At 45.9% G+C, this 66680-nt stretch overlaps 3 protein-coding genes across 5 annotated transcripts; all 3 read left to right on the forward strand.

Moving 5' to 3' along the window:
* Positions 1-1228: 1228 nt before the first annotated feature.
* On the forward strand, positions 1229-7987 carry LOC122111152 (HLA class II histocompatibility antigen, DO beta chain-like). Of its 3 annotated transcripts, none has more exons than XM_042683888.1 (7): positions 1229-1245; positions 1697-1788; positions 4286-4555; positions 5822-6103; positions 6953-7063; positions 7315-7343; positions 7513-7987. In XM_042683888.1, exons 2-7 carry the CDS (start codon positions 1698-1700, stop codon positions 7546-7548), a joined length of 819 nt encoding a protein of 272 aa, XP_042539822.1. In that variant the 5' UTR covers positions 1229-1245; position 1697; the 3' UTR covers positions 7549-7987. The 3 variants fall into 3 exon arrangements, with proteins under 3 accessions (XP_042539822.1, XP_042539821.1, XP_042539820.1); XM_042683887.1 differs by lacking the exon at positions 1229-1245 and adding an exon at positions 1392-1559; XM_042683886.1 differs by lacking the exon at positions 1229-1245 and having other exon boundaries at positions 1392-1788.
* An 8961-nt stretch (positions 7988-16948) lies between these two features.
* On the forward strand, positions 16949-37407 carry LOC122111153 (HLA class II histocompatibility antigen, DR beta 4 chain-like). Its single transcript, XM_042683890.1, has 6 exons — positions 16949-17112; positions 29469-29738; positions 33276-33557; positions 34521-34631; positions 35949-35972; positions 36614-37407. Exons 1-6 carry the CDS (start codon positions 17013-17015, stop codon positions 36625-36627), a joined length of 801 nt encoding a protein of 266 aa, XP_042539824.1. The 5' UTR covers positions 16949-17012; the 3' UTR covers positions 36628-37407.
* A 9117-nt stretch (positions 37408-46524) lies between these two features.
* On the forward strand, positions 46525-63831 carry LOC122111154 (H-2 class II histocompatibility antigen, E-S beta chain-like). The gene is made up of 6 exons (XM_042683891.1): positions 46525-46657; positions 56592-56861; positions 60400-60681; positions 61658-61768; positions 62932-62955; positions 63562-63831. Exons 1-6 carry the CDS (start codon positions 46558-46560, stop codon positions 63573-63575), a joined length of 801 nt encoding a protein of 266 aa, XP_042539825.1. The 5' UTR covers positions 46525-46557; the 3' UTR covers positions 63576-63831.
* The last annotated feature ends 2849 nt before the right edge of the window (positions 63832-66680 follow it).

The raw sequence follows: 66680 nt of genomic DNA on the forward strand, positions 1-66680 counted from the left end.
CTTGATGACCTTGCTCTGTGGGATGGCCACCAGGAGGCTTCATGGTGCCCTGATGAGGAAATGTGGAATAGTCAGGGTTTGAAAAGGACTGGAGACTAAACAAAAACAGAAGATTGCCTTTGACAGGCAAGGGTGGCTGACGCCTATAATCCTAGCTATTCAGGAGGCTGAGATCTGAGGATTATGCTTCATAGCCAGCCTGGGCAAGAAAGTCTGTGAGTCTTTTATCTCCAGTTAATCACCAGAAAACTGGAAGTGGTGCTGTGGTTCAAAGTGGTAGAATGCTATCCTTGAGCCCAAAACCTCAAATTCAAATTCAAGTTCAAGCCCTGAGTAACAAAAAATAAACTGGGCATTGGTGGCTTATGCCTGTAATCCTAGCTACTCAGAAGGAGGCTGAGATCTGAGAATCAGGGTTCTAAGCCAGCCCAGGCACGAAAATCCATGAGACTCTTACCTCCAATAAACCACTAGAAAATTGGAAGTGGTGTTGTGGCTCAAGCGGTAGAGCACTTGCCTTGAGCTGAAGAGCGCAGGGACAGTGCCCAGGCCCAGAGTTCAAACCCCAAGACTGACAAAAAACAAACAAACAAACAACAAAAAAAACTGAAAATGAATAAATACAAATGTCCTTGTTTGGGTATGTTCTGGTGCCATCTAGTGGTCATAAGAAATGTCAGGTTTTTGTTTTTTGTTTTTGAAACCAGAGTGTTATGACTTATAATTCTCATAATAATTATTCACTGGGTGTTTACTGTGCTAGTGCCTGACATTTATCTTCATACATGCCAGCCATTTCTAGCTCAATTCTAATGGACCACTGAAGTAGGAAAGTGGATTTTGCTAAATTTTGCAACAAAACTCCCCAGATAGTCATTAAGTCTCACAAACTTTCCTGCCTGGGCTGGCTTCAAACCATGATCCTCAGACCTCAGCCTTCTGAGTAGCTGGGATTACAGGTGTGAGCCACTGGTGCCTGGCTCTCTTCTTCTCTGATAATCCCACTATTAATGTTTCAGAATGCTTTCTACTTCCTTCCTTATTTACATGTCTTTGCTGTTAACAGCAATCATGCTATATGAAGGAAGACCTACTGTTCAGAACAGGCTGGAGCTGATGCTGAGTTTGGATAGCAGGATGCATCTCAAGCAATCTGCCTAGCTCTTCCAGGACTCCATGCTGTGTAAAATTTATTTTTCTTATCTCATTTTCCATACACCTAAACTACTGCCAATGCTCTTGAAGGTAATTAATTCTTGAGTAGTGTCATACAACTTTGTGAACGTATTCCGCCTAGCAACTAATAATGCAAAGATCTTCTATTTTGATTGGTTATCATTCAGAGCAAATTTACCAATCCCAGAGAGGCCAGAAATTTACCTATATTTTTGGTTGGGTTGTGTGGAGGCAAGAGGTCCACTGTGAACAAGCTGGTTTTTTTGTTTGTTTTGTTTATTTTTGTGCCAGTACTGGGTCTGGAACTCAGTGGCCTGGGTGCTATTTGCCCAATGGTAGCCCTCTATCACTTCAGCTGCAGCTCTACTTCCAGCTTGTTGGTGGTTAGTTCAAGATAAGAGATAGACTTTCCTGCTCAGGCTGGCTTTGAACTGGAATCCTTAGATCTCAGCTTCCTGAGTAGCTCCGATTACAGGCCTGAGCCACCACCCAGCTTACTGTTTAATTTTTTTCTTCCCAGAATGGATTCTAGGTGGGTCTGCTGCAGGCTGGCTCTGCTAGTGAATCTGATCTGGATGGGGTCCTCCATGATGGAAAGCAGAGAGACTCCAGGTAAGAACAGAACTCCCCCCCCCCCCCGCCCCCCTCCCCCGGCCCTGCTTGTTCAAGATAGTGTTAGCTGGGTGCGGGGAGTGGGGGCGATACTTTTTCTGTTGGGCCCAGGCTTCTGGCTTTGAAGAACTGTGTTTTCCCCATTGGTAGAAAATTTGTCTTCTCTCTTCACTGCACACGATGGACTCTCTGGAAAAAGGACATGCTGGACTACAGACCAGACACAGGCTCAGGAACTAGGGAGGAATGATGAGGAATTTTTATCTTGTTAGATTCTTTATTGTATCAATATCAGTCAGGAGAACAGTAAAAGCTGGAGGCAATGTGAGAGTAATTGATTTTCTTCTTCCTTTCTTCCCGTTCTTCCTTCCTTCCTTCCTCTCTTTCTTCCTCTCTCTCTCTCTTTCTCTTTCTCTCTCTCTCTCTTTCTCTTTCTCTCTCTCTTTCTTTCTTCCTTTCTTTCTCTATTCCTTTCTATTTTTTTTTTTTTGGTGCCAGTCTTGGCTTGAACTCAGAGCCTTTGTGCTGTCCCTGAGCTTTTTTGTTCAAGGCTAGCACTCTACCACTTGAGCCACATGTCCACTTCTGACCTTTTTTGGTGGCTAATTGGAAATAAGAGTCTTACAGACTTTCTTGCCTGGGGTGGTTTGAATTGTGACCCTCAGATCTGAGCCTCCTGAGTAGCTAGGATTACAGGCAAGAACCACTGGCACCTGGTATTAATTGCTATTCTTAAGCCAAGATGGTCGTAACTGTGTCTTCTGTTGGGGGTCTGTGTGGACAAAGGAAATTGGAAGCAATTTCTGCTGTCATCTGAATATGCCAATGCATATTCAGAATTGCAGTAAGTGATTTTGAGAAGTTGAATGCATAATTGTCTGTGGGATGCTGGGTACAAGTTGTCCCTGTCATTTTCCTAGCTGAGAAAACAAGATACACAAACATGAAGCATTTAACCATGAAAGCACGTTTGGATGAGCAGAAAACAGGATGTAATGTACTCAGAATAGAATCCCCTTTAAAAGTCAGTTTCATTACATACAAAAGAGGAACAGACCTGGAGGGAGATTATCATTGTTTTTAGAGAATAGAAACTACTCTGAATTTAAGTCCATTAGGCAACAAAAATGAGGACAAAATCAGAATAGGTTTTTATTTTTATTGTTTTGCCAGTCCTGGGGCTTGAACTCAGGGGCTGGGTTCTACCTCTGAGCTTCTTTTATTCAAGGCTAGACTTGAATCTCAGCTCCATGTCCAGCTCTTTTGGTACTTTATTGGAGAGAAGAGTCTTACATAGACTTTCTTGCCTGGGTCTGCAATCCTCAGATCTTAGCCTCCTGAGTAGCTAAGATCACAGGTATGAGCCACCAGAACCTGGAAAGAATAGATTTTTAGTGAGGATGAACAAGTAAGAATTGTTTTTTTTTTTTATTTAGACTATAAAGGAAATAAAGAATGACATAAATGCCAACTAATTAGAGGTTGAAATTTCACCTGCAATCAGTGACAGACCAAGATGAACCTAGTAGGCCCAGCAAAGCCTGGAGGAGGCTCTGAACTTAGAAATGAAGGCAGAGCCTGGCTCTGGTGGCTCAGACCTGTAATTCTAGCTACTCAGACGGTTGAGTCCATGAGATTCTTATCTCCAGTTAACTGCCAAAAAATAAAAATAAAAAGACAGAAGTGGAGCTGTGGCTCCAGTGGTAGAGGGCTAGCTTTGACCCCAGACCCTGAGTTCAAGACCCAAGACTGGAAGGAAGGAAGGAAGGAAGAAAAAGAAAGAAAAGAAATGAAAGCAGCGTCACAGATCAATAACAATTATCCTGCAAGTCTCAAACACCATATTTTTTAATGCTGGTATTGTGGTTTGAACTCAGGGCCTGGGGACTATCCCTTACCTTTTTTCCCCTCAAGGCTAGCTCCCTACCACATGAGCCACATCTCTACTTGTGGCTTTTTGCTGGTTGAGATACCAAGAGTCTCATAAACTTTTCTGTCTGGGCTAGTTTTGAACCTCAGTCCTCAGATCTCAGCCTCTTGAGATTATGAGTCTCATTTGAATTTCCTTCTGTGTTACTATTCTCTTTTTGCCAGTCCTGGGGCCTGAGCTGTGGGTGCTGTCCCTGAGCTTTTGTGCTCAAGGCAAGCACTCTACCACTTGAGCCACAGCTCTAATTCTGACTCTTTGCTGGTTATTTGGAGGTAAGAGCCTCACAGCCTTTCCTGCCCAGGCTGGCTTCAGATTGCAATCTTTGGATCTCAATCTAGCATGTAGCTACAATTACAGTTGTGAGCCACTGGCCTTTTATGTTACTGTTCTCAAGTGCATAGAATTAAGAAATCATAGACATTGTGCTTCCATTCACAATCAATGAAGTGGGGTATAACATATATACTTGTGCATTGAATCATATTCTCACTTAACATTGCTTTTGAGCCCCCTCTGATATCCACAAAATGTAACCTAATGGAGCTGGTGTGTGTGTGTGTTTTCCAGAAGATTTTGTGATTCAGGCAAAGGCCGACTGCTACTTCACCAACGGCACAGAAAAGGTGCAGTTCGTGGTCAGATTTATCTTCAACTTGGAGGAGTTTGTCCACTTTGACAGCGATGTGGGGATGTTCGTGGCCCTGACAGAACTGGGGGAGCCCGATGCTGAGCAGTGGAACAACCGGCCTGACATCCTGGCGCAGAGCCGAGCCTCTGTGGACCTAGTGTGCAGACAGAACTACAGGCTGGGGGCCCCCTTCACTGTGGGGCGGAAAGGTGAGGAGGAAGGCAGGGGTGGTCTAGATAATCTAATTATGAAGGAGTCATTTGGAAACTTTTTATAGGATCCCTAGAAGTGATTTTTTTGTTGTTGTTGTTGGTCATGGGGCTTGAACTCTGGGCCTGGGCACTGTCCCTCAGCTCTTCAGCTCAAGGCTAGCGCTCTACCACTTGAGCCACAGCACCACTTCTGGTTTTTTGGTAGTTAATTGGAAATAAGTCCCATAGATTTTCCTGTCCAGGCTGGTTTTGAACTGCAATCTTCAGATCTCAGCCTCCTGAGTAGCTAGGATTACAGGTGTGAGCCACCAGCACCCAGCTATCAACAATTTCATTATTTACTTATGTATTTGTATATTTATTTTGTCTATCATGGGACTTGAACTCAAAGGCATTGTCCCTGAGCTCTTTCCCTCAAGGCTAGCAATCTACCACTTTGAGCCACAGTGCCACTTTTGGTTTTCTGGTGATTAATTGGAGATAAGAGTCTCATGGACTTCCTGCCTGGGAACCACAGTCCTCTGATCTCAGCATTCTGAGTGGGTAGGATTACAAGCATGAGCCATCAGAACCTGGCCATTTTATTTTTCTTAATGTTCAGAAAGTTTACCAGGCTCTAGCTGGGCTTTGCTTGTTTGGAATGAACTTCTGTAGATAGGTTCTTGTTCTGTCTGCTTCAGGACTAATGCGTTATAAGTAGGAGAAGCTATGTGTATATTTTGTCCCCAACTGTGACTAACTTGAGATCCACAAAGGTCAGGACCCTAGTCTTGGTCCTAGACCACATCAAGGGTCTCATGGCCTTTGAGAATGAGAGCATTGTCAACTAGAATGGGTGATTATGGGAAGGGCTGATAAAATCTGAATCCTCCAGCTGGGCGTCAGTGGCTCACGCCTATAATCCTAGCTATTCAGGAGGCTGAGATCTGAAGATTGTGATTCAAAGCCAGCCCAGGCAGGTAAGTCTGTGAGACTCTTATCTCCAATAAACCACCAGAAAATCAGAAGTGGGAGCACTAGCCTTGAGCTTAAGAGCCCAGGGACAGCCCCCAGGACCAGAGTTCAAGCCTCATGACAAAAAAAAAAAGTCAGAATCCTGCTTGGAGACATTGATACAACCTCAATTCTTGGTCTTGGGGCTGGAATTTCCCTACACTTCCTACTTCCACTTGGGTGATCTGGGGATCACCCCTAGCGAAACTCCCACCCTGCCCTGGCTTGGTGGGTTTCCCACACAACATCTCCTTTCCTCTCTCTCCCTAGTGCCACCAGAGGTGACAGTGTACCCAGAGAGAACCCCACTCCTGCAGCAGCCCAATCTGCTGCTCTGCTTGGTGACAGGCTTCTACCCAGGGGACATTAAGATCAGGTGGTTCCGGAATGGACAGGAGGAGAGAGCTGGGGTTGTGTCCAGTGGCCTCACCAGGAATGGAGACTGGACCTTTCAGGCCCTGGAGATGCTGGAGATGACTCCTAACCTTGGGGATGTCTACTGCTGCCGTGTGGAGCATCCCAGCCTGCGGAGCCCCATTTCTGTGGAGTGGAGTGAGCATCTGTTTCTTGTGTTCTCACAGCCTGATTCACGATCACACCAGCTGATTGCTCTATTATGAAGTTTGTGTTGCCTGTGTGCTCATCTTGGTCACAACTCAAATTCTTTCCCTGGACCTGAGAAAATGAGAGTCTTTGGGCTAGGTGGGAGAAGATGGGGCAGATATGTATCTATCTTCACATTTCCCAAGAGACAAGGAAGGGTGGCCACCTCATTACTTGCTTTAAAAACAAATTAAGGCCGGGCACTGGTGGCTCACACCTGTAACCCTAGCTACTCAGGAAGCTGAGATTTGAGGATCATGGTTCAAAGCCAGCCCAGGTACGAAAGTCCATGAGACTATCTCCAATAAGCCACTCAGAAAACTGGAAGTGGCGCTGTGGCTCAAGTGGTAGAGCACTAGCCTTGAGCTGAAGAGCTGAGGGACAGTGCTCAGGCCCAGAGTTCAAGCCCCACAATTGACAAAAACAAACAAAAACAAATTAAGTAATTGTACCAAGGGTTTCACTTCAACAAGTCAAATAATGAGTACAATGTATCTTGATCAATGTCACCCCTTTCCATTGTTTTCTCCCATCCTTACTTGCTTGCAATTTTGGGAACTAGTGTTCTTTCATATTTGGTTCTTAGGATTTGAGGGGGAGGGGGACCAATATGAAACATGAAAATCAGCGACAAATGGGAGGCAACTCCATGGGTGTAAACACTGGTCTCAGAGATGCATTTCTAAATGCCGTTCTTCCTAAATAGCATTTGATTTGGCATCCGGCACAGGCTTTGAGATGTTATATGTGTCAAATATTTGGAGCTTTGTAATTACCTTTAAGACCTGTCTTTCATAGGAGTTCAGATCGAATATTGCTGGAGAAAGATGCTTGGTGGGATTGTGGCCTTTGTGCTTGGTGTAATCTTCTTCCTGGCTGGACTCCTCATCCACCTCAGGGCTTGGAAAGGTAAGGAGCCCCCAGGAGACCCTGGCCACTTGCCCCCAGTCTTCCTCCACTTCCAGTTTCCCTTCTCCAGGGGGCGCCAGGAGAATCTTTCCTGAAGCTCAACAGAGATGGAGTTCTGCCATTGCAGGCCATCCTCCATCCCTCAGGAACATGACAACACCCTAACTGGGCCATTCCGTTCACAACACCCTAACTGGGCCATTCTGTTCACAACAACATCCTAACTGGGCCATTCCATTCTCTGTTCCTAGGATCTGCAGAGGCTCAGGCTGGCCATGAGGTAATGTCTCCTATACTTTGTCTTTGGCTGCTAGATTCTTTCCCAGCCCTTTGGTGAGAAGGAGTAAAGCAGGCAGAAGGTGCTGCTGGCTGGGTGGTGCTGTCTCTTGAGACTCTGCACCGGGCTGGGGGTGTGGCCTGGTGAGACTCCTCATCATTTGTCTCTGCAGGTCTCAAGAGCTCTTCTCCCATCACAGCCCTACTGAGGCCCTAATGGAAGCTTTGTCCCCGGAGCCTGACAGAGTGCCCACAGGCCAGAGCCCCAGGTTAGGAAAGGATATTGAAGAAGTCACTGTTCTGGAGAAGGCTCTTCCTTAGTCCTTGGAGTTGTGAACTGATCTAGGGTTGTGTGTCCCAAGAGCATGCAGCCCCCACCCTCCTACCTGTGAACTTTCTAAGACCCCATTTCAAGATCCTGGCTGGAAATTTCCCTGAGACCTAACTCCTCCCAGCCCCCCTCGCTCTACCGCAAGGTCTCCAAAACCCCGCTTGCAGCTTCCAGACTTCAGAAGACAAATGATGAAGCAGAGACTACTTCATGTTTTTGGTCTTTTTCATAAAGTAAATCAATAAACCCTTTTATTGTGAAATAAAATGGCTATTTATAGCCACTAAACAATAGAATAAAAGAACTCGTTTCTGTTATCTAATCGTTCTCAGTGACAGCATTACCCCATTCTCCCCCTCCCCGTTCTTCTTATTAACCTCTAGGAACCACAATTTGGTTCCCAAACTACGAACTGTGAGCTTTTGGCCTTTCCTTCCCCGCCCCCCTGTTTTTTGGTACGTGTGTATGGTATGGGGTTTGAATTCAGGGCCTTATGCTTATTAGGCAAGCACTCTACCACTTGGACCATAACCAAAGCCCTTTTGGCTTTAGTTTATTTTCCAGTATTGTGCTTTTTGGACCATGATCTTCCTACCTCTGCCTCCCATTGAGCTGGGTGACTAACTAGCACGCACTACTATACTGAGAGATTATCTACTTATTCACAAGTCATTTGGTAATTTATTTTTTGTTGGTCATGGGGCTTGAACTCTGAGCCTGGGTGCTGTCCCTCAGCTCTGCAGCTCAAGGCTAGCACTCTACCACTTGAGCCACAGCACCACTTCCAGCTTTTTCTGCTTATGTGGTGCTGAGGAATCGAATCCAGGGTCTCATGCATGCAAGGCAAGCCCTCTACCACTGAGCCACCTTCCCAGACCCTCATTTGGTAATTTTTTTTTTTTCTTTTTGTTTATGTGGTGCTGAGGAATTGAACCCAGGGCCTCATGCATGCAAGGCAAGCGCTCTACCACTGAGCCACCTTCCCAGCCCCTCATTTGGTAATTTTTATAGACTCTCTGGAAGCTATTTTTTGTTGTTGTCATCTTTCAATGTTAAGAAAGTTTACCAGAATGTATTTTGGCTTTGGTTGTTTAGTTTTGAACTTTTCTACTTCTCTAGGAAGCCGTATTCTTTTTCAATATATAGTGCAAATCATTTTTTTTTTAATTTCAGGAATGTTTATGGTCCCACCCTGACTCTCATTTCCGGTACTAGGGTTTGATATCAGGGCCTCATGTTTGCTAGGCAGCCTTGAGCCATATCCCCATTCCTTTTGCTTTCTACGTTTTTCAGATAGGTTCTCCTGCTAATTGCTCAGCTGACCTCAAACTGTGATCCTCCTACTTCTGCCTCTCAACTAGCTAGGAGTCATGAGGCATGGTTCATCACCATGCCCAGCTGAGATTTATTTTCATCTTTGCTTTGGTTTTCCCTTTCCAGGGATTCTAGTCATTCCCACTTTACTTTTGTGTGTCTTTAATGTTTACTATTTTCTCGTGAATTTTGTATTTTTCCATTTATTTAAAAAATATTAGCATTTATTAGTTACTCAAGGGGGTCTCGTTGTGATTTTTCTTTTTCTTTTCTTTTCTTTTTTTGGGGGGGGGGGTCCAGTCATGGGGCCTGAACTCTGGGCCTGGGCGCTGTCCCTCAGCTCTTCAGCTCAAGGCTAGCGCTCTACCACTTGAGCCACAGCGCCACTTCCGGCTTTTTTCTTTTTGCTTATGTGGTGCTGAGGAATCAAACCCAGGACCTCATGCATGCAAGGCAAGCGCTCTACCACTGAGCCACCTTCCCAGCCCATCGTTGTGATTTTTCTACACATGCATACAATATATTCTGATCCAGTTCATCTGTTTTATCAATCCCATTTCACTCTTTTTAAAGCAGTTCAGGCTTCATTGTTCTAATTACATACGTGTATAATCAGTACCCTCTTTCGCACTTTACCTCCTGTCATTCTTTTTTAGGGGTGTGTGTGTGTGTGTGTGTGTGTGTGTGTGTGTGTGTATTAATTGTATAAAAAATGTAAAGGAGTTTCAAGAGCTATTTCACATATCCATATATTTTCCCTTTTTTTTTTGACAGTCCTGGGGCTTGAACTCAGGGCCTGGACACTGTCCCTGAGCTTCTTTTGCTCAAGGCTAGACCTCTTAGCACTCGAGCCCAATGCTACTTCTGGCCTTTTCTGTTTATGTGGTACTGAGGAATTGAACCCAGTGCTCCATGCATGCTAGGCAAGCACTCTAGCACTAAGCCACATTCCCAGCTGTCTTTTCCATTTTAAAACGTGATTACTTTTTCACATTCTCTCTTTGGGTTGAAGTCTTTCCATCAGCCATCTTGCTTCATCAGAGGGTTCTTTAGTTTCATGGCTGTCCCAGGAAGGGTGGTAACCTCGTTAGGTTTCTGTCCCAGATTGTGTTGGGGAAGAGGGAGGTACATGGTAGAGAGTGGGTGGCAGGTCTTCTGTGGGTGGAGTTTTGTTCACAAAGATCTCATAACATTTGGTTTTCATTTTTAGATGATGCTGATGATGCTGATGCTGATGATAATTATTTTGGTGCCAGTCCGGGGCTTGAATTCAGGGTCTGGGTGCTGTCCCTGAGCTTTTTGGCTCAAGACTTGCTCTCTACTGTTTGAGCCAGAGCTCCACTTCCAACTTTTGGAGATGAGAGTCTCATGAGTTTTCCTGCCTTGGGCTGATTTTTTTTAATTTAATTTTATTTTATTTGAGAACATACTGTACAGAGGGGTTACAATTACATGGGCAGGATAATGCGTACATTTCTTACCAAGCATTGCTTGGGCTGATTTTGAACAGCCATCCTCAGATCTCAGCCTCTCGAGTAGCTAGGCTTAAAGCTCCCCCTCCTCCCAGCCCTTTTGCCATTGGCCCCTGACAACCTTCTTAATAAACTAGAGATGAGCTGGAAGAAGCCTAGCTGTTTACACAATGGTGAGGAATCATCATAACTATGGGATAAAATTCCTGTTAGAAAAAGTTTGGAAACCCAAACTGTCCGTGTACCTTAGGAGTGGCGTGTTTACCTGATATGCACAAGGCTTTGGGTTCCATCACCAGCGTGGGAGGAAAATAAAATCCCAAACAAGACACAAACAAAAAGTGAAATAAAACCAACATTAACAACCAGACAAGAAGACACAAGGAAAAGTTCAGAAACTTGAACCTTTCCAGCTGTGCCACCACCAGATGGCGAGAGAGACTAAATGAATGCTGGTGTCCCTCGTAGCTGAAGAGGAACCTTCCCCAGGCCTCCTGATTCCTCCCTTTCTCTCATCACCCCAACCTATGAGACAGAGAGGGGCAGTGGAGGTCGATATGAGGGATTGTGTAGCTCTCCACATCAGCCAGGAAGTCCTTCTTCGTCCTGTGGAGGAAGTGCTGGAAGTTATCTAGATCAACCCTGCACATTTCGTAGATTATCTGTGGGCCGAGAGCCTCACAAGGGCTTATATACCTTATACAGATGGCCTCATATCAAAATAAATTCTGCACAGGTTTTATTCTGTGTTAGAGATTTAAGCAGAGGCTCCTGCATATTAAACATGTTCCACATCTCTTCTCTCATGTACTGTATTTATTTATTAATTGAGTGCTGGTATTGGGGCTTGAACTCAGGGCTTCATACCTTCCCTTAGGTTTTTCCCCCAAGGTTGGTGCTAGTCTACCCCTTGAGTCACAGCTCCACTATTCCACATCTACCTATCACCTGGATGAACTATTATTTTTAATTCCTGGACTTGGGACTTATGTAGCAAGGGTTTGAATCCTAAAGATGGTTGCTTTGGAGCTCTGAAATTTATTACATCTTAGTATAATACTCAACGAGTTTACTAAACACTTATTGAGGATGAAGACCCATCATAGGTACCAAAGACCCAGCAGTTGAAAAAAAACACCAAACATTGATTTTTATGATCCTTAATTGAGATAGTGTACTTGGAGTGCTACTGTGCTAGGAAAAAAGGTTTGGTGTGTAGTAACGTGACCTTTCCTCCACTTGTCCTGTGACAATCAGCAGGTGTGATTGTGGGCTTTTCCATTTTCATCTCCACCACCACTCATACTAATGCAAAACTATCAGGAACAGTCTAGATCATTTCCTTCTCTAAAAACTGACCAGGGACTTCCCACAGATGCACGAAAGGATTAGGTACCCTCCCCTCCCCTAGCCAAATACTTGGGTCCTTACTCTGCACTCTGCTGCTTTGCAATGGTGAAACATGTTTTCTTGGCTTTCTGCGGGACCTATCTTATTTCTTTCCATAAAACTAGGTTGTCTGCCATTCCACTCACTGATGATCAGACTTCCCACTGGCTAAACGGTTTCTCCTCAAAGACCTGGGCTCAGACCGGACCGTCTTAGCAGTTGTTTCTGCTAGAGACAAGTGATGCTGCTCTGTTCTCTATTCCTATTGGTTGAAATGTTGAAAAAAATGTTGGGGATTTCCAACAATGTTTTTCTGTCTTAAAATGCGTCAGTGCAAAAAAGTTGGAATATCTTTGTAAGCAGGAATTAGGATGAACTGAGATTGATGAGGCAGATTCTGTGTTTTCAGGATGAGTCTAGGGGCCCCGCCTCTGGCAAAAGGAAAGAAGTGTTTCTTCTAAAAGGATTCATTCATCTTTCCCTTTTCCTCAAATGAGATTTTATAGTACAAATATGAGAATATTAGTGCTGAGTAAATCCAAGCTCTCCTTTCTTTCTTTTTCTTTTAATAATTTTTTTTTTATTGAGAGTAAGTGGTTAGATAAGTTCACAAACCACAGAATTGTGGGATGGTGATACTTAGATAAAGTCACAAACACATTTTAACCTTCATGAGGCACCTTCATTGTCATGATCATGGTCTATAAAGCTTATGGACTCCACAAACAGTGGCACTACAGTTATTTCTTGGTTAATATGTATATTTCTTTCCTTTTACTCAGTATAAACTATTCCCGCTATCCCTCTCATTCCCTCCCTCCCCTCGCTGCCCTTGAGTTGCTCAGTTCATCAGTGTAGCTGATGGGCCCCTCTGTGTATTTTCCCCTGTTTTTCTCTGATTCTGTGCCTTCCTCCTAGCTTCCCTCAGATGTGCACGTGTAAATGCCATATTTGAGATCAAGAACATGGAGTCATCTAGGAATGATATGACAAATTTAGAGTTCCTTTGCTGGTTGAATCCTTTTTATTTTGTCATATCTCCTTGCATTTTGAATTTAACATCCACATATCAGGGAGACCATGTGCCATTTGTCTCTCTGAGCTTGACTTACCTCACTCAACATGTTCTAGTTCCATCCATTTCCCTGAGAATGCCATTATTTTGTCCTTTCTAATGGCTGAATAATCTTCCATTGTATATAGGTACCACAATTTTTTGGATCCATTCATCTGTAGTGGGGCATCTGGGTTGTTTCCATATCTTGGCTATTGTGAACACTCCCTCCCCGCCTTTTTGTGTGCTAGTTCTGGGGCTTGAACCCAAGACTTGGGTGCTGTCCTTTAGCTTTTTTCCACTCAAGACTGGCACACAATCCCTTGACACAGCTACACTTTCAGCTTCTTGGTGGTTAATTGGAGAGAAGAGTGTCATAGACTTTCCTGCTCTGGCTGGCTTTGACCAATTATTCTCAAATCTTAGCTTCCTGAGTAGCTAGGATTACAGGCATGAGCCACCAACACCCAGCTTAATAGACATTTTCTAACTTTGTAACTACCTAGGATTGCCAACTCGACCTTGGCTGATTTTTTTCTCTCCTCTCTGAAATTCATTTGCATACTCTGTATTTGCCCTTCTGTTCTTCAAAGAAGACAGGACTCCTCTCACTCTGTATCTTTCATCCATGTTACCTCTGTAATATAATTGCATCTCTCTTTTTTGTCCCTTCTGTTCCCTTAAGTGAGTTGAAGCACAACTCTTTCCTTTTTTATTTCTTCTCTGTTTTTTGTTTGTTTGTTTTGTTTTGGTGGTAGTAAAGCTTAAATTCAGAGCTCTTTAGCTCAAGGTTAATACTCCACCACTTCAAGTCACTGCTCCATTTCCAGTTTTTAGGTAATTAATTGGAGATAAAGAGTCTCAGGGACTTTCCTTTCCAGGCTGATGTTGGACTACGACCCTCAGATCTCAGCCTCCTGAGTAGTTAGGCTTACAGGTGTGAGCTATCAGAGAGAGCCGGCTCTTTCCTTCTTTCAATGAGGGTTACTATCTCCCTTGCACAGAGCATTCCACTAAAAAATTTTAATGTAAGTTTGTAAAACATTGAAACAATTTTGCCAACTTTATATATCTGAAACACTAATACCTTTTAAGATAAATTTCTATTCCTCCAATTTGGCATCAGTATATATTCCTTTTACTCCTTCCAAAAATGGTACAAAATGTTATTTGCGGAGATGTTATAAAGATTACATGAGGGGCTGGGAAGGTGGCTCAGTGGTAGAGTGCTTGCCTTGCATGCATGAGGCCCTGAGTTCAATTTCTCAGCACCATATAAGCAGAAAACAGCTGGAAGTGGCGCTGTGGCTCAAGTGGTAGAGCGCTAGCCTTGAGCTGAAGAGCTGAGGGACAGTGCCCAGGCCCAGCGTTCAGGCCCCGTGACTGACAACCAACAACAAAAAGATTACATGAGGTGATTAAAAAATGGCTTTATAAGGATGTGCAGCTATTGATTTCATTTTCTAATATTGATCCAGTATTTTCTTCCCATAGCCAGCAGGTGGGGAGATGACTCTCAACAAACTTCTCTTTTCTCCTCAGTCTTCTGCTCACCACAGAATTTAACTTTTCTATCCATAGTGAGATATTAGCCTCCAAACAATGTCCTTTTGATTTAATCCTGGATAGGGATTTTCCAACTATGCTTGACTGGAAAGGATCAAGCATCCAAAGCAAGTGAGAAAGGTGGGTCCCTGACAGCTCATGGAGCCATATCCTGTTTCTTTCCCCAAACTGCAAGTATTCTTCTCACCCCATGCTTCTAACCCAGCCCACTCGACATTCTCACAGGGTGTGGGGAACCAGATCTATGCTACGATTATTACAATGATATTATTACTTGTTAGAATCAACTAAGTTACTTTATCCATTGCTTGCATAGGAAATTAATTGACACATAATAGATTTTCATAAAGTATCATTGCTCAGAAAAATGATCACTTCATCCTGAAGCACAGAGTTTAGGATCCAGGAAAGAGAAGCAACCAGAGGTTTAAGGACTGAGTCTAAAACATTCCTTGTTTCAGAGTGACTCTGCACAAATTTGCAACGATACCTGGTCTTGATGCTCAAAGCTGGTGCTCTACCATTTGAGCCACAGAGCCACTTCCAGCTTTATACCGGTTAATTGGAGAAAAGAGTGACTCATGAACTTTCCTACCTAGGCTGGCTTTGAGCTGTGATTCTCTGAGTAGCTAGGACACTGATATATTGGTTCCAGGCCCATCACAGCTTTATATTTATGCATTTCCTATTTGCTAGAACTTCCCATATAAGCATAAGAATCCAGGCATGACTATTACCCTAAATTCTTAGTTCCTGCAATCCTCACCCACATTTTGTTTTATTCTGCAAATATTCTTTCCTTACAAACCACCTGCAATGCCCCAATTCTTCTCCTAAATTTTCACTTTTTTTTTTACATCAACATGTAACTTAGTCATTGAAAAGACCTTCTGGTCAAGTGTGTCTGCTAGAGATAAGTGATGCTTACTAACTCTCTCCCCATTGGTTATAGGAAATAAAAAAGAGAAAGGATGGGGATTCCCCATAAATGCCTCCTACACTCCTGTGTCTCCTCCAGAAAGACAGAATCAATACCCAGATGGATAGGATTGATTCATTGATCTCTTTGCTTTAAAAAGAAAAGAGAAACATTTTTGTTAGCATATACTGTTTGTTCAAATGAGTGGCATTGAGACATTTCCATACATGCATACAAACACTTCCTACATGTCTTTCTCCCATATCCCTTCTTCCATTGTTGAAACAATTTCCAACAGATTTTCTTGTTCGGTTTTCATACATATATACCAAATATTACAATTATATTCACTCACCTTTACTCTCTCTTCTTTCCCCTCCCCTCCCACGAGCATCTACCCCCTAACAGGACTTGTTCTACATTTCTGCCATTTTTGAGTGTGTAATAATTGTTCACTGTGGTGTTAACCATATGTGTGTGTGTGTGTGCGCGCGCGCGCACATGCACACACACATAGTAACTTTAACCAGATGAACTCTCTATATTGCCATCTCTTTCCCCATTCCTCGGACCCTCAACTGCTCAGCAGATTCTAAAACCTAGCTAGGTTGAATAAAAAATGGCATTAATACATCAAGGAATCCTTGATTACAAGTGAAAAACTCAAAAGAATTAATAGATTCCCAAAGATATACACCAATTCAAAGAACGAGGGTTTATATTCAGACTCCATTCTGGTGACCTTATTCTACACTCCACAGATTTCTGGACAAGTGATTTTCTGACTGGAGCTTGCCAGGACCTTGCATCTCTCCTGCTGCCCTGCGATCCTTAGTCTGTCCTCTGTGTGACTGCTTGCAACTTTGGATAACCACAAAGACCCTTGTCTATGCATTTTCTGAGGTGACACTAAAACCAGCAAGACTTTCAGTTTCATTAGCTTATCAGAGATATCCCTAGCGGAAGCATAGATTGTGCTCTCCAATCAACAGCTGCCATTCTGTTGTGTCATCTGTTAACGGCAGAGATGGCTCCTTGATGTGGACACAATTTTCCAAGTACTGTCTTACAGAAAAGATCTCAGAATCTTTATTTCACATTGGAGGGGTTATATAATTTATCCAAATCGACAGCACTAAGTTATTGTACAGTAAGTACCAGACTGCAGTCCTTCTAATCTGCCATTGTCTGCCTTTTACCACTTTCACTCCTAAACAAAAACATACAGGCAGTAGTTGTCCAAATAGCTATCTTTCATAAGTAACTGAGTGTGTTCCCTACAAGGCTCAACCTTCTGACTACATCACTGACTAGCACCCGACTGGCTCAGGATAATGACCCTAATGAAATAATTTAGATGCATATGGGTTAAATAGTTAAAATATTAAGTAAAAACCATTCTTATGAAGAAAGAAATGGTTACATTTCAGAAGAGCACATTGATATTAGATCTCTACCTAGCAACAAGTGATGTTTTCCATCTCTACTGCTGATTGGCTTGTCCACATTAAGCTTGGCCAATCCAGCATCAAAGCAATGAATATCTTGGTTATTATTTGGAGTATCAGTAGAGAAGGGTACATAGTTCTCACTGCTCTCTTCTAACTAGTTTTCTCCTGATCTCCAGCATGCTGTGCCTGTGGCTCCCTGGAGGCTTCCACATGGCAGTTCTGATGGTGCTGCTGATGGTGCTGAGCCCTCCTGTGGCTTTGACCAGGGACCTTCAACGTAAGTGCATTATCTTGGGTGCTGAGCTACTATGGGTGGGGGAAGGGAGGCGGTAGCTCCCTCATTTTGTCTAGGACAAATCCCATAGTAGTTGAGATTTCTTCAATAACTTCTGACCTAACTTGTATGAAATCCAAACTATTTCCACAAACAGTAATTGAATGCATGTCTTCTTTATGAGATCTGTGTAAGGCGCATATATGTATAAATCATTTCTTTCTAGATCTTCTCCAATAAAAAATGCCTCACTTTTGATTATATTCCATCCAGGCTGTAGTCTATTTTATATGTTTAATTCTGTTCTATTTTAGTCCATTTTGTGTGTACAGTTCTGTTCTATTTTAAGTGTATAATTCTGCTCTTTTTTATTGTTCTAATTTTAAAAAAGTTAAGCATTGAACTAGCGAGGTTTCTCTGAAAAATGTCAGAAGGCCAGTGAGAGTTTGCGCCAAGAGTTGCACTTCATATTTTCTCTCTTTGCCCTTGAGCTCTAGTGTTCTTAAAACCTGTGTCCTTGTGCTGGGGATGCCTTGAAGAATGCTGGGGTTAGTGATCTCTCTCTCTCTCTCTCTCTTTCTGTTAGTTGGAGGGCTTGAACTTAGGGCCTGGGTGCTATCACTGAGCTCTTTTCCTCTAGGCTAGCAATCTACCACTTTGAGCCGCAGATCCACTTCTGCTTTTTGAGTGGTTAATTGGACTTAAGAGTCTCATGGGGACTTTTCTGCCTGGGCTGGCTTTGAACCTTGATCCTCCTATCTCAGTCTCTGGAGAATCTAGGATTACAGGCGTGAGCCACCGGTAGCCAGCCAGCTAGTGATCTTTTTATTCTTGTGGTCAGCAGCTTGTAGCTGAAGCAGAGTTCCTGTGTGCTTGATACAGTGTTACGGACAATGAACAGCTGTAATTGTTCCCTAGTGACTTAAAGTACTTAAGGCACCTTTCCAAAAAATTTGGTACAGGTTAGGGTTTACTTTATGAATTTGTTCTTACCTTATGTGTTACCAGTTTCTCCTACATTCTCTGGATTGAGACCACAAGCTAGGATTGAACTACCTTGAATAAAATATATGAAAATCTAATTTTTAAGAAGTCAAAATAGTGAAATATCAGCAATTATTTCTGGAAACACGTGAGATTGACCTCAGGACCTGATTGAACTGCGGCTTGCAATGCAAGGATTTTACCACTTGAACTATGCCCCAGTCCCAAATATCAGCAATGGAATATGCTTTAAACAGCACAGAGCAGCATGGGATACAAAGAAAACCTGAAGGCTGCTTTCAACTCATCAGGCTAGACACCAATAGGCAAGGAAGGGAAACTTGTGGTCTTAAATATCAAAGGTCTGTTTTCCTTTAAGTAGCCATGTCTAGTTAGTTACCTCTGTCTTCCCTTCTTCCCTTCTCCTCCTCCTCCTCCTCCTCCTCCTCCTCCTCCTCCTCCTCCTCCTCCTCCTCTTCTTCTTCTTCTTCTTCTTCCTCCTCCTCCTCCTCTTCCTCTCTTCCTCCTGCTCTTCCTCTCTTTTTTCCTCCTCCTCCCCTCCTCCTGCTTCCTCCCCCTCCTTCCTGCTTCTTCCCCCTCTTCCTCCTCGTCCTCATCTTCCTCGTCCTCCTCGTCCTCCTCGTCTTCCTCCTCGTCTTCCCCCTCGTCTTCCCCCTCCTCTTCCTCCTCTTCCTCCTCCTCCTCTTCTTCTTCTTCCTCCTCCTCTTCTTCCTCTTCCTCTTCCTCTTCCTCTTCCTCTTCCTCTTCCTCTTCCTCTTCTTCTTCTTCTTCTTCTTCTTCTTCTTCTTCTTCTTCTTCTTCTTCTTCTTCTTCTTCCACTGCTACTACCAAAAATCCATGAGCTTTGCACAGGTCCTTAAAAGATCCCTCAGAGATCATGCAGTTCATTTCTTTGATTATTTTGCTTTTTTCCTTAACTGTGGACACTTAGAAGGAAGAGAAAGAGAAAATTTGTCTAAATTTCTCTGGAAGTAGAAGACAGAGTATCTCATCAAAATAAAAGAGCTTGAAATACTTTTTGCTTTCCAGGCCAGCCACTGTGGTCCATTTCCAGAACCTTGGTGGTTTCATTTAGATGACAGGCTCTTGAGTAAGTTATATACTGTCCTCTGACTCAACGCAACCTTCTCTGATGACAGGAGAGTAAGATAGTAAGCTTCTAACAAAAAAAGAAAGTTGAAGAGAGTAAAAAGTATTTGGGGGGAAATGGCATCAGGATTGAGGAAGAAAAACAATTAGATTTAGGCAACTATAGTTCTCAGGGAACTCTCTCTGAGAAAGTGGCATTTAGCTGAAAGAAGAAAGAGAAAAAGAAGGCAAGTGTCTTCATTTAGGGTAGGATGGCAGAAGGTGAGGTGGTATGGAGATAAGTCAGGAGCCCAATCATACTAGGCCCTGAGAAACTGGAAGTGGATTTGTGGTTAAATTAGTAAAGCAACAGCATTGAGTGAAAAACTAAGGGGCAGTACCCAGACCATGAATTCAAGCCCTAGGATCAGCACAAAGGAAACCTAAATTTTATTTAAGCTCCTTTGAGGTATTTTAATTCACATTGAATTAAAAATAATTTTAGCTGATATACAAGATTGGATTATTGTGGTTCGGAAGTAGATAGACCATTTAGGATAATAGCAGAAATCTCCAGGAAAGGCAAGCCTGTGGCTTGTCATCATGAAGACAATGACAAATATCTGATGGGGGGCTGGAAAGGTAGCTCAGCGGTAGAGTGCATGCCTTGCAAGCATGAGGTCCTGGGTTCGATTCCTCAGCACCACATAAACAGAAAAAGCCGGAAGTGGCGCTGTGGCTCCAGTGGTAGAGCACTAGCCTTGAGCTGAAGAGCTGAGGGACAGCGCCCAGGCCCAGAGTTCAGGCCCCATGACCGGCAAAAAAAAAAAAAAAAAAAATCTGATGGACTTGAGGGACAGGGCTTTGCATGAACTATGCATTAACCATAGGGGGTGGAGAAAGGATTAAGTTTATTCCTGAGCATCTTGGCTTCATAGTCAGGAGGATGGTGAAACTTTCTGCAGAGACAGGCAAGACAGCAACAGGACATGGTTTCAAGTGGACAATTACAAGCTAAAAGTTTTGTTCAAGGCCAAGTATGAGATGATTTTGAAATGTCTGTGTGGAGCTGTTAAGGGTCAGGTGAACATAAGAGAGCTGAGTTCAGGGTGAGGCTAAGGTGGGAGGAATTATGTTGAATCACTGACACAAGTACTGGGCTAGATTTCAAGAAGTCAAATGCATTACTTAGGGAGAGATCGTATGTAAGAACCAAGAAGGGTGGGGCAGCAAAGGGACTGAGAAGAGCACCAGAGTAGCAGAGATCCTGGCAGAAGAGCAAGGGGAAGTGACCCATGGGAATTGAAGGCAACTGGAGGAGGAGAAGGAGGGGGGCAGGAATGGCCAGTGGTGGTGAGGGAAAGTGGGACAGGGAAGTGAATCCTGGATCCTCTGTACTTGACCTTGGCTGTAGGAAGAGTGTTGCGGAAGAAACTGGGTTGCAGGGATTGAAGAAAGAACTGAGGAAGTGAGGGTTGGAGAAGAGATGGCTAAGTAGTTTGCCTGTGAAAAAAGGCTGTGCTGTGGGACAAGAGTCCTTAGAAAATCTGAGAGAAGGGGCTGGGAAGGTGGCTCAGTGGTAGAGCGCTTGCCTTGCATGCCTGTGGCCCTGGGTTCGATTCCTCAGCACCACATAAGCAAAAAGAAAAAAGCCGGAAGTGGCGCTGTGGCTCAAGTGGTAGAGCGCTAGCCTTGAGCTGAAGAGCTGAGGGACAGCGCCCAGGCCCAGAGTTCAGGCCCCACGACCGGACCCCCCCCCCCCCCAAAAAAAAAAGAAAAAGAAAATCTGAGAGAATATGAGAGCAGAAATTAGTCTAGATGATACAGAAGCACTGGGCAACACTTACCTGTCTGCTCTGGAAAAAAAAGATCCTTTTCCCCACAGCTATTATTTATGAGTGACTTAGAATATGTTTACCATATTTTAAAGAATAGAGTGATAAACAGATCTGCTGTTTTGGCATGGAGCATTGAAACATTTTTGCAGGCCTATCTATTTCAGCTTGTCAGTTAGCAAGTAGCAATTGTCATGCCTGAGGCATTTATACACCTATGTATCAATGCAAACTAAAACTTAAAGGGTTTAAGTAACTCACCCACAATCACACAATTGGGGCTTGACCCAGATTACAGGCCCATCAGAGTAGAGGGGAGACCCCTCCCTTCTGTACTGGATACTTAGGGATGAGCTTCTGTGTGCTGCACAGTCCAGTACACCAGTGCTTCTGCACCCAGATGCTGAAAATGGAAATTAGTAATAAATTTGTTGAATGATGAAAAAATTATTCCAAGATTTAAAGAATAAATTATTCTTCTGAGTGTGTGTTCATAAAGGTGATTAAAATGGAAATGGTGCGTGGAGCTGGAGTCTGGAGGACATTTTTTGGCTTTGAATCATGATCCTCTAGATCTCAATCTTGTTGAATAGCTAGGATTACAAATGTAAACCAATGATGCCCAGCGCGAATACGATCTTCTCAGTTTCTCCCATTCTGTAAGGTCCTGACTACAAACATGAGAGGTTCACACCTGGCTAGGGGTGGTTCTAGGATGAGCATTGGGAGCTAGAGATTGGACACCAATCCAATCGCAAGTAGTGCAGTGTTGAATAGAAAGGAAGTGAGCGTGGAAATAGTGGATCAGTGACAATGGCAGGGAGAAGAGGGAATATGTTGGGAAGATGACAATGCAGCTTAGTGATAACAAAGCCATAAGTGAAATGATTGGCAATTTCTTGTGTTGACCAACTGAAAACCTATCTATATACCCCAATACATTCAAATATATATATATATACATATCCACACAAATATGCACACTTATTCATGAAAATTCTAATATTAAACATTTTAGTACATGTGTATCTATATATTCAAGAGAACTGCAAATCAAAGTCTTGAAAACCAGTTAAGAATACATTCAATAAAACTAGCAGAGTCTCCACACACAGTGTATGCATTCATTGTGCTCTTGTTTGAGGACATGAGAAGATGAAGTATGATGAGGATACAACAAATCTAAACATTTCAAAAAAGGTAGAGGACTTTTCGATAAAGTTTAGCCCTCTATCAGTTTGAGCCACAGAGCCACTTGAGATTTCTGGTGGTTAACTGGAGATAAGAGTCCCACTGATATTCCTGTCAGGGCTGACTTCAAACTGTGATCCTCAGATCCCAGCCTCCTCAATAGCTAGGATTACAGGTGTGAGCCACTGGGGTCCTGCTGTTGTTACTGATGATCAGCTTTCTGTCACTGTGACCAACTACCTCACACAAACAAATGACTAGGAGGAAAGGTTTCTTTGCAGAAGACAGATTTCAATCCAGGGTCTGTTAGTTCCATTGCTTTTGGGCCTGTGGTGAGGTAATACATCATGGTGGGGGGTGTGGTGGAGGAAACTGCTCACTACATGGCGGCTAGGAAGGAAAGAGAAAATGTCCTCTCCATCCTTCTATCTCATTTCCTATTTATGAAAACCAATGCCCTCACCACACTCTTCCTCTGGCTCACATCCTCCTACCCTTCCCTGTCAAACCTCAAATGTGACTCCCCACAGTCCTTCCTTGCCTCCCAATTCCACGTTGGTTCTTCTTGCTATTCTGGTCATAGAACTCCATATTCTGACACTTGCATTTCCTGGATAATTTCTGGACTATCGGCTCTTGTGCCTCACTTTCACTCATTTAAGCTCAAGGACAAATGTTGAATTTTCCCTGTTTGAATTCCCAAGGGCAGCCCAGGCCTGCCCCAGGATCCAAGCTAAGGATATTTCCACAGAATGTTCCAGATAGGGCTTGTGAAGAAAGGGATGAAGAGCTGTGGGCATGAGAGGTGGAAGGAGTGGATGGAGGCTCCCAGCAGGAGTGGGGCAGGGGCTGTGAGGGCCAAGTCCTTACCCAGCTCCTGCTTGGTGGTCCCCAGCACAGCACCCAAGTGGAGGGGTGTGTGAGGTGCCATGTGGTGTAATGTCACAGGGGTCCCTTGCCCTCTGGGCTTGTTCTGCCTCTGGGGTAGGAAAGGTGAATGGGTGGGGTGCTGGTGTTTGGGGAAGTGATTACATCATGGATCTTGCTTTCCATATCTTCTGGTTCTGTAATGACCTCAGAGTGAGAAAATCCATGGAGGCATGGTTAAAGGTGACAAAAGAGTTTAATTTACAATAGAAAGGGGGCCTGTGACTACCCTGTCCTGGGCTAGCTACCCAGAACCAAGAGCAGCCTCAACCTCCAGACCTCCAAACCGCCAAAGAGGCAGCCTCTACCTTTATTAGTGGTTCTGCAAACCTCTAATTAGTTGGTCTGCCAATCTTCAAACCTCCAGGTCTCCGAAGGGGTGGGCTTTTCCTTTTCCTTCCTTCCTCCTTCTCTGCAGGCCTCTTGCCTCCCCACAGGCCTCTCTGCAGGCCTCTCCAGAGGCCTCTGGACTTTCCACAGGCCCTGCACACTCTGCTCTGGGAGGTGCCTCTTGCTGTCTCTCTCTCTACCATCTCTTTCTCCACCCCCATAACTCAGAATACACAGCCTATATATAGGTTGACCCTCCCCCACTCCACTGGTTCCAACGGCCCACTGACACCCTGCCCAAAGCTGCCCACTGCCCAACTGCTCCTTGACACCCCTTGCCCTCCAGCAGCCCGGCCCTGGGGCAATGACATCAGCACAGGGCTGGCCAAACTGCCGGGTGGTCCTCACATTCCCCACTGGTTTTCATGTCCAATCAAATCACTGATTTTTTACATCCTTCTTTTGGGGCAAACCCTAAACTCCCCTTTCCCCTCAACTAACAGGCTTAAAGTACAACAACTTCAACAGATAATAACAAGCCACCTGTACAAAGGAATGGGCAGAAAAGCTCTCCCCATGGGAAGTCTTAGTAATGCATTAAGAACAAGGAAGTGCAACTATAGCAAAGCATCATATCCCTGTTAGAAACGTTAACTCTTAGTAAGCCTTATGTTTAGGGATCCTCTGAGTATCTGAACAGACCATCTTGCATCCATCTCTGGATATTGTTCGACTGCCTTTTTCACTTGAGTGATGGCTCCAATGCTGTTTTCCTGCCACTTTAATAGCGACAATGTAGTTTGCACTACTGAGTAAGGTCCTTGCCACCTGGGCTCCAGTTCAGGAGCAGATGCCTTTTTCCCCACACCAGCTGCCAGGTGACAAAGAGCGGGGGGAGTTTTTCTCAGGAGGTTGATGAGCTTCAGCTACCAAAGGACAGGCACGCAACAGAACATGTTGCAGTGACTGTAGAAGATTGTGGTTAGACATTTCTGTTAGTATAGCTTCCCCCAGTTTAGGAACAGAAGGGGGCAGTCTATCATAAATTACATTGAAGGGGATGGGTAAGAGGTGTATCTTGCTTGGAGGAGAGCAAAGGGGAGGAGGTTTACCCAGTCATGGCCAGTCTCTGTAATTACTTTAGTTGAAGTTTCCTTGAAGGTCCAATTAATTCTTTCCACCTGTCCTGAACTCTGAGGTCTATAAATACAATGTAACTTCAAATTTATTCCTAGGGCTTTAGCTAATAATTGAGTGGTTTGGGTCATGAAGGCAGGCCCATTGTCAAACTCCACTGCTAAGGGTAAGCTGAATCGAGGAGTTATTTCATGGAGTAAGTTTTAGCTGTTATGTGAGTGGTTTTGGTTTTTGTTGGGAATGCCTCAGCCCAGCCTGGAAAATGTCTACTAGTACTAGCAGATACCAAAACCCATACTTTCCAGGCTTTACCTCCATGAAGTCCACTTCCCAAAAGTCACCCTGAGGTTCCTCTCTTATGCACCCTCTCCACATGTTCTGTCTCTCCAGCATTTACCTGTTGGTACCTTTCTACATTCATTTCATAGGCTTGGCAGGCTGAGGCCCCACTGGTTTTCAAGACAGTTTTAGGCAGTACCTGGGGTAAGTTACCAGATATAAGCAGACATAGAAGGCTTGAGCCTGTAAGCACTTTTCACAAGTGTAGTCTCCATATTTGCACACATTACCACTGATTTTCTTGCTTCTTCCTTTCATCTTAATGAGGCCCCACTGATTTTGGGGCAGCCTTACAAGTTACCTGATAGGCTCAGTTGTTTCCCTGATCATCAGGGGTCTCTAATTTCTTTAACACCTGTTTAGTACTCTGAACCTCAGTCTGGAGCTTGGAGACTTCTTCTGTCTTATTTTGGTTTCTTCTTCCTCCTTTTCTCTCCAGCTTGCTTTCATGATCCAACCTCCTTCTCAAAGGCCTCCTTAACCTGCAAGTGTTCTGCCAGGGCCACAGGAGAGTTGCTTTGATTGTCCAACTGCTGCTGCAGCCTGCTCCCAGCCTGCTGCTCATTCTCACAGCTCCTTTGCTTGCTCTTCAGCTCCTCCTTTAAGCTCTCCACAATGCCATTGAGAGACTTTTTCAGCACCTCCACCTGCTCCATTGGGACATGCTGCTTCTGAATTAGACTTTGTGTGGTGAGGATCTTGGCTGTCTGTTTGGCCTTTTCCTCTAATAGCTTCCCTTCCTCATTCTTCACTCCAGTGTATTTGTTGACAGATCTTTCAACAGTTTGTTTCCTCTTCTGTTTTTCTGCCTACTGCTCTTTCCATTTCTTGGGCATTCCCTATCAGAGGATTCGTGTCCTTTAACTCTTTCTGGTGAGTGACAATCTCCTTCTTGAGCCTGTTGTTTTCCTGCTCACTTTTCTTGGCCTCTTCTATACAAATGTGGAGACTGTACTTGCAAAAAGTGGTTCCAGGCTCAAGCTTTCCATGTCTGCTTATATCTGGTTATTTGTCACCTGGTAAATTGCCCCAGGCCACTGACTAAAACTGTCTTGAAATCCAGTGTGGCCTTAGCCTGCCAAGCCTATGTAATGTGGGTAGAAAGTTGCTAACAGGTAAATGCTGCAAAGATGGAACATGTGGAGAGGGCGTGTAAGAGAGGAACCTCACCTGGTGAATTGTGGGAAGTGGACTTCATGGAGGGAAAGCCTGCTCACTTTTCTTGGCCTCTGCTTTTCTGACATGGCACTTCTGTGTCTGCTCCACTATCTGCTCTTTTATTTCTCTCTCTGTTGTGTTGAATTCCTGCCTCCACTCTTCAAAAGCTGATAATGGGCGTGCACCCCAGCCTAATACATTCTTCTATCATGTCCAGCTCCTTCTTCCAGGTCTTGATCTCCACATGCAGCATCAGGATCTCCTCCTGGCCTGGCTTGTAATCAGCCAGGACGGCAGCGTTGGTTCCTGTGGCTCCTTCAGCCTCTGACCCGTGCCCCCCTGCTTGGGCTCCTGCTCACCCAGGATGATGTACTTGGCTTTCATTTCATTCTCAGAGTTTTCCAGGTTCCTTTTGAGGATGTGGTTCTCATCTTTGGCTTTTACAATTCCTGGATTATGTCTTCAAATCTTTTCTTCATGTCCAATAATTTTCTCTTGGTTCTCTCCAGCATGCTGTTGAATGTGCTTTTAGCCTCTCTGTGGTTCTGACTGGCATGTACTGGAGGTGCAGAGTCTTCTTTAAGCCAGTGTTTTCAGACAGGAGTGCGTGAATTTTTCTTGGTCCTCACCACATTTTTCGTTCAGTTCAGAGAGCTGATTTCTTTTTTGGTTGTGGGGCTTGAACTCTGGGCCTGGCACTGTCCCCGGGCTCCTCAGTTCAAGGCAAGGACACTTCCACTGGAGTCATGACACTAACTCTGGTTTTCTGGTATTTAGAGGTAAGAGTCTGATGAATGTTCCTTCCCAGGCTGGCTTTGAACTGCGATCCTCAGATCTCAGCCTCCTGAGTAACTAGGGTTACAGTCGTGAGCCACCAGTGCCTGGCCAGAGATTTTTAAGTTCATCAAGGTTAGATTTCAGAGCCCCAAGCTCCTTTCCATGTTTCTCAGGAGACATGGACAATGTTTTCAGGCAGGTAACTCCCTAACTTAACCTGTCATTTTCCATCTTTGGACGATCCTTTTTCAATGTCTGTTTTCCTTGTAATAAACACACTAGTCTAGTCCTAGAGGTTCCCTACTGGCATTTAGAAACAAGTCATACCATTGCCAAGGGTTTCTTTATCCCTGTCCTGGTGTTGCTACTCTATCTCTGTTATTAAACACCCGCTGGGCAACCACAACCACCTCAGATAACACCATTCCCTCAAAACTGTCTAACCTTTCAAGGTTTTTTCTAATATCTGGGGCTGACTGGGTAACCAAGGCCATGTTTAGGGCTCTCTGCTTCTCGGGGGCCTCAGGACCTGTAGGCATACAAGTCCTATAGCTGCCAAGAGACATTTAGAACAGCAGTGAGGGAATCTCTGGGAGCTGTATTGTCTGACTCACCTTAGATGAATTAGTTGGCTTCCTAGCTGCTGCCCGTATCCCTGCCAACAGAGCCTGGCAATAATTGGTAAGCGCCTCCTTACCTCAATCAATGTTGGACTCCCAGCTTGAGTGAGTCTGGGTAAAGATTTGCTCCAAACGCACTGGGTCATCAGTGGGAAAACCATCTGGTCCAAGGACTGCCTTCAAGGCACTGAGCCAGATTTGTCTCTTTCCTCCAAAGTGAACAGCACCTGTAAAAGTTGCTGGCAATCGTCCCAGGTGGGCTGGTGTGTGACAAACACTGTTTTGTTGTTTGCAGTTATACAGGCCACTAGTTGTAAAGGGAACATACCCTAGAAACAGGGCCTGCCCACAGTCTCCCCCATGCTCCTGTCTCAGGGGTGGTAAGGGGACTGCACCACCTTTACTACCTCAGGCTGGTACAAGGAACCACTTCTGGCATGGGGTGGGGGTGGGGACTTCACATCTGAGGTGCTAATGGCAGAGAATAGGAGGGGGAGTGCACCAGTGGGTCTTCCTCTGGGGCCTGTAACACTGGGGCAGAAGATTTTTCAGTTACAGTTTCACCTACAAGAACCTTAGCACATTGTTTTGCCAACCTGGAAAAAGGATTAAATAGAGGTATATACAGGATACAGATAGAACTACTAAAAACAGACAGACAAGTAGCCTCACACACTCAATCCACATGTCCCACATGACCCAGATGACCTCCCAAGAAGGTCTCAGATGACCTCTTGAGGAAGCCTCAGATGATCTCTTGAGGAAGTCCCAGGAGGTGGAGGGCAACACCTCATCCCGGCCTTGGACTTGGGAAGTAGTGCTGTGTCCAGCCTTCCAGTGCGTCTCTCCAGACGCAGGCCTACCCAGACTTACCCCTGCAGAGTTTCCTAATGACTCCTGTCTATGTTGGTCCTTGGGAAACAGATGCTGGAGGGAGGCTCTCTCCCCTGAGGGCTGAGGTGCTCACCTGTGAGGGGTTTTCTGGGGGCCAAGGCCTGCTGCCCTCCGGATGGATTATCTTGCTGGGGTCCAACTGTACTGACGTGGGAGTGAGACAATCCTCAGAAGCAGGGTTATAGGTGACAAAAGAATTTTATTTACACTAGAAAGGGATCTATGACTAACTTGTCATGGGCTAGCTACCCAGAGCCAAGAGCAGCCTTCACCTGCAAACCTCCAAAGAACAGCCTCGACATTTATTAGTCGGTCAGCAAACCTATTAGTCGGTCAGCAAACCTCCTATTAGTCGGTCAGCAAACCTCCTATTAGTCAGTCTGCAAACCTCCTATTAGTCGGTCAGCAAACCTCCAAACCTCCAGACCTCCAAACCTCCATTGGGGCAGGCCTTTCCTTTTCCTTCCTTCCTCCCTCTCTGCAGGCCTCTCCACTCTCCCCAGGCCTCTCTGCAAACAGCAGGCCTCTCCAGAGGCCTCAGGACTTTCCAGTCTGGCCCCACTCTGTTCCCAAAGGTGCCTCTTGCTGTCTCTCTCCTGTTTCTCTTCCATCCCCCCCTGCAGAGGGAGACCTTCGGCCTTGCTGGAATGACAGAACTAAGGCTGCTTTACTTTGGGCCCAGAATAAGAACCCTGGGAGGGAGAGCTCGCGCTTCTGATCCTCTCCCTGCGGGGAAGGGAGGTTGTAGATTCCGAATAGAAGGTAGAGAGGGGAGGACTGTTCCACGTTTTGTGGGGAATGGGTGGAAATTTCCCGGGTCTGCCGCCTGCTCTGTTCTTGGTGGACTTGGTGATGTCAGGTGCCTGACTCCGGAAGTGTGCGGGACCCGCCCCGCCCCGCCCCGCCCCGCACCCCCTCCGCACACAGGCGGCTCTGGGCGTCCTCGTCCTGGAGGGTCACTGTCCCCTCCGTCTCGTGTCTAATCGTCTCGGGGTCCTGCAGGGAGCTGACCCTTCAGAGCCGAGTCCTGGGGTCAGAGGTCAACGCGGCCCTGCAGTAACCGCTCCTGTCCCCGCAGCGCGGTTCCTGGAACAAGCTAAATTCGAGTGTCACTTCCTCAACGGGACGCAGCGGGTGCGCTATCTGGTGAGATGCTTCTACAACGGGGCGGAGTACGTGCGCTTCGACAGCGAGGTCGGGGAGTACCGCGCGGTGACCGAGCTGGGGCGGCGGGACGCCGAGTACTGGAACAGCCAGCAGGACCTCCTGGAGCAGAAGCGGGCGGAGGTGGACACCGTGTGCCGACACAACTACGGGGTCGGGTACGGCTTCACCGTGCAGCGCCGAGGTGAGCGGGGCCGGCCCGGGGAGCGCGGGGCGCGGGGCGCGTGCGTGCGGGGAGGGCGGAGCGCGGGGCGCGTGCGTGCGGGGAGGGCGGAGCGCGGGGCGCGTGCGTGCGGGGAGCGCGGAGCGCGGGGCGCGTGCGTGCGGGGAGGGCGGGGCGCGTGCGTGCGGGGAGCGCGGGGCGCGTGCGTGCGGGGAGCGCGGGGCGCGTGCGTGCGGGGAGGGCGGGGCGCGGGGCGCGTGCGTGCGGGGAGGGCGGGGCGCGGGGCGCGTGCGTGCGGGGAGGGCGGGGCGCGGGGCGCGTGCGTGCGGGTGCGCGTGCGCCTGCGCGTGTGTGCGCACGTGCCTGTGCGCCGCCCGCGTCTGCTGCCAGCCTGAGAAAACGCTCAGATCTGAACCCAAACACAGAGCAGAAGATGATGGAAACGAATAACTTCCAGACGCCCTCCCGCCCCTCTGCCCTCCCCCTCCCCCCTCCCTGCTTCTTACTCTCCCTCCCCCTCCCCTCCCCTCCCCTCCCTCCCCTCCCACCCCTGCTCATTCCCCCTCCCCTCCTCCTCCCCCTCCCCGTCCTCCTCCTTCCCTCCCTCCCCCCCCTCACCTCCGACCCTGCCCTGCTCCCCATCCCCCCTGCCCCTACCCTTCCCCTCCCTCACACCCTTCCCCCTCCACCCTTCCCTCCCACCTGGCCCCGCTGCAGGCTCCCTGCTCCCCCCTCCCCCTCCGTGTCCTGCTTCCAGCTCCTCCCCTCTCCCCTCCCCTCCCTACCCTCCCTCCCCCTCCCTTCCTATTTCCCTCCCTCCCCCCTGCTGTCCCTTCCCTGTCCTCTGTCCCCCTCCCCCACCCCCTCTCCCCTCCCTCCCTCCCCATTTCCCCCTCCCCTAACAGTTTGTCCTCCCCTCCCCCTCCATCCTTCCCCTCACTCCCCCCCCCTTTTTTTTCTTTTTCTTTCTTTCTTTGTTTTTTTTTTTTTGGCACAATTCAGGGTGGAACTCAGGCCTCCGGCCTGAAAGTCAGGTAGGTGCTCCACCATTGGAACCAGGTCTCCACCACCTCCCCTCCTTGATTATTTACAGTGAGGATCCACTTTATGCCCAGGCTGGCCTGTGGGCCTTCTGTCATCAGATGACAGGTGAGGGCTCCAACCCACCCCTGCCCAGGAAAATCCACAGGTCCTTGACATCCACTCATGAAAGGCACTTCAGGAGCCTTTCACAAAAACAGTCCACAAGGGCAAAGTTTCAGCAAGGACTGTTCTTAATATAACAAGGGCTAAGCAACTGTTCACAATACCCAAGATAAGAAACAACCCAGATGCCCCACAACAGATGAATGCTTCCATAAATTGTGGTACCTATATACAATGGAATATTACGCAGCCATTAAAAAGAAAACAATGGCCTTTGCAGGGAATCGGATGGAACTAGACCAAATCATGATGAGTGAGGTAAGCCCAGCTCAGAGAGACAAAGGCACATGGTCTCCCTGATATGTGGACGTTAAATTCAAAATGAGACAAGATATGGCAAGGTAAACAGTACTCAAGCAACAAAGGAGCTCTTCTTAATTTATTGCATTGTTTTTAGACGACTCCATGTTCTTGGCCCCACATATGGAATACACATGTGCACATCTGAGGGAAGCCAGGAGCAGACACAGACTCAGAGGGAAACAGGGGGTAACATAGAGCAGAGGCCATCAGCTGCGCTGGACATGGATGAAAGTGAACTAAGCAACTCAAGGACAGTGAAGGGAGGGAGGGAATGAGAAAGAGGGAATGGCTCATACTAAGCAAAAAGAAAGAAATGTACATGTCTCCTGATTTGGGAGAAATAGTTATATCATCAAAATGTGTAGACTTCACAAGTGTTATGAACCATGATAATGACAGTTTGCCTTGTGAAGGTTAAAATGTGGCTTGGTGCCAGTGGTTCACGCCTGTAATGCTAGCTACTCAGGAGGCTGAGATCTGAGGATCATGGTTCAAAGCCAGCCTGGGAAGGAGTCTGTGAGATTCTTATCTCCAATAAACCATGAGAAAACCAGAAGTGGCACTGTGGCTCAAGTGGTAGAGCACTAGCCTTGAGCTGAAGAGCTGGGGGATAGTACCAAGCTCAGAGTTCAAGCCCCATGACCAACAAAACAAAACAAAGGTTAAAATGTGTTTGGTACTTTACCTAAGTATCACTGTTTCACAATATTGTGAAATTTATATAATCACTTAATCTCAACAAAGAAAATTTTTTTAAAAAGAAGGGCAAAGCAAAGAGAAATGGAAAATGAGAGATCTATAATTCGTGGTTCCCACATAGGAAAGGGTGGTGAAGAATCAAGATGGCAGTGGCCTTCATTCTTCCTGGTGGGTTGCACGTGGTTGTGGAGCTCCTCAACTCCTGAGCATTGCACCATGGTTCAGTCTGGCCAAGACGAGTGCTGCTCATGTTCTAAAATATGAAGAAGGTTTGGAGCCTATATAAACCTTCGGGAAATCGTTGAGCTTTAGGCAGGGCCTCTTTTTCCCAGATTTGCCTCCCACTGTCCACCTCTACCCACTGATGGAGCTGGCAGGGTTTTGCACCTTCATAGGAAGGGCAGATTCAGATAGCAGGTCTCAGGTCTCCACTCTTGAACTCAGCACCTAACAGAAGGTATAGTGGTCGGGAAGTTGAACTGCTTTTTCCTCCTCTGGAGTTAACGTCTGACTCTGCTCATGAGAGTTATTTGAAACAACATTATCGCCGGGCTCCTTATGTCTGCATCTCACCTCACTTCTGCAGGAGTCTCCTCCTGTCACGGGATGACAGCCTCCCGCCATTGCACCCAGTCTCCTAGCTGGGATAATAGGCCAGTGGCACAGCACCCCACCACTGATAGAAAAAGGGGATTTCCTCAATTCCTTTCAACTGATTATTTTGAAATTATCAGTGAATCCAAACGAGAAAAAGACATATTTAATCTCTGACTACCTGACTACTACCACAAATACATTACCAGAAATTCAGGGCAGCTAAGGGGACCTCAGTTCTTATGCTGGGCCAGAGAAGACAGGCAAGGTGTGCACATGGTGAAGGTGAGGGGAAGAATTATCAGTAGAGAAATGAGAAAGGGAGAAAGAGAGCCTGTGTCATGGACATGCCACAGGAAGACAGAGCATAAGCCCATCCAACCACCTTCCTTCTCACAGAGCCTGGCCTTGGCTTAATCCAGAGAATTGGAGCCGTTGAGACAGACACATGGTTATGACTCTCCTTTCTGGTTGCTGTAAGGTCATGGAGCCAAGGATGAAGAGCCCCATCTTTAATTCTTCATTCGTTGTTTTCGTGTCCCTCATTCTTTTGTGCCTGCATTTCATTGTCAGGCAAGTTTTATCCATTTATCCTACCATCTGCAAGTCCTGTAGCCTGCTTTTCCATGGTGCTACCAGTTAGAACTTGTATCACCAGCCGGGACTGAAACCTGGGAATGTTGGACAAACACAGGAAGGCAGCAAACCAATGAGGATTCTGCTGCTTTCTGACTTATTCTGCCTTTTCTTCCCCAGTTAAGCCTGTGGTGACCGTGTACCCCACAAAGACTGAACCCCTGCAGCACCACAACCTCCTGGTGTGCGCTGTGCATGGATTCTACCCAGGCAACATTGAAGTCAGATGGCTCCGCAATGGCCAGGAGGAGCAGGCTGGGGTGGTGTCCACAGGCCTGGTCTACAATGGAGACTGGACCTTCCAGATCATGGTGATGCTGGAGATGACCCCCCAACAGGGGGACGTCTACACCTGCCACGTGGAGCACCCCAGCCTGGACGGTCCTGTCACCGTGGAGTGGAGTGAGTGAGCATGTTGGTGACTGTATAAAGCCTCAGGCCAGATGCAGACCTGGCTGCCTGCGGAGTGCAGGGCTCCTCTCCCTACAGCACAGCTTCAGGATTCTCTCCCCACACTGGATTCTCACCCATTCCATGCTCTCTCCCTCAGCATAGGTCACTGGGGGCATGGGGCTGAGATGTTTCTAGAAACACCCATGAGCCATGGGGACATGAGTGTGTCAATCAAGACACTGTTCTGAAAGCCCTGTGACACCACAGATCCTAGTTACCTCCTCAGTCCTGGCCCAGCCTCAGCCTCAGGGCTGAGCTTATGTGTGGGTGCTACTGTCTGGGTTGTTCACTGTGATCTGAGAAGAGTAGCAATGCAGGGTCCTTCCTGACATGAGGTTCATCCAGTCTCAGCTCTGTCTGCCATTAGCTCTGTCATCCTTTACCAGCTCTGTAACATGACTGAGTTCCACAGTTTTCAGAGACCTGGTGGCTCTTCAGCCCTGTGACAATTACATGAAGCCAGTGTATGAACCTTTCAGTGACTAAGGTTGATGAGCATGTGTGTGTGATCATGCTAGTACTAGGGCTTGAACTTAGGGCCTTGGTGCTTTCTCTTATCTTCTTTTCTCAAGGCTAGCACTCCACTCCTTCAAACTCACTCTACCATCTGAACCACAGCTCCATTTCTGGCTTTTGGGTGCTCAATAGCAGATAAAGCCTCACAGACATTCTTCTGCCCAGGTTAACTTCTAACCACCATCCTCAGATCTCAGCCTCCTGAGTGTCTAGCATTATGGGCATGAGATACTGGCACCTGGCTCAGGGTGACTTTTAATTCTCTTGTTTCCACGAATGGCTAAATCTCATTCATCTGGGGCAGGCTTTGATCTGCTCAAGAGTCTGACTCTCGGGGTCTCATGGGAGAATTTCTGATGTCATACACGTGTAACTAATCCTGGTGTCTCCTTTCAGAGCCCCAATCTGGATCTGCGCAGGGCAAGATGATGAGTGGAGTTGGGGGCTTTGTGCTAGGGCTGCTCTTCCTGGGTGCAGGGCTGTTCATCTACCACAGGAACTCAAAAGGTAAGGAACCTTCTGTCAGAAAGGAGAGGTGAGCCACCAGTATGGGCTCAAGGATTTCCTGGGTGACAGACCTGCTGGGCTCTCCAAGCAGGAATGGAGGGAGCAGCAGTGCACAGGTTGGGTGGAATTTAAACAAGACTTAGAGGGCATTCACATGGGTCACATTACATGGACCATGGGAATTCAGGGGGTAGAATCAGTTCCAAGAAGAAGATTTTGAGAAGGTGTTAGATGAGGTACAGGAATTGGGGGGAGAGTCATATTCCAAGAAGGAGGAGTAATGAGCTTGTTGCAACTGGGGGAAAGCAATACAGCACTGGGGAAATGCAAACGTAACAGATTTTTGTGAACAGGTAGGGATACAGGAGGGGACCTAATCGCAAGCTGACCCTGGGTCCTTCCACCTTCTCGTGGCTGAGAATCGCAGTGCACTGATTTTTTTTTTTAAGAAAAAAAAAGTGGTATCACTGAGATTAGTTCTGAGGACAGCAAGGCACCTGTGGAAAGTTTCCTGTTCTCACATGACCTGAAATGCTCAGGAAATTCTGCAACTCTCACCAGAGAATGCATGAGGGTGTCCCTTAGCTTCACTGAAAGCATGCCATGGTGTCTCCTGAAAGGAGAGAGAATCATGAGCTGAAAGTGTTTATCAAGGATTAATTTTAGTAGAACAAGGTTAAAATAGAGAGAGACAGAAAGCTAGGAAAACATTTCCAGTTCCCTATATGCAGGAAGTGGCACTTAAAGGTTCAGAATGGCAGCAGTTCCCTGCTGTCTTCCTTATTGGGAGCTGAGAGAATAGGCGTGGGCATGTCATCTGGCAGCCTCCACCCAAGCAGAGGATCTCAGTGGCTCATATGTATGTTGCTTATTATTCTAACATAGACAGATGCCCCTGGTCCTACCTGAAACAGGGGAACAATCCTAGGTGAGCTTTAGGACTTCCTCTGTTCCAGACAAGCCTCTCCTCTTGTCTATGTGCATTTGCAGAGCTATTTCCTCACTACTTTTTTACAAAACCATTTTAACAGAGAAGGCTTTGGCAGCCCCTTTCAGGTCTCTTATCTTTAACATTTGAGTGGATGGAAGTTTCACTGCTTTTTGAGTTGCTCACTGGTTTGAACTTCTGAGTCTGGCCCTTTTTCTATTTATTAAAAAGAAGAAACTTTCCCTGTCTCTTCTATGCCAGTCCCCCATCTCTCCTGCCTCAGTGGTGTTAGAGAAGTCTCAGGGGGCAGGTGTGAGTCGTGGGTGCTGTGTTTGCAGGTGGAATGGCTTCTGTAGAGTTCAGTGTCTGTCCTTTTGTCTCCATTGCAGGACACTCTGGACTTCAACCAGCAGGTAACGTTCTCTAATCCTACAGCAAATGACACAAGGCAGAAGTACTGCCATAAATCTGCAATCAAAGTTTTGATGAAGCAGAAATATAAACTAAGTCTTGTTCTCTTTAAGATTTGTTTCCTTTGTGTTCTTGTGCTTCTGACATTCCACTTGAGGGCCTAGTGCATGTTAGACAAATCTGTACCACTGAACTGCACCCCATCTCCACTCTGAGTTTAATCAAAACTGTGCTAGAGCCAGAGATGGCTGGCTGTAATCCCATGCCTGTAATCCCAGCTACTCAGGAGGCTGAGAACTGAGGATCCTGATTCAAACCTGGTCAGAGCAGGAAAGCCCATGAGATGCTTAAGTCCAATTTACTACCAAGAAGCCAGAAGTGGAGCTGTGGCTCAAGTCTTATAATTGCAGTGTTGAGCAGATAAAGCCAAAAGACCGTGCCCTTAGTTCCAGATTCACAAGTGGTACAAGCAAACCAACAGTGAAAGACAAAACCCAGCTATGCTGTAAAATACCATTGGCTGAGGGTCGGTAGAAAGTCTTCCCTCCTCCTTCCCACATGCTATAATGAGAAGCACTTATGGTGGGAAAGCAGCCATTTTCTGAGTTAGGTCTGCACACTAACTCTCCTCTGCCTCCTGCAGGACTCCTGAGCTGAAGTGAAGGTGGACAGCTGGGAAGGCAGGACCTCTGCCCCTACCTCTCCTCATGACATCACTCCAGCTTGGCTCTAATTCTTCAGAGAGCAGTAACGCTTTCTCTGGACCTGGCTTCATCCTAGCTCAGTGCCCAGTAGATCCTGTCCTCCCTGATGGCTCCCCCAGCCCCTGTCCCTGAGCTGGAAGCCCAGTGCAGACTGCAAGGTCTGCTCTGCACTCTCTCTTGGCCCTTTTGCATTCAAACCTTCTGCCACCCTCCCTGCCCCCATTCAATCCAATCTGGCCTGTGTCACAATACTTCATTTTATGTTTCCCTCAAATAAACATGGAGCTAAAAAATTTTTCCCACAGGAATTTCCTACAGTTTCTTGTTTGTCCCATAAGAAATAAAATATGGTATTATATGTATTTTTCTGATATTATGAGAAGAAAGAAATTCAGACATATCAAAGTTATTCTGAACCAGAAACAGATTCTGATTTGATATGTTTTTAATTTCCTCTTTATTACAATATCTATCCAATCATTTTCACTACTTCAGAAACTGTAGATCTCTATATGATGATCACTTTTTCTGCAGTTCAATTTAGAAGAATAAGTATAGTTTTCTGTGTGTGTAAGAACCCTGTCCTTTATTTTAAAGTGAATGATCAACATGATACATATAACACATTTGTTATTCTAAATTTTGATTTCTACTCTGGATAGTTAATGGTCATTTGTGGTATATCTTCTATTATATTAAAAAAGTAAAAAATATGGAGAGCTATTTTAAGGTTTAAGCTTGTGCTTCTGTTTTTATCTGGTGTCTTTTCTGTTCAGTGAAATGGTGGCACTCAGGTAGACATGGTGGAATCAAGCACATACCAGATAATTCCTTAGGATAGAGAGGCAAAATGGGATAAGGAAGGGATATATCTATCCTCAATGGAATAAGAGAATGAAAACTGAAAGCAGGATAAAGGGATGGAAACCTTCTTACAATAAATTTAAGGGGGGCATGTGTCTAAGGCTGATTCTGAGTAGCCTATATGGTCGCTGAGTCCCTGTGCAGTGTGTATGGAGGGTGGTCTTTCGTTGTTGCTAAGGTAAGTGCACAGATTCTCTTCAGAGCTTCATGCCACGTGGATTGCCTCCCATCAGCCCGGTGTCTATTGACATGCATTCAGGGGCCACTGACAGCAGTGAAAGCAGCAGATAAACCTAGAAGCCTCTTAGTCTGTTAAATGGTGCCTCTGGACTTCCTTTAGTTTATCAGCCATATCCCTAAATATTAAGAAGAGGAAAGTGAGTGAATGCCCTCATAATCTCCAGTGTACATATGTGAAAATAGGCTCATGTAAATTGAGGGGTGGATAGGATTGGGAGAGATGGGGTAGAACAATGAAAGGGGGACATTGGTCAAGGTGCATTGTACATACAACTGACATGTTGCATTGTTTCTCCCATAAAAAATAAGAAATAACTCTTTTTTTGGGGGGGGGCTCTGGTCATGGGGTCTGAACTCTGGGCCTGGGCGCTGTCCCTCAGCTCTTCAGCTCAAGGCTAGTGTCTACCACTTGAGCCACAGCGCCACTTTCGGCTTTTTCTTTTTGCTTATGTGGTGCTGAGGAATTGAACCCAGGGCCTCTGGTATGCAAGGCATGCGCTCTACCACTGAGCCACCCTCCCAGCCCCAAGAAATAACTCTTATACAACTATTTAAAGATAATAATTCAAAAAGTAAAGAAAAATAAGCATGAATAAAATGCATTAATAATAATCAACTGTATAAATTTAAAAAAATCTACTGTGAGAAGTTACCTGATAATTCCCTTCTACAAAACCCAGTCAAGGTAAGATTAAACTTTCCTGATTTGGAGTCATTTTCTCTCCATTTCTTTCATTCCTCAACACCTCCACACACAGAGTTCTCCACGTGGTTCTTTCCTCAAGTAACATGCGAATGGAACATATGAATGCCTCACACTGGTTAGCACAGAGATGAATCTCCATACTGGTTCAAGCCAAGAGTTCTACTTGTAACTAGATCAGACTTCAGAGATAAAAAATTGAAACAATCCTTTTTAATAATGGAAGTTCTGAATTTCAGAACCTTCATAGAGAAACTCTGCCCAGCAACTGATGATGGCATCCACTGCTCACATGCAGATTTGTTTTTTCCACATTGAGATCACTCAATCCAGCACAAAACCAAAGAATACCTTGATTCTGATTATTTCTGGTGTGGATGGAGAAGGTTCATAGCACTCCCTGGACGAAAATCATCTGCTCATCATCTCCCATTTTCCAGTGCGATGTGCCTGTGTCTTGCCTCCCTGGTGGAGCACGCATGTTAGCTGGAACAGCACTGACGGTGTGGAGTCCTCCCCTGGTGTGGCCAGGAACGCTCAACCTCACTGCACACAGGAGGCTCAACCAGGTGGCATTGTGGGAGGAAGGGTGGTAACGGGGCCACTGTTTCCAGGCAGCATCTTTTAAAATGTGGGATGCTTTTTGTCAGGTGGCTACCTATGGTTATCCTATGTCTCCCAAATAATTTCCATGCAGCAACTTCCCAAACCAAAGAGAACCTCCACGCTTTCCCTTTCTGTGAGCTCTACATATGATGCCTCCATGGAGACTATGTGTTTCCACCTCTCCTCCGGTGACACCTGTCCAATGTTACATGACATTCCTTTCCCTGAAGGCCTGACAGGACTTAGAAGCAGTGATGTTCAAATATTTCCCCACATTGCCCTACCCTGGTTCATGCCGTGCTTTCAATGGGAGTTAGAAAGGTCTGTCTCTCCTACAGATTCTGTGTCCCATGCTCCACAGAATCTGTGGCGATGCTGTCTCTGTCCCATGTGAGATCATGCCAAGAGAAGTCTTCCAGCATCTTCTCTTTCCTCCATAGCTCCAATGTGTATGAAGTCTGTGTCCCTGTGGGGCAGGCGCTCTGATGGAGGGCAGGGTTAGAGCTCCTGCTTGCTCCTCTGGAAAGCATTCTGCAGCTGAGGTAGAAACCCTTAATACTTAGAATGGGCCTATGGAAAAGGAGAATCAATGAGCTGTTCCTGGGAGCCTTGAAGTAGTTAAGACATATTAAGAAAACTTAGGACAGTATACAGCATATTTCAAATCCATTATGATCTTTTTTTTTTGGTCAGTCATGAGGCTTGAACACTGGGCCTGGGCGCTGTCCCTGAGTTCTTCAGCTCAAGGCAAGTGCTCTACCACTTGAGCCACAGCATCACTTCTGGTTTTCTGAGTGGTTTACTGGAGATAAGAGTCTCACAGATTTTTCCTGTCAGGGCTGGCTTTGGACCTCGAGCCTCCGATCTCAGCTTCCTGAGTAGCTAGGATTACAGGTGTGAGCCAGTGGTGCTTGGCTTCATTTTGATTCTTGTTATACTGTGATTTTTCTTCTGCATAATCTCTGTGGAAGCCACAAGAAAGAATTCAAGCTGTAGAGGATGTATTTTATGCAACTCCATTTTGGTAATCCAAAATAGTAACACATTAGCACTTTGTAATGATCCAATGTACATGTCTGAGAGAAAGTTTGGAGAGGCATGGAGGCTGTTAATGTTTCTTTAGGTCTTATTTTTAAAACATTTTAGATTGTTATTAGAAAGATGATGTACAGAAGGGTTACATTTACATCAGTTAGGCAAAGAGTACATTTCTCTCTCTCCGTTTTACCGTCCCATCCCCACTCACAGATTGCAAAGTTCATTTTCAACTAGAGTCCAGTGGCTACCATTGCTGCATTTGTTTACCCTTTGTCCCTCCACCTCTGTGTCTCCATTTACAGAACAAAAGCAGAGAAATGAACAAACATCACCAAGGGAAAAAAACAAAGAGCAAAAAGAATAAACCTCTTGTTTCCATCCCCTGGAGTTCATTTCAATAAAAATTATTTTGTATAAACCAGATGTACATAGGCATTGTGTATTTGTTTTCCTCTCCTAAGAGCAACCTCCTTTGGTCTCATTGTGAGACACATAGAATGTGTTATGTTCTGGTGTGTTTTAGAACTAGCTCTGCATATGAGAGAACACATGTGCTGTTTGTTCTCTGAGCTTGCTTACCCCACCTCACATGTTCTAGTGCCATCCCTTTCCCTACAGATCACATACTACTTTCTAATGTCTATGTGAAATCCATTGTGTATAAGTACTGTTAGGAAACAGAGTCCTGAGGATATGAGCACAAGGAAAGAGCAGAAAGTGAACTTTACAGACCAGATCAACTTTCATAGAAAGTTGAAGAGGGACAATATGGTGACCTGCGGAGAGGCAGGAGTCAGGAGGCATAATGGGTAAGGGGTGGAGAGGCGTGGGGGGGGCAGGGTCACAGGTAGCTGGAGGGTTCAAGGAGTTTCATGAGTATATAATGCAAGTCTGGCTTTGGGAATCTATTGTTTGAGAAAGTCTCCTACCCCATCTCTCAGGTGCCTACCACCTGAAAGGGTGGGGGAGTGGGATTTCATAGTTACATTAAGATTCTGAGCTGGAGACTGGGCTGGAGAATTGTGGGAAGGTCCCCTGGGGTGGGAGGTTGGGAGGTGAGTCAGTGGGCCAAGCCAGGGGAGCAATATTGAGTCCTGAGAGCAATGCAGGTTCCCATCAGGTACCACATTGTTTCCTTCCATTCCTCTATTGTTGGGCATCTGGGCTGTTTCTATAACTTGGCTCCAGTAGCCCTCAGCAGGGGAGGGGTAGGAACTGTGGCTCAATACTTGTTCTCCTTGAGCCCCTGGTACTGCAAGGGAAAGGTTGGCAAAGGTTGCTCCCAGCAGGTTGATGGCCTGGTAGGCAGATTAGCTTGATGCAGTGAAGTCTCTCTACTTTGTGAAGTATCTTCTTCACTTGTCCAAAGTGACTGGGTTTGCTTTGCTGGTTGGGCTGTCTCCAGGGCTGTAGGGCTCGCTATCTATTTGGACTCAGAGTCATGTTGTAAAGGTCTCAGGCATGTTGATCTTCCCTGTCCATGGCTAGGCTTGACACACCTCCCAGAAAGGAGCTGCTGCAGATTCTGCTAAGACACAAGCCCATCCTCTACCCCAAGTTATTCATGGGTCTGGCAAGCTCCATTTACCTTCTTCAGGTGCTTTTCAGTACACTGCAGGAGCTGTGCCAGAGGAACAAGAACCATAATGTCATTCCACAGGGCTGACTCCTTGATTATTACAAGTAAAATAGTCAAAGTGACAAAGTTTTATTTAAGGAGTTTAGGAGAGTCTGATGCCCATGTCTCAAGCCTGTATCCTAGCTACTCAGGAGGCTGAGATCTGAGGATCATGATTCAAAGCCAGTCTGGGCAGAAAAGTCTCTGAGACTCTTATCTCCAATAGCCCACCAGAAACAGGAAGTGGCGCTGTGACTCAAGTGGTAGGTCACTAGCCTTGAGCTGAAGAGATGAGGGACAGTGCCCAGGCCCAGAGTTCAAGCCTCACAACCGACAAAAAGTGTGCCAGTAAGACCCGTTTACTTTAAATTGAAGCAACAAAGAGATCAGTAAAAACTAGTTATTAGGCAAGGTTTACCTAGAAGTTATTAGGAATAAGAGCTCTGCTTGACCAAAAAATACTTGATTTATTTATCATTCTGTGGGCCTGGCTGTAACTGCTGCAGAGAGTAAAATCTGTAAGGACGAAAGACTTAAGAGTAGTCATGGTAGAAGTGTGAAACAGTGACTGATTGAACAATGTAGTTATTTTTATTGTATACAGTAGTGTGATGTCACTAAGCCTTTTTTATTATAATAAGGAATGTACAGACACAAGCCTGCTTAGTGTGGTATTATTAATTTAGAAATAACCTGTTTGGTGTCCATTTTAGTCTAGTATCGAAGGTGGCTTTTGGACTGGAGAAGAATATATTAGACAGCAATAATTCTTAGCATCTTAATTTTATTTAATCAGTGAAAATGTGACCATTCACAGAACCTTGACATAAACAGATACTTTAATGAACTTTAGGCTAGTTTCTATTTAGTTTAACATTAGTGGATTGATTTTGTCCTTTGGAAAACTCTTCAGATCAGTTTTCAAGCTTTATCTTATAAAACTCAATACATACTCACACCATCTGCTACTTTAGTGAACAGTCTGGATTTGTCTTAATATCTCCTTTTTCCAATTTGGAACAAACATTTAAGACAATTCTCACTCTTCAAATCCTTTCTTTTCTAAAGAAAACCACTTTTTGCTTCCTAATTTCCTTTCCAATTCTTTTTTTTTTTTTGGGCGGGGGGGTCTGGTCTTGGGCCTGAACTCTGGGCTTGGGCTGTTCCTGAGCTCTTCAGCTGAAGGCTAGTGCTCTACCACTTGAGCCACAGCACCAGTTCTGGCTTTTTTTTTCCTGCTAATGTGGTGCTAAGGAATCGCACCCAGGGCCTCGTGCATCTAAGACAAACGCTGTACTACTGAGCCACCTTCCTAGCTCTCCAATTCTTTAGTAATGTTTAACTTCCCATTTTCTTTATACTTCCTTTTTTCTTCCTGATTTTTTTCCTGTAACTTAGATTGGAAATAACTTTTACAAAATCTTTGAACTCCACTAGCATACTTTACAAAGACATTTTGTATTTATGAAGAAAAATAAGTTTAAAACTCTCCTTTATTTATTGAATGTGTTCATGTTTGTAATAATCATTGGATGCCTTCCTTAAGACCAAAATCTTAAGACCTCCTTGCAATCTGAGTTTAAAGCTGCCTTCTTTTGCTTTTGGTTTGTTCAGCCAAATAACTCCTGATTCCAGTGATGAAGGTTTTGTGTATTAAGATACAAATTCTTTTGAACACTTGCACACTTGTGCACAAAAAGTTTTGTTTTTGGGGGGCGGTCTGGTCATGGGGCCTGAACTCTTGTCCTGGGCGCTGTCCCTCAGCTCTTCAGCTCAAGGCTAGCCCTCTACCACTGGAGTACAGCGCCACTTCCGGCTTTTTTCTTTTTTCTTATGTGGTGCTGAGGAATTGAACCCAGGGCCTCATGCATGCAAGGCAAGCGCTCTACCACTGAGCCACCTTCCCAGCCCCCACAAAAAGTTTTAAAATGCACATAGGACTGTTTAAATATGACTGTAAGGGGGGTTGGAAATATGGCTTAATGGTAGAGTGCTTGCTTAGCATGCATGAAGCCCTGGGTTTGATTTCTCAGTACCACATAAGCAGAATGGCTCAAGTGGTAGAGTGCTAGCCTTGAGCAAAAGAAGCTCAGGGACAATACCCAGGCCCCGAGTGCAAGCCCCAGGTAAACAACAAAAGAAAAGAAAAGAAAAGAAAAGAAAAGAAAAGAAAAGAAAAGAAAAGAATGCTAACCATAAGTTTTTGGGGATTTTAATGGCCAATGACATATTTTTGCCCAATGTATGATAGAATCATGTGACCAGTGGTATAAAAACCAATGACGAAAAAATAGAAAACTTTTCTCAACAGAATCTCCTGGGCTAGGAAGGTGGCTCAGTGGTACAGCTCTTGCCTTGCATGCTCGAGGCCCTGGGTTTGATTCCTCAGTACCACATAAGCAAAAAGAAAAAAGCCAGAAGTGGCGCTGTGGCTCAAGTGGTAGAGTGCTAGCCTTGAGCTGAAGAGCTGAGGGACAGCGCCCAGGCACAGAGTTCAGGCCCCAGGACCAAACCCAAAAAGAAAAGAATCTCCTCTCATAAGCACACCTAGGTAGCCAAGAATACAATACGTCCAGAACAAGTTTCGTGGCAAGGCTTCATTTCAGTCCACAGCTTGACACTGAACACTCCCTGGATGCCTTTAGTCTTAGTGGTGGGTAAAGAGAATGGAATGGGAGGATGGGGTGGAGGAGGGTGTCCAGACTGAATTCCTGAAGGAGGCTCCATTCCCAGATTCCTTTATGAATTTTCTAGAGGGTTATTTTGACTAACGAAGGGCTTAGAATTTGTGAGGAGTTAATTAATTTAATAGTGTTTATTAAAATCCCTCTTTAAAAACATTATCCCATTTTAAGGGGTGACCTATTTTTACACCATAGCATTTTAGACTTTTACATGTCAATTTAATTTGAGGCCAAATTAGATTGAAGAGAAATTAACACTATTAAAATATTCTCCTCTTTAAAAATTTTTTTTTATTTTCCCTTCATAATTGTTTTTTTCTGTCCTTCAATTCAAGGAATGAGTTTGTTTTATGAGGCACTGAAGGTGTAGGTTTTTCCTTATGATTTCTGAATCAGGTCAAGGCATGTTTGACTAGACCCCAAAAAGAAAACACAGAAACAGGGAACATTGCTCCTGACTGCTGTGTTTCTGTTAAACTCTTCACAGTCCCATCCCGGCACTCAGGATCTATAATGCTTGTATGCAGACAAGGGATTATAGTTAAGCTCAGCCTCTCACGATGTCTCTAATCAAGCTTCAGAAATCCCTGAACAGTGTCTGCATCTACTTACCAAGGAGGATAGAATGTTAAGGTTCATGAGAGTCCTTCTGCCCATTTGTGACCCACGTGTTCTCACCGCTTCCTTGCCCACTCATGGTTGTGACTCTTTCCAGAGCAAGGTATCCTCTGCTGGCTGTATTTCTGCACTTTGCAGTTTTATGATTCTTCACTGGTAGTCTTTCTGTTGGAAGCAGGCCTTTCCTGCTGGTGATGTCTGTTCAGGGGTGAATCTGTGGCATCCAGTGCAGCCAGGTAATCAGGTTCCTAGAAGTGAGACTGCCCAGCATGAGAAAGAAAGACAGAAAGAGAATGGGTGGAATCAAAGCAGGGAAGCCAGGAGGCACTCTCTCAGAGGACAAAAGCCCCTCACTCATCTCCTAAGAGGATTTTACTATCCAGCAGGACCTAGAAGGAAAGGCAGTCAACTTGATATATAACTAGTGATGGTAAGTAAGTGTCTTCTCTAACAGAAAGAAGTGGGACCATTCTGGTAGAAAAGTGAGTGAGAGATAAACAAGCTCTTAAGCTAACATCCTTGAGTCAACCAGCTGTCTTCTTTTCCTGGTTTTGGGAACAGGGATACGGCCGAGGCCCAGTGATCTCCTGTGCGTGGTCACTTAGCCTCTGCCCAAGTGACCCTTGCCACTTAGGCATCCCTGGCATGGTGACTTCTCAGTAGCCACGGGTGCCTTCAGCCTTGCTTAGGGAGGTCAGTGGTCTCCGAGACACACAGCATCACTGTTTGATTTTTTGGCCTAGAATAATATGGCTATTTGGGGAGTTTGGTTGTTCCATATGAATTTTTGGATTGTTTTCTCTATCTCAATAGAGAAATTCCCTGGGATCTATTTGTACATCTTGTTGGAGAATGACTATACTGCCAATATTAATTCTAGCTATCCACGAAGACGCAAGGTGTCTTCATTTTCTGATGATATCTTCGATATCTTCATATTTTTTAAATCATTTTCTCTATAAAGGTCTTTGCTTCCTTGGGTGGTTTATTCCTAGATATTTTATTCTGAGGCTATTTCAAATGGAATTGTTTGACTGATTTCCCTCTCTGCTTGTGTGTTGTTACTATACAGAAAAGCTACTGATTTTGTACTCTGCTGCTTTGCCAAAGGTGTCCATAAGCTCTTGGAGCTTGAGGATGGAGTGGTTGTACAAACATCTGTCTTTAAATGAGAGGTGAGTGAATGAGCTCCCTACAAGGCTCAACCTTGTGAACATATCACTCACTGACTAGCACCCAACCAGACCAGGATAGTGACCCAAAGAAAACTATTCACATATGTGTGGGTTAAAGAGTTAAAATATTCAATACAAAACTTATTGAAAGAAAGAAATGGCCACATTTCAGAAGAGTACCTTGATATTGACCCTTTACCCAGCAACGGGTGATGCTTTCCATCTCTAGTGCTGATTGGTTTGTCCACATTGAGCTTGGCCAATCCAGCATCAAAGCAATGAGTACCTTGGTGATTACTTGGGATCTGGGTAGAGAGGGTTCATTCTGATCTCCAGCATGCTGTGCCCATGGCTCCCTGGAGGCTTCCACATGGCAGTTCTGATGGTGCTGCTGATGGTGCTGAGCCCGCCTGTGGCTTTGACCTGGGACCTTCAACGTAAGTGCACACCTCGGGTGCTGAGCTACTATGGGTGTGGGAAGGAAGGGGGTAGCTTCCTCATTTTGTCCAGGACAAAACCCTTAGTAGTTGAGATTTCTTCAATAATTCCTGATCCAACTTGTATGAAATCCAAAGTACTTCCACCAAACAGGAGTGTAAAAGCTTGTCTCCTTTATGAAATTTGTCTCAATGGCATCTTCTCCAGTAAAATCTCTACTCTTAGATGATATTCCCTCTAGGCATTAAGTGGATTTAAAAATAATGTTAAGCTAACTTGCTATATACCCCTTGCTTTCATTGTATTGAATTATGCCAGAAAAGAAATTTTTTAAAAAGATGTCATTATATGCATATTATATTATAGTTGTAGTTTGTTTTATCTGAATAATTCTTTTCTTTTTAGTCTATTGGTACAGTGTATAATTCTGCTCTATTTTTTTGTTTTAAGTTTAAAAGTTAAATATTGAACTAGCTACATTCTCCTGAAAATGTGAGAAAGCCAGTGAGAGATTCTGCCAGGAGTTGCACTTCATATCTTCTCTCCTTTGTCCTTGAGCTCTGGTGTTTGGAAAGCCTGAGTCCTTATGTTGGGGATGCCTTGAAGGATGGTGGGGTTAGTGATCATCTTGTATTCTTGAGTTCAGTGCCTTGTAGCTGAAGCAGAGTTCCTTTTGCCTTGAAGCATTGTTATAGACAATGAACAGCTGCCAATTGCTCTTTGTGCCTTAAAGTACTTAAGGCATCTTTCCAAAATTTGACACAGGTTAGGATTCATTTTAAGAATTCGTTCTTAACCTACAATATTTGTTACCATTTTCTCCTATATATCCTACATTCTGTTGCTTGAGCCCATAAGACAGGATTGAGCTAGTTTGAAGTCAATATTGAAAATCAAATGTTTGAAAAGTCAAAATAGTAAAATATCAGCAATTGTTTCTGAAAGCCCTGGATCTGATTGAACTGAGGCTTGCAATGCAAGGATTTTAGCACTTGAATTATGCCACAGTCCAAAATATCAGCAATTTCATGTGCTTTGAACAGCACAGAGCAGCATGTATACAAAGAAAACCTGAACGTTGCTTTCAACTCAAGAGGCTAGACACCAATAGGCAAGAAAGGGGAACTCATGCATTATTGACAAATATCGAATGTCTGTTTTTCTTTAACTAGCCATGTCTTCTTACCTCTATCTCCATTTGCTGTTTTGTTTTGTTTGGGACAGTCATTTCAATGACACTACTAAAAATGCATAAGCTTTGCACAGGTTTCTGAGAGATCCATCAGAGGCCACAAAATTTAATTTCCTTGATTATTTCATTTTTTCCTTATCTGTGGATACTGAGAAGGAAGATGAAAAGGAAATTCGTTTGAATTTCTCTGGATGTGGAAGACATTGAATATGAGTGATGCAGGGACTAGGAAATGGCTCAGTGGTAGAGTGCTTGCCTTGCATGCATGAGGCCCTGGGTTCCATTCCTCAGCACCACATACACAGAAAAAGCTGGAAGTAGCACTGTGGATCGAGTGGTAGAGCGCTAGCCTTGAGCTGAAGAGCTGAGGGACAGTGCCCAGGCCCAGAGTTCAGGCCCCATGACCGACAAAAAAAAAAAAAGATAACAAAAGAAAAAAAGGAAAGAAAAGAGTGCTGCAGCTTGAAACACTGCTTGCTTTCCAGGTCAGCCACTGAGGTCAAGTTCCAGAACCCTGGTGCTTTCCTTTAGATCACAGATAAGTTCTTGAGTAAGTTATATGCTGATCTCTGTTCTTTACCCAAAGTATTCTCCTCTAATGACAGGAAAGTAAGGCAGTAAATCTACAAGCTTCTAATTTAAAAAACATATTTGAGAGAGTAGGTATACTCAGGATTGGTGGTGATCCAATCAGGATTGTGGAAGAAATACAATAAGATTCAGGCAACTCTAGTTGTTAGGGAAGTGTCTCCAAGAGAGTGGCAGTTATTTGAAAGAATAAGAGACAGTACACAACAAATTGAAGACCTAAGAGACAAGGTGAAGAAGAAGAAGAATTTGGAAATGTGGCACCATGTGTCCTGGGCTTCAGGAAGAGCCCAGCGTTCAGAGTGGCTTCAGAGTGAACAGGAGTATAGGGTGCAGGTGGCAGAAGGTGAGGTAGTATGGAGTTGAGGGCAGGAACTAATCCTACTGGGCTCTGAGAGACAGGTTAAGAAACCTAAATGCTCTTGAGCCACTATGGTTCATGCCTCTAATCCTAGCTACTCAGGGGATGACATCTGAAGATCATGGTTTGTAGCCTGCAGTGGCAGGAAAGTCTCTCAGGCTCTTATCTCCCAGTAAGTACCAAAAACTGGAAGAAGATTCATGGTTCAATTAGTAAAGCAACAGCTTTGAGCAAAAAACCTAAGGGACAGTTCCCAGACCATGAATTCAAGCCCTAGGATCAGCACAAAGCAAACCTAAGTTTTACTTAAACTCCTATGTGGTTTTGAGGCATTTTAATTCATATGGAATTAAAAATAAGTTTAGCCGATATGTGAGATTGGATTATCGGGGTTCACAGGTGGCAGTAGGTAGACCAATTAGGATCATAGCGGAATTTTTGAGGAAGGCAAACTTGTGGTTTGATATAATGAAGACAATATCTAATGGATTTGAGGGGCAGGGCTTTGCATGAACTATGCATTAACCATAGGGGTGGAGAAAGGACCAAGTTTATCCCTGAGAATTTTGAATTAATAGTCAGGAGGTTGGTGGAGCTTTATGCAGAGCCAGGCAAGATAGCAACAGGACATGGTTTCAAGGGGACAATTACAAGCTAAAAGTCAATTACAAGCTACAAGTTCAAGTTTGAGATGATTTTGAAATGTGTGTGTGGAGCTGTTAAGGGTCAGGTGAACATAAGAGAGCTGCGTTCAGGGTGAGTGTGAGATGGGAGGATTATGTTGGCATCACTGACACAAGTACGGGGCTAGATTTCCAGAAGTCAAAGAAGTCACTTAGGGAGAGATCGTGCCTAGGAACCAAGAAGGGTGGGCAGCAAAGGGACAGAGGAGAGTGATCAGGGACCCTGGAAGAAGATCAAGGGGAGTCACCCATGGGAATTGAAGGCAACTTTCTGAGGGGGAGAAAAAGGAGGAGGAAAAGAAGGAGAAGGATGACAAGGGAGGAGGATGAGACAGAGGAGGAGGAGGAGGAGGTGGAGAGGAGGAGGAGGAGGAAGAGGAGGAAGAGGATGAGGCGGAGGAGGAGGGGGGGAGAGGAGGAGGGGGAGAGGAGGAAGAGGATGGGGGGAGAGGTAATGGCCAGGGGCTGTGAGGGCCAAGTCCTTACCCAGCTCCTGCTTGGTGGTCCCCAGCACAGCACCCAAGTGGAGGGGTGTGTGAGGTGCCATGTGGTGTAATGTCACAGGGGTTCCTTGCCCTCTGGGCTTGTTCTGCCTCTGGGGTAGGAAAGGAGAATGGGTGGGGTGCTGGTGTTTGGGGAAGTGATTACATTATGGATCTTGCTTTCCATATCTTCTGGTTCTGTAATGACCCCAGCGTGAGAAAATCCATGGAGGCATGGTTAAATGTCACAAAAGAGTTTTATTTACAATAGAAAGGGGGCTTGGGGAGGATGGGATGGGAAGGGGAAACAAAGGAGGAGGCTACAATGTGTGATAAGAAATGGGCATTATCTTGCCCATGTAATTGTAACCCCTCTGTATAGTATTTTCACAATTAAAAAAAAAAAAAAAAAAGAAAACCTAAGAAAAAAAAAAAAAAAGAAAGAAAGGGGGCTTGTGACTACCTTGTCCGGGGACCTCCAAACCTCCAAAGTGGCAGGCTTTTCCTTCCTTCTTCTCTGCAGGCCTCTCCCCAGGCCTGTCTACAAGCCGCAGGCCTCTCCCCTCCCCATAGACCTCTCTGCAGGCCTCTCCAGAGGCCTCAGGCCTTTTCATAGGCTTGCCCCACTCTGCTCTGGGAGGAGCTTCTTGCTGTCTCCATCTCCACTGTCTCTCTTTCCCATGTTTCTGTCCCCTTCTCTGATCCTTGGAACATGCAGCCTATCTACAGGCTGCCCTCTCCCCCACTCCAATGGCTCCAACTGCCCACTGATGCCCTCCGCCAAGCTGCTCACTGCCCAATTGCTGCTTGACACCTCTTGATGCCCCATCCCCTCCAGCAGCCTGGCCCATGGGGTGATGATGTCAGAGTGGGGCGGGCCTTCTGCCCACAGGTTCTTACATTCCCCACTGGTTTTCATGCCCAATTGAGTTTTACATGCTTCTTCTGAGACAAATCCTAAATTCTCCCTTCCTCCCTCAAACAGGCTTCAAGTGCAGCAAATCCAACAGATAATAACAGGCTGCCTGTACAAAGGTGTGGGCAGAAAACTCTCCCCATAGTAACGCATTAAGAACAGGGAGGGGTAACCACAGGAAAGAATCATGTCCCTGTTAACACAGAAATGAACATTTAGTAAGAGTCATCTTTAGGGGATCCTCTGAGTATCTCTGAACAGACCATGTTGTAGCCATATCTAGATATTGTTCCACTGCCTGTTTCCCTTGAGAGTGATGGATCCAATGCTGCAACTTTAATAGCAACAATGTAGTTAGCACTACTGAGTAAGGTCCTTGCCACCTGGGCTCTAGTTCAGGAGCAGGATGCCTTTTTCCCCACACCAGCTGCGCAGGTGAGAGAGTGGGGGAGTTTTTCTAGGAGCTTGGTGGGCCTCAGCTACCAAAGGACAGGCACGCAACAGAACATGTTGCAGTGATTGTGCAGGATTGTGGTTAGACATTTCTGTTAATATAGCTGCCCCCAGTTTAGGAACCAAAGGGGCAGTCTATCATAAATTATTTTGAAGCGAGGGAATCCTCTACCATAAGGGGTGTGTCTTGCTTGGAGGAGAGCAAAGAGGAGGAGGTTTACCCAGTCATGGCCCATCTCTGTAATTACTTTAGTTGAAGTTTCCTTGAAAGTCCAATTAATTCTTTCCACCTGTCCTGAACTCTGAGGTCTATAAATACAATGTAACCTCCAACTTATTCCTAGGGCTTTAGCTAATAATTGAGTGACTTGGGCCATGAAGGCAGGCCCATTGTCGAACTCCACTGCTCAGGGTAAGCTGAATTAAGGAATTATTTCATGGAGTAAGTTTTAGCTGTTACGTGAGTGGTTTTGGTTTTTGTTGGGAATGCCTCAGACCAGCCTGGAAAAGTGTCTACTAGTACTAACAGATACCAATACCCATACTTTCCAGGCTTTACCTCCATGCAGTCCACTTCCCAAAAGTCACCCTGAGGTTCCTCTCTTATGCACCCTCTCCACATGTTCTGACTCTCCAGCATTTACCTGTTGGTACCTTTCTACATTCAGTACATATGCTTGGCAGGCTGAGGCCCACTGGTTTTCAAGACAGTTTTAGACAGTGCCTGGGGCAATTTATCATGCTATTTACCATATTAAGCAGACATAGAAGGCTTGAGCCTGTAACTAAAGGCAGTCTCTACATTTGCATACATTACCACTGTTTTTATTGCTTCTTCCTTTCATCTTAATGACTAATAGCTGTAGAGGCCCACTGGTTTTGGGGCAGCTTCCCAAGCTACCTGATCAGCTCATTTGTTTCCCTGAACCTCAGGAGTCTCTAATTTCTTTAACACTTGTTTAGTACTCTGAACCTCAGTCTGGAGCTTGGAGACTTCTTCTGGCTTATTTTGGCTTTCTTCTTCCTCCTTTTCTCTCCAGCTTGCTTTCATGATCCAACCTCCTTCTCAAAGGCCTCCTTAACCTGCAAGTGTTCTGCCAGGGGCACAGGAGAGTTGCTTTGATTGTCCAACTGCTGCTGAGGCCTGCTCCCAGCCTGCTGCTCCTTCTCACAGCTCCTTTGCTTGCTCTTCAGCTCCTCCTTTAAGTTCTCCACAGTGCTATTGAAAGACTTTTTCAGCACCTCCACCTGCTCCATTGGGACATGCTGCTTCTGAATTAGACTTTGTGTGGTGAGGATCTTGGCAGTCTATTTGGCCTTTTCCTCTAATAGCTTCTCTTCCTCATTCTTCACTCCAGTGTATTTGTTGACAGATCTTTCAACTGTTTGTTTCCTCTTCTGTTTTTCTGCCTACTGCTCTTTCCATTTCTTGGGCATTCCCTATCAGAGAATTCCTGTCCTTTAACTCTTTCTGGTGAGTGACAATCTCCTTCTTGAGCCTGTTGTTTTCCTGCTCACTTTTCTTGGCCTCTTCTATGCAAATGTGGAGACTGCACTTGCAAAAAGTGGTTCCAGACTCAAGCCTTCCCTGTCTGCTTATATCTGGTTATTTGTCACCTGGTAAATTGCCCCAGGCCACTGCCTAAAACTGTCTTGAAATCCAGTGTGGCCTCAGCCTGCCAAGCCTATGTAATGTATGTGGAAAGTTGCCAACAGGTAAATGCTGGAAAGATGGAACATATGGAGAGAGCCTGTAAGAGAGGAACTTCACCTGGTGAATTGTGGGAAGTGGACTTCATCGAGGGAAAGCCTGCTCACTTTTCTTGGCCTCTGCTTTTCTTACATGGCACTTCTGTGTCTGCTCCACTATCTGCTCTTTTAGTTTCTCTCTGTTGCTTTGAATTTCTGCCTACACTCTTCCAAAGCTGATAATTGTCGTGCACTCAAGGCTATTACGTTCTTGGATCATGTCCAGCTCCTTCTTCTGGGTCTTGATCTCCATGTGCAGCATCAGGATCTCCTCCTGGCCAGGCTTGGAGTCAGCCAGGACGGCAGCGTTGCTTCCTGTGGCTCCTTCAAATTCTGATCTGTGGGGCCCTCTAACCCCCACTCAGCTCGGCCTCATGCTCACACAGGCTGATGTACATGGCTTTCATTTCATTCTGAGAGTTTTCCAGGTTCCTTTTGAGGATTTTGTTCGCATCTTTGGCTTTTACAATTCCTGGATTATGTCTTCAAATCTTTTCTTCATGTCCAATAATTTTCTCTTGGTTCTCTCCAGCATGCTGTTGAATGTGCTTTTAGCCTCTCTGTAGTTCTGACTGGCATGTACTGGAGGTGCAGAGTCTTCTTTAAGCCAGTGTTTTCAGACAGGAGTGCGTGAATTTTTCTTGGTCCTCACCACATTTTTCGTTCAGTTCAGAGAGCTGATTTCTTTTTGGTTGTGGGGCTTGAACTCTGGGCCTGGCACTGTCCCCGGGCTCCTCAGTTCAAGGCAAGGACACTTCCACTGGAGTCATGACACTAACTCTGGTTTTCTGGTATTTAGAGGTAAGAGTCTGATGAATGTTCCTTCCCAGGCTGGCTTTGAACTGCGATCCTCAGATCTCAGCCTCTTGAGTAACGAGGGTTACAGGCGTGAGCCACCAGTGCCTGGCCAGAGATTTTTAAGTTCATCAAGGTTAGATTTCAGAGCCCCAAGCTCCTTTCCATGTTTCTCAGGAGACATGGACTATGTTTTCAGGCAGATAACTCCCTAACTTAACCTGTCATTTTCCATCTTTGGACGATCCTTTTTCAATGTCTGTTTTCCTTGCAATAAACACACTAGTCTAGTCCTAGAGGTTCCCTACTGGCATTTAGAAACAAGTCATACCATTGCCAAGAGTTTCTTGATCCCTGTCCTGGTGTTGCTACTGTATCTCTGTTATCAAACACCCACTGGGCAACCACAACCACCTCAGATAACACCATTCCCTCAAAACTGTCTAACCTTTCAAGGTTTTTTCCTAATATCTGGGGCCGACTGGGTAACCAAGGCCATGTTTAGGGCTCTCTGATTCTCTGGGGCCTCAGGACCTGTAGGCATACAAGTCCTATAGCTGCCAAGAGACATTCCAGAACAGCAGTGAGGGAATCTCTGGGAGCTGTATTGTCTCACTCACCTTAGATAAATTAGTTGGCTTCCTAGCTGCTGCCCGTATCCCTGCCAACAGAGCCTGCAATAATTGGTAAGCGCCTCCTTACCTCGATCGCTGTTGGATTCCCAGCTTGAGTGAGTCTGGCAAAAGACTCACTCCAAACGCACTGGGTCATCAGTGGGAAAACCATGTGGTCCAAGGACTGCCTTCAAGGCACTGTGCCAGATTTGCTCCCTTTCCTCCAAAGTGAACAGCACCTGTAAAAGTTGCTGGCAATCGTCCCAGGTGGGCTGGTGTGTGACAAACACTGTTTTGTTGTTCCCTGTTATACAGGTCACTAGTTGTAAAGGGAACATACCCTAGAAACAGGGCCTGCCCACAGTCTCCCCCATGCTCCTGTCTCAGGGGTGGTAAGGGGACTGCACCACCTTTACTACCTCAGGCTGGTACAAGGAACCACTTCTGGCATGGGGTGGGGGTGGGGACTTCACATCTGAGGTGCTAATGGCACAGAGCAGGAGGGAGAGTGCACCAGTGGGTCTTCCTCTGGGGCCTGTAACACTGGGCAGAAGATTTTTCAGTTACAGTTTCATCTACAAGAACCTTAGCACATTGTTTTGCCAACCTGGAAAAAGGATTAAATAGAGGTATATACAGGATACAGATAGAACTACTAAAAACAGACAGACAAGTAGCCTCACACACTCAATCCACATGTCCCACATGACCCAGATAACCTCCCAAGAAGGTCTCAGATGACCTCTTGAGGAAGCCTCAGATGACCTCTTGAGGAAGTCCCAGGAGGTGGAGGGCAACACCTCATCCCGGCCTTGGACTTGGGAAGTAGTGCTATGTCCAGCCTTCCAGTGAGTCTCTCCAGACGCAGGCCTGCCCAGACATACCCCTGCAGTTTCCTAATGACTCCTGTCTATGTTGGTCCTTGGGAAACAGATGCTGGAGGGAGGCTTTCTTCCCTGAGGGCTGAGGTGCTCACCTGTGAGGGATTTTCTGGGGGCCAAGGCCTGCTGCCATGCAGATGGATTATCTTGCTGGGGCTCCAACTGTACTGACCTGGGAGTGAGACAATCCTCAGAAGCAGGGTTATAGGTGACAAAAGAATTTTATTTACACTAGAAAGGGATCTATGACTAACTTGTCATGGGCTAGCTACCCAGAGCCAAGAGCAGCCTTCACCTGCAAACCTCCAAAGAACAGCCTCGACATTTATTAGTCGGTCTGCAAACCTCCTATTAGTCGGTCAGCAAACCTCCTATTAGTCAGTCTGCAAACCTCCCATTAGTCAGTCTGCAAACCTCCTATTAGTCGGTCAGCAAACCTCCTATTAGTCAGTCTGCAAACCTCCCATTAGTCAGTCTGCAAACCTTCTATTAGTCGGTCAGCAAACCTCCAAACCTCCAGACCTCCAAACCTCCATTGGGGCAGGCCTTTCCTTTTCCTTCCTTCCTCCCTCTCTGCAGGCCTCTCCACTCTCCCCAGGCCTCTCTGCAAACAGCAGGCCTCTCCAGAGGCCTCAGGACTTTCCACACTCTGGCCCCACTCTGTTCCCAAAGGTGCCTCTTCTTGTCTACATCCTGTCTCTCTCGTGTTTCTCTTCCATCCTCCCCCCCTCCCCCGCTCCCCCCCTCTAGAGGGAGACATTGGGCCTTGCTGGAATGACAGAACTAAGGCTGCTTTACTCTGGGCCCAGAATAAGAGCCCTGGGAGGGAAAGCTCGCGCTTCTGATCCTCTCCCTGCGGGGAAGGGAGGTTGTAGATTCCGAATAGAAGGTAGGGAGGGGAGGACTGTCCCACGTTTTGTGGGGAATGGGTGCAAATTTCCCGGGTCTGCCGCCTGCTCTGTTCTTGGTGGACTTGGTGATGTCAGGTGCCTGACTCCGGAAGTGTGCGGGGCCCGCCCCGCCCCGCCCCGCCCCGCACCCCCTCCTCACACAGGCGGCTCCGGTGCGATGGGGCGTCCTCATCCTCGTCCTCGGGGGTCACTGTCTCCGTCTCGTGTCCAATCGTCTCGGGGTCCTGCAGGGAGCTGATCCTTCAGAGCCCGAGTCCTGGGGTCAGAGGTCAACGCGGCCCCTGCAGTAACCGCTCCTGTCCCCGCAGCGCGGTTCCTGGAACAACATATAGGCGAGTGTCACTTCCTCAACGGCACGCAGCGGGTGCGCTTACTGGAGAGATTCTTCTACAACGGGGCGGAGTACGCGCGATTCGACAGCGACGTCGGGGAGTTCCGCGCGGTGACCGAGCTGGGGCGGCCCGACGCCGAGTACTGGAACAGGCAGCAGGACCTCCTGGAGGACAGGCGGGCGGCGGTGGACACCTACTGCAGACACAACTACGGGGTTTTCGAAGGCTTCACCGTGCAGCGCGAAGGTGAGCGGGGCGCGTGCGTGCGGGAGGCGCGGGGCGCGTGCGCCGGGGAGGGCGGAGCGCGGGGCGCGTGCGTGCGGGGAGCGCGGGGCGCGTGCGTGCGGGGAGGGCGGAGCGCGGGGCGCGTGCGTGCGGGGAGGGCGGGGCGCGGGGCGCGTGCGTGCGGGTGCGCGTGCGCCTGCGCGTGTGCGCATGTGCCTGTGCGCCGCCCGCCTCTGCTGCCAGCCTGAGAAAACGCTCAGATCTGAACCCAAACACAGAGCAGAAGGTGATGGAAACGAATAACTTCCAGACGCCCTCCCGCCCCGCTGCCCTCCCCCTCCCTCCCTGCTTCTTACTCTCCCTCCCCCTCCCCCACCCCTACCCTCCCTCCCCTCCCTCCCCAGTCTGCTCCCACCACCCCCTCTTCCCTCCCTCCCTCCTCCTCCCTTCCCACCCCTGCTCACTTCCCCTCCCCTCCCCCTCCTCCTCCTTCCCTCCCTCCCCTCCCCCTCACATCGGACCCTGACCTGCTCCCCCTCCCCCTCCCCTTCCTCTCCCTCACACCCTTCTCCCTCCCCCCTCTCCCCTCCCCCCTCCCCTCTGCTCCCTCCCCACCTGCTCCCTGCTCCCCCTGCCCCTACACATCCCCTCCCTCACACCCTTCCCCCTCCACCCTTCCCTCCCTCCTGGCCCTGCTGCAGGCTCCCTGCTCCCCCCTCCCCCTCCCTGTCCTGCTTCCAGCTCCTCCCCTCTCCCCTCCCCTCCCCTCCCTACCCTCCCTACCCTCCCTCCCCTCCCTTCCTATTCCCCTCCCTCCCCCCTCCTGTCCCTTCCCTGTCCTCTGTCCTCCTCCCCTACCCCCTCTCCCCTCCCTCCCTCCCCATTTCCCCCTCCCCTAACAGTTTGTCCTCCCCTCCCCCTCCATCCTTCCCCTCACTCCCCCCCCCCTTTTTTTTCTTTTTCTTCCTTTCTTTGTTTTTTTTTTTTTGGCACAATTCAGGGTGGAACTCAGGCCTCCAGCCTGCAAGTCAGGTAGGTGCTCCACCACTGGAACCAGGTCTCCACCACCTCCCCTCCTTGATTATTTACAGTGAGGATCCACTTTATGCCCAGGCTGGCCTGTGGGCCTTCTGTCATCAGATGACAGGTGAGGGCTCCAAACCACCCCTGCCCAGGAAAATCCACAGGTCCTTGACATCCACTCATGAAAGGCACTTCAGGAGCCTTTCACAAAAACAGTCCCACAAGGGCAAAGTTTCAGCAAGGACTGTTCTTAATATAACAAGGGCTAAGCAACTGTTCACAATACCCAAGATAAGAAACAACCCAGATGCCCCACAACAGATGAATGCTTCCATAAATTGTGATACCTATATACAATGGAATATTATGTAGCCATTAAAAAGAACAAAACAATGGCCTTTGCAGGGAAATGGATGGAACTAGACCAAATCATGATGAGTGAGGTAAGCCCAGCTCAGAGAGACAAAGGCACATGGTCTCCCTGATAGGTGGATGTTAAATTCAAAATGAGACAAGATATGGCAAGGTAAACAGTACTCAAGCAACAAAGGACCTCTTCTTATTTTGTGGCCTTGTTTTTAGATGACTCCATGTTCTTGGCCCCACATATGGAATACACATGTGCACATCTGAGGGAAGCCAGGAGCAGGCACAGACGCAGAGGGAAACAGGGGGTAACATAGAGCAGAGGCCATCAGCTGCGCTGGACATGGATGAAAGTGAACTAAGCAACTCAAGGGCAGCGAAGGGAGGGAGGGAGTGAGAAAGAGGGAATGGCTCATCCTAAGCAAAAGGAAAGAAATGTACATGTCTCCTGATTTGGAAGAAATAGTTGTATCATCAAAATGTGTAGACTTCACAAGTGTTATGAACCATGATAATGACGGTTTGCCTTGTGAAGGTTAAAATGTGGCTTGGTGCCAGTGGTTCACGCCTGTAATGCTAGCTACTCAGGAGGCTGAGATCTGAGGATCATGGTTCAAAGCCAGCCTGGGAAGGAGTCTGTGAGATTCTTATCTCCAATAAACCATGAGAAAACCAGAAGTGGCACTGTGGCTCAAGTGGTAGAGCACTAGCCTTGAGCTGAAGAGCTGGGGGATAGTGCCAGGCTCAGAGTTCAAGCCCATGACCAACAAAACAAAACAAAGGTTAAAATGTGTTTAGTACTTTACCTAAGTATCACTGTTTCACAATATTGTGAAATTTTTATAACCACTTAATCTCAACAAAGAAAATTTTTTTAAAAAGAAGGGCAAAGCAAAGAGAAATGGAAAATGAGAGATCTATAATTCGTGGTTCCCACATAGGAAAGGGTGGTCAAGAATCAAGATGGCAGTGGCCTTCATTCTTCCTGGTGGGTTGCATGTGATTGTGGAGCTCCTCAACTCCTGAGCATTGCACCATGGTTCAGTACGGCCAAGACGAGTGCTGCTCATGTTCTAAAATATGAAGAAGGTTTGGAGCCTATATAAACCTTGGGGAAATCGTTGAGCTTTAGACAGGGCCTCTTTTTCCCAGATTTGCCTCCCACTGTCCACCTCTACCCACTGATGGAGCTGGCAGGGTTTTGCACCTTCATAGGAAGGGCAGATTCAGATAGCATGTCTCAGGTCTCCACTCTTGAACTCAGCACCTAGCAGAAGGTATAGTGGTCGGGAAGTTGAACTGCTTTTTCCTCCTCTGGAGTTAACGTCTGACTCTGCTCATGAGAGTTATTTGAAACAACATTATCGCCGGGCTCCTTATGTCTGCATCTCACCTCACTTCTGCAGGAGTCTCCTCCTTTCACGGGATGACAGCCTCCCGCCATTGCACCCAGTCTCCTAGCTGGGGTAATAGGCCAGTGGCACAGCACCCCACCACTGATTGAAAAAGGGGATTTCCTCAATTCCTTTCAACTGATTATTTTGAAATTATCAGTGAATCCAAACGAGAAAAAGACATATTTAATCTCTGACTACCTGACTACTACCACAAATACATTACCAGAAATTCAGGGCAGCTAAGGGGACCTCAGTTCTTATGCTGGGCCAGAGAAGACAGGCAAGGTGTGCACATGGTGAAGGTGAGGGGAAGAATTATCAGTAGAGAAATGAGAAAGAGAGAAAGAGAGCCTGTGTCGTGGACATGCCACAGGAAGACAGAGCATAAGCCCATCCAACCACCTTCCTTCTCACAGAGCCTGGCCTTGGCTTAATCCAGAGAATTAGAGTCGTTGAGACAGACACATGGTTATGACTCTCCTTTCTGGTTGCTGTAAGGTCATGGAGCCAAAGATGAAGAGCCCCATCTTTAATTCTTCATTCGTTGTTTTCTTATCCCTCATTCTTTTGTGCCTGCATTTCATTGTCAGGCAAGTTTTATCCATTTATCCTACCATCTGCAAGTCCTGTAGCCTGCTTTTCCATGGTGCTACCAGTTAGAACTTGTATCACCAGCCAGGACTGGAACCTGGGAATGTTGGACAAACACAGGAAGGCAGCAAACCAAGGAGGATTCTGCTGTCTTCTGACTTATTCTGCCTTTTCTTCCCCAGTTAAGCCTATGGTGACTGTGTACCCCACAAAGTCTGAACCCCTGCAGCACCACAACCTCCTGGTGTGCGCTGTGCATGGATTCTACCCAGGCAACATTGAAGTCAGATGGCTCCGCAATGGCCACAAAGAGGAGGCTGGGGTAGTGTCCACAGGCCTGGTCTACAATGGAGACTGGACCTTCCAGATCATGGTGATGCTGGAGATAACCCCCCAACAGGGGGACGTCTACACCTGCCACGTGGAGCACCCCAGCCTGGACGGTCCTGTCACCGTGCAGTGGAGTGAGTGAGCATGTTGGTGACTGTATAAAGCCTCAGGCCAGATGAAGACCTGGCTGCCTGCGGAGTGCAGGGCTCCTCTCCCTATACCACAGCTTCAGGATTCTCTCCCCACACTGGATTCTCACCCATTCCATGCTCTCTCCTTCAGTGTTGGTCGCTGGGGGCAGGAAGGCTGAGATGTTTCTAGAAACACCAATGAGCCATGGGGACATGGGTGTGTCAATCAGGACACTGTTCTGAAAGCCCTGTGACACCACAGGTCCTAGTTACCTCCTCAGTCCTGGCCCAGCCTCAGCCTCAGGGCTGAGCTTATGTGTGGGTGCTACTGTCTGGGTTGTTCACTGTGATCTGAGAAGAGTAGCAATGCAGGGTCCTTCCTGACATAATTGTTGTCCTAACTCCGCCATTAGCTCCCGCATCCTTTACCAGCTCTGTGATGTGACTGAGTTCCACAGTTTTCACAGAGCAGGTGGCCCTTCAGCCATGTGATAATTTCATAAATTCAGAATATATATCTTTTCATTACTAAGTGTAATGAGTGTGTGTCTGTGCATGTGTATTTGTGTGTGTGTGTGTGTGTGTGTGTGTACACCCACATGCTGGTACCAGAGCATGATATTAAGGCCTGTGTAACATCCCTTAGCTTCTTTTCTCAACGATATCATTCTAGTACTTGATCCACAGCTTCACTCCTAGGTTTTGTGTGGTTAATAGGAGATATGAACCTCATAGACTTTTCTACCCAGGCTGACCTACACCCACAATCCTCAATTCTCTGCCGCTCAGTATCTGGGTTTATAGGCATGAGCCACTGGGGCCTGGTTCAAGGTGATTTTTAATTCTCTTTTTTCCAGGAATAGCCAAATCTCATTCATCTGAGGCAGGCTTTTATCTTCTCAAGAGTCTGAGTCTTAGGGTCTCATAAGAGAATTTCTGATTTTGTACACACGTAACTAATCCTGGCGTCTCCTTTCAGAGCCCCAATCTGGATCTGCGCAGGGCAAGATGATGAGTGGAGTTGGGGGCTTTGTGCTGGGGCTGCTCTTCCTGGGTGCAGGGCTGTTCATCTACCACAGGAACTCAAAAGGTAAGGAAGTTTCTGGTATCTGAGAATCTTGGTCCACAGAACTTATTTTTTTAGAGAAATGTGACTTCACTGAGGTTAATTCTAAGGACACCTATGGGCCTGTGGGTAGTTTCCTTTTCTCATGTGACCTTAGCTGTCAAAGTAATTCCAAAACTATCACCACAGAATGCATGAGGGTCTCCCTAAGCTTTATGAACAGCATATCATGTAGCCAGGAGCTAGAAGCTCCTACCTGTAATCCTAGCTACTCAGGAGGCTGAGATATGAGGATCGCGGTTTGAAGCCAGCCTGGGTAGAAAAGGCCTCGCAATACTCTTATTTCCAATTAACCACTCAAAAAACAGATGTGACACTGTGGCTCAAGTGGTAGAGCACTAGCCTTGAGCATAAAGAGGTTCAAAGACAGTGCCCAGGCCCTGAGTTCAAGCCCCACAACCCACCAAAACAAAAAAAGAGAATCCTGTCATGGTGTCTTCTGAAAGGAAAGAGACTTATAAGATGAAAGTTTTAAGCAGGATTTATTTTAGTACAACAAGGTTAATGCAGGAAGAATTAGAAAGCAAGAAAAATATTCCCTACTCCCCACGTGCAGGAAATGGCACTTAAAGATTCAAAATGGTGGCTGTTATCTGCCCTGTTCATTTTTTCTGAACTGGGTGATGTGGTCATGTCATGTAGCAGCCCCCAACCAGGCAGTGCTTCTCAGTGGCTAAGAGAGATGCTGCTTAGTATTCTAAAATATGGAGCTGTCTCTGGTCCTCCCAGAAACATGGGGGAAATAGGTGAGCTTTAGGGCTTCCCCTCTCTGGTTAAGATTGTCATCTTACTGTATCTACTCATTTACAGAGTTGCTTGATTCTGTTATCTTACCATATTTAGGTTGCCCTGATGAGCTCTCCTAGTTCTTGTAACATAGCATTTGAGTGGATGGAAGTTTAACTGCTTTTTAGTTGCTTCCAGGTTTTAACTTCTGAGTCTGGCCCTGTTTTGATTTATTAAGTATAAGTTAATTTCCCTGTCTCCTCTGTGTCCCCTCCTCCATCTCTCCTGCCTCAGTGGTGTTGGAGAAGTCTCAGGTGGCAGATGTGAGTCTAGGCTGCTGGGTTTGAAGCTAGTTTGGCTTCTGTAGAGTTAATTATCTGTCCTTTTTGTCTCCATTGCAGGAAACTCTGGACTTCAGCCAGCAGGTAATGTTCTCTAATCCTCTCTCAGAGACAGACTTGCTTCTCTCACAACAATGAGACAAGCAGAAGTACTGTGAAAGAACTAGAGGCAAATTTTTTGATGAAGCAGAAATATGAACTAAACCTTGTTCTCTGCACATTTTTCTTTATTTGTTTCTTTTGTGCTTTTGTGGTCCTGTCATTCAAACTCAGGGCCTTATGCATGTTATATTAGGCAAGTGCAGTGCCCCAGGCCCACTTTGCATTGAATAAAAAGCTGTGCTATAGCCAGCCCTGGTGGTTCAAGCCTATAATCCCAGCTACTCATGAGGCTGAGAACTGAGGATCCTGATTCAAAGCTCATCAGAGCAGAAAAGTTCTTGAGATTGTTCTCTCCAGTTAACCAGCTGTAGTTCAAGTGGTAGAGTGCCAAAGTTGAATGAAAAAATTTAAGGGTCAGTGTCCAGGCCCTCAGTCCAGTTCTAAGTAGTGCTGTAAAGCAGCATTGGCTGAGGGCTGGTTGAAAGTCCCCCCACCTCTTCCCACATGTTATAATGAGAAGCATTTATAAGGGGGGAAAGCCTTTTTCTGTATTAGGTCTGACAACATTCTGTCCGCTGCCTCCTGCAGGACTCCTGAGCTGAAGTGAAGGTGGACAGCTGGGAAGGAAGGACCTCTGCCCCTACCTCTCCTCATGAAATTGCTCCAGCAGATTGTATCCCACTCAGCCCTTGTCCCTGAGCAAAGCCCCAGGACAGACCGCAAGATCTGCCCTGCACTCTCTCCTGGCCCCTTTGCATTCAAACCTTCTGCTCCTCGCCGCCCCCACCCCAACTGGCCTTGTATCACAATACTTTGTTTTATATTTTTTCTCAAATAAACATGGAGTGAAAAATCTTATTTCTTATAGGTTTTTCATGCAGTTCCTTGTTTGTCCAAAAGAAAGAAAACTATGGTGTTATTTATTTTTCTGATATTGTGAGAAGAAATTCAGACACATCATTCAAAGTTATTCCATATCAGTAGCAGATTCTGAATTAATGTATTTCCAAATTTCCAGTTTATCACAATATCTATCCAAGCATTTTCACTATTTCATAAATTGTGGATCTTTATTGGTGAAAACTTTTTAGATACTTAACTCCTGAAGAAAACAAGTATAGGTTCTTTAAATGTAAGAACCCTGCCCTTCATTTAAAAATGAATGATCAACATGATACATATAACACATCTGTTCTTCTAATTTTGGTTTCCCCTTTGGCTAGTTCACAGGTATGTATCTTCTATTAAATTAATAAAGTAAAAAATATGGAGATGCCTGGCACCAGTGGCTCACACCTGTAATCTTAGCTACTCAGGAGGCTGAGATCTGAGGATCACAGTTCAAAGCCAGCCTGGGCAGGAAAGTCCATGAGACTCTTATCTCCAATAAACCACTAGAAAACCAGAAGTGGCCCTGTGGCTCAAGCGGTAGGGCGCTCACCTTGAGCTGAAGAGCTGAGGGATAGCACCCAAGCCCAGAGTTCAAGCCCCACGACCGACCAAAAAAAAAAAAAAAAAAAAATGGAGACACTTTAAGTCTAAGATTCCATATTCTGTTTTCATTTGGGGTCCCTGATATTTACTTTACTGGTGGCTCTCAGGCAAACTGTTGAATCAAACACATACCAGCTGATTAGCAGGGCTTTCTATAGTCATTGCTGAGGCAGAGCAGGTGAAATGGCACAATGAATGGACACACTCTCAACGAAACGAGACAATCATAATGGAAAGTAGGGTTGAAGCATTGAAAGCTTTTCACAATTATTTTAAAGCAGGGATGTGTTTAAGGCTGAGTCCCATGTTGATCGCTGAGCCTCTGTGTGGTTTGCTTTAGGGGGTGGTCTTTCCCTGTTGCTAAGTGCAAAGATTCTCTTCAGGCTTTCATTCTGTGTAGACAGCTTCCCATCCCAGTGCCCATGTGGATTCTGGTCACTGAAATCAGTGACAGCAGCAGATAAACTTGAAACACTTACTCAGTAAAATGACTGCCTCTGGATTTTCTTTATCAGCCATGTTCCTAAATGTTAAGAAGAGGAAAAGTGGGCAAATGTAGTCACAAACTGACATGGTAAATGTAAATCATTTTGTGAAAAAAGATGATTAAACATTTAAAGACTTTTTGTGCAACTAAAGTTAATGAAATAAGAAAGTAAGATAATAATGAATAAAATGAAAAGAAATTATCCAGGCACTTGTGGCTCCTAGTTGTAATACTAAGTAACTCAGCAGACTGAGACACTAGGATCAAAGTTTGAACCCAGCTTGGGCTGGAAAGTCCGTGACTCTCTTATCTCCAATGAACTTCAGGAAAGCCAAAAGTGAATTGCACAACTCATGGATAGAGATGCGACAGAGGGACTAGGAGACAGTAAGGGAGCAGAAAACACTATATAAAAGGAAGTGTACTCATTGCCTTATTCATGCAACTGTAATTCCTCTGTTCACCAAGTGTGTATAAACCATAAAGTAATTTTTTAAAGCCAAAAGTGGTGGGTCATTGGTGGCACATCCTGTAATCCCAGCTATTAAAAGGACTGAGATCTGAGGATCGCAATTCAAAGCTAGCCTAAGTATAAAAGCCCATGAGGCTCATATCCTCAATAAACTACTCAGAAAAAGTGGCACTGTGCCTCAAAGGAAGCTCACAGATACCACCTAGGCCCCGAGTTCAAATTTCAGCACCAGCGCGCGCGCACACACACACACACACACACACACACACATTAAGATGGAAAAAGAAATATAGACTTAATTCTTCAAAGGATCAGTTACAGTGGAACGCTGCTTCTCATGGGTTCTCCAAAATCACAGCAAAACTAAAATGCTTGAAAGATTGCAGTGCCCTCATTTCAACTGTGAGAAGTTAATGATATCCCCAATCTACAATACCTAGTCAAGGCACAGTCAACACAAGATGAAACTTGTCCTGATGTGCAATCATTTACTCTCCATTCCCTTTATCCCTAAACATGTCCACACATGCAGTTGTCCAACTCACTCCGTCCTCAAGTATCATGTGAATTGAGCTGATGAATGCCTCGCCTGCCAACACAGAGATGTCTCACCCTGGTGGCTCAATTCAAGTTTTTCAGATATAACTGGATCTAACTTTTCACATAAACAATGGAAATAACCCTTTTAACAATGGAAGTTTTGAGTTTTAAAGACCTTCATAGTGAATCTCTGCCCGGCAACTGATGATGCTATCCACTGCTAATATGCAGATTGGTTTCTCCCCATTGAAATCACCCAATCCAGCACCAAACCAATGAATACCTTGATTCTCATTACTTGGGATGTGGATGCAGAAGGGTCATGGCTCTCACTGGATAAAGATGATCTACTCCCCTGGCTCTCATCTTCTATTTTCCAGCATGATGTGCTTGTGGCTTGAGTCCCCTGAGGACCCTGCACGGCCGCTCTAACCATGACAGTGAGGATGCAGAGTCTTCCCCTGGTGTGGTTAGGAACACTCAACCTTAGTGCACACATGAGGGCTAAACAAGTAGGAATTATGGGAGGAAGAGTGCTAACTGGGTCATTGTTTCCAGGCAGCATCCCTTAAAAAATATGACTGATTTTTAGGTGGCTACCTATGTTTATCATATGCATCCCAAATAATTTCCACAGAACAACTCCCCAAACTAAAGAGAGCCTCCACATTTGTCCTCTCTGTGAGCTCTATTTATGGTGTCTCCATGTAGATC

The sequence above is a fragment of the Dipodomys spectabilis genome, unplaced genomic scaffold (assembly GCF_019054845.1).
Source record: "Dipodomys spectabilis isolate Male_0828 unplaced genomic scaffold, ASM1905484v1 ptg000085l, whole genome shotgun sequence".
In the NCBI taxonomy this organism is placed as follows: Eukaryota; Metazoa; Chordata; class Mammalia; order Rodentia; family Heteromyidae; genus Dipodomys; species Dipodomys spectabilis.

Excerpts from the sequence above, each read along its gene's own strand:
- LOC122111152 (XM_042683888.1), top strand. The coding sequence starts at position 1,698 with ATGGATTCTAGGTGGGTCTGCTGCAGGCTGGCTCTGCTAGTGAATCTG. Across the intron at positions 1,789-4,285 it reads GGAAAGCAGAGAGACTCCAG|AAGATTTTGTGATTCAGGCA; the intron begins GTAAGAACAGAA and ends TGTGTTTTCCAG. Across the intron at positions 6,104-6,952 it reads CCCCATTTCTGTGGAGTGGA|GAGTTCAGATCGAATATTGC; the intron begins GTGAGCATCTGT and ends TGTCTTTCATAG.
- LOC122111153 (XM_042683890.1), top strand. The coding sequence starts at position 17,013 with ATGCTGTGCCTGTGGCTCCCTGGAGGCTTCCACATGGCAGTTCTGATG. Across the intron at positions 17,113-29,468 it reads TTTGACCAGGGACCTTCAAC|CGCGGTTCCTGGAACAAGCT; the intron begins GTAAGTGCATTA and ends CTGTCCCCGCAG. Across the intron at positions 29,739-33,275 it reads CTTCACCGTGCAGCGCCGAG|TTAAGCCTGTGGTGACCGTG; the intron begins GTGAGCGGGGCC and ends TTTCTTCCCCAG.
- LOC122111154 (XM_042683891.1), top strand. The coding sequence starts at position 46,558 with ATGCTGTGCCCATGGCTCCCTGGAGGCTTCCACATGGCAGTTCTGATG. Across the intron at positions 46,658-56,591 it reads TTTGACCTGGGACCTTCAAC|CGCGGTTCCTGGAACAACAT; the intron begins GTAAGTGCACAC and ends CTGTCCCCGCAG. Across the intron at positions 60,682-61,657 it reads TCCTGTCACCGTGCAGTGGA|AGCCCCAATCTGGATCTGCG; the intron begins GTGAGTGAGCAT and ends GTCTCCTTTCAG.